General features: G+C 38.7%; 1 protein-coding gene across 1 annotated transcript; it reads left to right on the top strand.

The window, feature by feature from the left end:
- Window positions 1-27,513: 27,513 nt before the first annotated feature.
- On the top strand, window positions 27,514-66,632 carry MDFIC2 (MyoD family inhibitor domain containing 2). Its single transcript, XM_088534323.1, has 4 exons — window positions 27,514-27,601; window positions 50,953-50,991; window positions 60,632-60,850; window positions 66,301-66,632. Exons 1-4 carry the CDS (start codon window positions 27,514-27,516, stop codon window positions 66,558-66,560), a joined length of 606 nt encoding a protein of 201 aa, XP_088390449.1. The 3' UTR covers window positions 66,561-66,632.
- The last annotated feature ends 5,457 nt before the right edge of the window (window positions 66,633-72,089 follow it).

Raw genomic sequence — 72,089 nt, 5'->3', positions numbered from 1 at the left:
GTATCCATATATTATCATATCATTTAGTACAGAATAAAGACCCATCAATTTAATTATACAGCAAAAGACAGGTGGTTGTTGTTGTTTTCTTTGATGATGATGCACTGTAACAATAAACAGGCCTGTTATTTTAAATTAGCATATGGATTCTTTCTTTGATGATACAACACCTGTGGTTAGAGTGTATGCTGAACCAGAGAAAATACCTCCTGGAAACATCTCCACAGACTTAAGATTTCAAATTTAGAACAACAAAAGCTCCACTTGAATCCCCTGTTGTTGGAAGGAACAGTAATTAATTATTAAAAAAGGAGCCAAAACATTACCATCAATCCTGCTGACAAGGGGTGCTGTTGGTTACAGTGGACAGGGACAATTATGCACATATCACAGGGCTACAGACAACTTCTGAATTACAACTACACCAAGAAACTCACTACAAATACAACAGATGAATTCCACTGGAAAACATTATCAGGACCAGCTTAAAACATATGCTGCATTGGTGCGAAGGGAAAAATAAAGCATACACCAACTTTAGAGAAGATGTCCATCTGGGCAGTTTTTATACATTTTAGTACATTTAAAAATTCTGCAAATCCTGCAGCCTATGTAAAACGGAGTTGAGTCTGAACTGAGAGATGTTCTGGTATTTCAACATCATGCAGGAAAATGTGTTATTTGCTGCAAGGGATAAACTGCCTTTAGTAAGCAAACTGAAGTAACAAAGTGAAACTGAGTGTACCTGTAAGACCTACTAGAGGTGAGGTCCTGCTTCATATTAGCAAAACCTTGGATGAACACAAAAATGACTAAAACACCATCTGTACACACACAAAAAAATATGGGAAAGAAAAGGTATACAAATGAAAAGCAATTACTAGAGGCAAAGAAATCCTGAAAATATAGATTTGAAGCTGGAAAACTCAGCAAAGGAACTTCAATAGCTGCCATTTTTTTTATTTGCAGGCCATGTTTCCTTCCATCAGTGTGTATCTCAAAGCCTTTTACAAATATTAACTTCTATATTCCTCTTCTGCCAAGCTCCCATTGACAAAAATCACATCTCTTAATGCAGCTGAATGCTGGAATAGAGTTTAGTCAGGAAGATCTGAAAAGCTTTTGGCTGGAGAGAATACTTCGAAACTGAGCAAACTTCCCTGAATACCTGACTTTCAGCTGGTTCTTAAAAAGTGCAAGTTCCATGGGCAGGGAATTTACATCCACCTGCTGGTACTCCAATACCAATGACTGAGAATAACTCATATATGACAGCTCAAGCCCAGTAGTCCACTTAACTCAGTCCTTGCTATTCAGACACAATATAACTCAACCTGCAGTTACAGAATACTTTAGCCTACCTGGTCAGATCCTCATCTAGTCTGCCTAGACCGATTTCAACAGAGCAATCATGCTTTATGCCAGCTGTAGATAAGGACAAATATCATTCATGAATTACTGTAACTACGGACTTTAGGTCTCACAGTACAAAGAATTTGAAGTTCTGTCTTTTTGATAGTTGGTGCAATTATAACAACAACAACAACAAAAGTTACAATATAGCCCAGAATGGCATAATCACATTTGATTTTGTGATAATACTATCTCAACATCATTTACATCTTTACTACAACTTCTTTTTGCCATGTTCCCATTCTTCCAGAAAATAAAATCTATAATATGTAATAATTCAAAATTAATATCTTGATTCCCTAGATCCTTTAATGAATTCAAATGCACCTAGAGAATCTAACCAAAGACATCTGTTCATGAATAGTGAGAATTATTACTAAGTCCTAGTGGAGACGGCAAGATGCCATCTCTTCCCGAAGTACCTCCCAGCTGAGAAATCAACTGTCTCCTGGCTGAATTTTCTTGTGTCAAGGTTTTACAGTGTTACATCTCTTGGGGTTGCTTACTAACAAGAGCTCCCCCCCAGACTTGTTACATTCTGCAGAAAGAAGGAAGACAAGCCTAGCTTTTTTTTTTTTTATTGTCCAACTACACATGCATAGTACCTTTATCATATAAAATAATGATGGCCTCAATTAATACTAATTACTACTCCAAAGTTTCACAAATCCCTTTTTAATCATCTTTGGGTTTAGCTGATTTACCCTAAACCCCTCTGTCTGCCAAAAAATTAACATTTCATTAGACAAATCATAACCTACTCCCTATTCTCTGAAATCCAACCCATCTGGAAATATTCTACCTCATCAAATGTCAAACTTGCACAGTATAATGGAAAACTATTTTTATTTAAAAACCACACATACATACACATACTGAGTGCGATATATTTACATATAGATACAGATCTAGAAATATCACCACACCCACGTCCCTCCCACCACTCACTAGACTCCTGAAGATGTCCAGTGCCTTCACCAGTTACCATTTTACTTCTTCCTCCCTCTTTGCAAATCGTCTCTCCCTCTTCTAAACATCCATCACAGATTAATTTACCTCTGCTGTCAGAAATGTAAACCATCAGCAGCTTGTTATATTGAAGAGGTTAAATGAAACTTTTGACATGACTTGTGTTTAAAATCCATCTTTAGCTGATGGCATGTCATCAGCTAGAAAATGTGTAATCAGCAGAGCAAACCTGAAAGTCTGAAAAGTCAGAAACACAAAGTTCTGCTGGAGGTTTTTTTCCCTCTTTGCCTTTTTTTTTTTTCTTTTTTTTTTTTTTTATAATTTAACAAGTTCTAAAATATATTTTCTATTTTTGGCTTAAAATGTGGCTATGGTCTGAACAGTGACTGTGTAAAAATGGCACCTTCCTACTCAAAAGATCTGCTCCCCGAGTGCATTCTGAGAAAAAATTCCCTGCTTCAGAAAAACTATGGACCAGATCTCCATTTGGTTTAATTAACATGTGGGAATTCAGAAACAGTTCAAGACCTGTTTTATATTACTATTGCTTTGTATTTTATTAGGCCACATAACTATTAAAGAATAAGTATGTATTTCTGTCCACATATAAGTTGTTTGTGTTTTTATGAGTTGACACTGTGAAGCTGTCAGCAACACTTTTGGTAGTAGAGAGTGGGACCGGACAACTCCAGCACAGCTACAAGTCTTATTCATTAACACACTATGTATAAGGAACATCTCCAAGTGCCTCTGAGTGCTCGCAGTAGCCAAACCTGCATGGTAACTACTACAGGAACTTCACCGAAAGTCCACCTGAGCCCGCATGCCTCTCGGCTGTGCCTCTCTGCTCCAGTTATCATTATTCAGTCTCAGAAAAGGGCAAAGTAAAAACTACAAAGAGTTTTTCTTTACCATCAAACTACAGCCCAAATAGTAAGAGTTGGCCATGCATCTCCCTCTGCCATTCTCTGCAGAAGCTCGAGGCATCCTTGGAGCTGAATTGCCTTCGGCATATGGGTAATATCCTACCAGGAGAAAGATTTACCCATGGCACTGCCGGTTCACAGAGGACAAAGTATCTGCTTTAGCCTTAAGGCACAAAGATGCTTTTTTAAGCTCAGAACACAGCGGTTCTTACGGAGATACTGGGGACCCTATGTAGATACTGGAAACCCGATTTCAGTCTCCACAGACAGCACAGGGTGCTCACATGTATGAGATATATCTCATATATCACACTGCTTATAAGCTGCACACACAGCTCCTGGCTCTGGGGAGTGCTCTGTGCAAGCTTCCCAAAGAACCAGTGAGGTGCAGTGACCACACAAAGACCTATTGCCATTGATGCCTAAACTACAGCCATAACTTAACACTTGCACAGATTTCAGCCGTACCATCCTGTCCTGCCAATTCTCAGCCAAATTGCTTCCATGTAACCCTCTTTACTCACCAAGCACAGTTTTGGGGTGCTCAGTCATCTCTCCCTATCATGCACATATTCTGATGTGCTTGGCATTTTTTGTGCTTTCTGATTCACTTTTATCCATAGTACTTCCAATCCCCACTGAATTATCCCAATATATTTCATTAAAATATCTTATCATCAGGCACATTATTCTGCACTTTCTACCTTTTCTTCCTCACGAGGATTGATTAAATCAGCATGACGGTAGCTGAGCAGTGTTTAGGACTCAGTGTGACCACATCTGATTTGTTCATAAAGGATTTTCCTTTCTGCGGCTGCCAGAGGGGTGCAACTTGATGCTCAGTTATTAGTGCCTTTTCTATTTAGAAAATCAACTACTGAAATTGTTCCAGATTAGTTTGTTTAATCAAAAGCACCAGATAAAATTAACACAATATTGACAGAAAGAGAACTTTAAACTGTGTAAATGTGCCAGTATTAGGTGCTCCAAGGTAATTCTTACATTCTCGTTACAACTTGTGGCAAAGTTACACTAATAATACCTTAATAATAATAATAATACCTTAAGTTTATACAGCCGCTGTTCTCCAGAACTATCCGAAGGCACTTTAGTGACTATATATAGTCATTACTTCACCAAACTGCGGCTACCTCAGGGATGGAACGAAACACTTGCACTCAATTTTCTGCATCTTTTAAAACACCATGGAAAAAGACCAGAAAATTCTCTACTGTTTCAGGTGGGCCGTTAAGCAAAGAAAGGGCTGATATCCGGAAGGATATTCATAGAACATCACATCACAATGCTGGTCAAAGTTTCCATATGTTGCTAGATGAACATGAGTACCTGGGATTATTACATACTTCCTATGTACATAAAATACCGGTTGTGTCTCTTAGTAGGGATGTCTCAACCTGCAGCAAATCCATGAAGTGAGGATATTGCCCAGAGGGCTAAATTACACCACAAAACCCTTACAATGTCTTTTCCATCATGTCAGCCCACAAAGTCATGGCTTCCTGATTAATGCAATGCTAAATTTTCCATGTGTGTTCAGTTATTTTCATGATATTTGCACCAGAATTTGAGCCTTGCACCATGTGCTTGTCGCTAGCTGCCTCGCTGATAGAAGTGGGAAGATTTCATCTTGTTTCTAAGTCCTCGCTTGCAAAAATACCTCTCTTCTGCATGCAAACAGCATAATTTGTTGGGTGAGAATTCTTATTTCTACATGTGCTCTCTCTCTCCCGCCCGCCAGAGTCCCTACATGGCTACTCAGTTTCTTGGCTACAGCAGCCACCAGCAAGTTAACAACATGTCCCCCTACATTCTTGGCCAGGATCCACGATGTATCTGCTGGCCCATTCTCTTGCTCAAGAAATGCTAAATAGCATTGCTGGCATTTCTATGTTTCTCATCACTGCGATGCCATAGGCCCAAACACTCCTCCTTTCCTACCCAGCAGTTGTCAAAGCGGCTGTAGCAGCCTAACGTCATCATGCCCCCAATTCATGGGGTAATTCAAGCAGCAGGCTTGAAAGACCACGATTGCTGGAAGCCTCCACTGTTTCAGGGGACAGAGATCTGCAAAGTGAAACCTTTGTGAAAAAGTGCAAAGTGAAGCCTTTGGGGAGTATGGAGACCGGAGATGAAAAACAACAATGACAAAAACCCAGTGATTTACTGTGCTTATTACTGGTAATCTGCCACAAAACCTGCCTCAGTGGCATGCTCCCTGCTCAGAAATAAAGGCATTACACTAATTCAATGCTATTTCTGAGCATAATGAAAGCACTAACCCTCTGGAGAGATGCAGCCCTGGGATGAGGTGACAAGACCTAGCCATTCCTACCAGGTGTCACCTGGAGCAGATCACTGCAAAATCTCTGCTTTTTCCTGTCTCCTCACAACCAGAAGGTCTTTTTGACTTGGCCATATTCCAATTTGGACGTGTGCAGCCAATGGAGTTGGAGCAAGAACTAGTTTAGCCTTTTATGGTTACATTTAACTCGAGAATAACACACGGGAGGCATCATTTCCCACAGCCAAGGCCCAGGTAATTAGATGACTGCAGCAATATTACAGTAATGGGAAAGAAGTGCTTGCCTTCAAAGTTCTTGGACCTGTTGGAGCAAAACCTCCCTGGGATTTTGGGAACTGTTTGGCAAAACCCAACCCAGTACATGCACACAAAGGGAGATAGCTTTGCTAACAGTGCACCACTTTCACAGTAATTCCACATGAGCTTTCCTCGCTTCTGTGCTCTGTGGAGGGGTAAGAGGTGACCACTAGCCAGTGGTAACTTCTGGCCCCTGCAATGACACTACAAGTCCGTCTGTGCTCCATAAGCAACAAGCCACGAGCATCACAGGAAGGCCAACTCTACCTCCTAATGGAGCAAGACCTAAATGATTAACTCTTAAAGGCAGGCTGCATTGTGCTGGGAGATAATTTTACAGTGGCATTGATTTGAGGTGCAATTTGAAATTCATGACAATCTATGTAAATGTGCTGGTGACACTGAAGAGACACACAGTGCGGATTATGCATGACATCTTAAGAGCACACAGATCTTTTCATAAACACTCATACATCGTCTTCCTTTTAGACATCCTGGACGTACTCAGCTCTCAGGTTACATCCATCATGTTTAAAATAACTCCCATGATTATATCAATATAACAGAATTTAGTATGGCCTCTAATTCTATCTGCAGATTTAATATTCTTCTCCGTGTAAATGTAAAGGAGGAAAGAAATTTAAGGGTCACAGGTACTGATCATCTGTCTTTTTAACTAGGAAATATAAAATGAAATGGAAACTCTGAGGAGGGAGAAGGAAAAAAATGGAGAAAGAAGGAAGGAAACGACACCTCTTGCTTGTCCATGTTTTCCCCCTTCTTATCCTTTCCTACATATCAGCAAGATCACTTGACCAGAAAACAGGACAGTGGTGTATTCTCCTGTTTCTTGTTAAATCTACATTTTTCTTTAACCCAGTGAGGTCTTCCACATGCCAGTAAGGAATCCAGAAAGAATTAGGGATGGACATGGCCATCCTAAAGCAGGCAGCGTGCTGACGCTGCAGGTAACCTGAAAGGGGTTAAACCTGAAGCGAGCTGCAGAAAGAGGCTCTTTCATGAGCAAGATAAATATGACTAATGCACTTTTACTAGAGACGGTTAAAAATAAAACCCTGAAGTAGAAAAACACGCATTCATTTTTACACGACAGACACTATTATTTCTACATATTTTAGATTCATTTGCAAGTTAAGAAAATTGTGATTGAAAAAAGCGTTAGCAATCACATTTACAAGCAGAAATTCTACTGTGTTGAGTCATAAACTGCCCCCTTGCCTCAGCTGTATTACGCTCCGGAGCTAAATCTATCCGCGAGCTTCCTCCTCACCTCATTTAGCAGCGGGTCTATCTTTTTGGATTAATTAGAGCAATCCTCTCATTCAATAATAGTCAATTGTTTTCTGTCCAACCATTATGCATAATTGTTTTCTTTGATCCATACAAATGCCGGCTATTTTTCATGGCTAATTAAATCACGGCTCGCTCACCGGAGCGCGCGGCCGGACTCGGCGCCCACCTGCCTCTGGGCGCCCCTGTTTCGTGCGGCAATTCCGGCAGAGGGCAGCCAAGCAGGAATAATCCCGGCCGCCCGCTGCGGAGCGCGGTGCCGGCTGCGGGTATTTGTCACATCAAACAATTCGCCTTTTTTTTATTTCTCCCCTTTTTTTCCCTGCCGTGTCCCCCACCTCCTGCTTCGATAAACGCACCCTTGGCAGGCCAGCTCACTGCTTGCTTAAGTAGCTCTCCACAACCTGAGCTGTGTTTCTGAGATAACTATGGGGGTGCTCAAGAGACAAGTCTGTTAAAACAAACAAACAAACAAAAATAATAAAAAGGTTAGCCCATACTAGTGTTTCTACAAGCTTCCAGTCCTACTACGCAACCTCATTCTCATAGAGCAGAAATAAATTATCACATTTTTATCTCCAAATTATAATTGCAAACCAAAATATTTTTTTTTCTTTTTCTTCCCCCCCCCCGAAAGAATTGCTGGTTAAATCCTCTCAGGAGGACTGAGAGGTAAGAGCCAAACTTGAAAACAGTTATCTGCATAAAGGTTGTGCCTGTAGGACTCTTCTTAAGGCCATAAATAAATATACCTATGCACACAGGTATAAATTTACTCACACATACACTCAGGTAAGAAGTTACTTAGTCCTAATTACAGATCAGTAATAACTAAATTCCTCAGAGTGTTCATGTCCTTTTAAATAATCGTATATATTAATATTATTCTAAGGATTTTTTTTAAACAGTTTTAGCCATCAGAGGGAATGTCATATGAACGAGAGCAAAGCAGCACTCCAGCATGCTGTTTGGATGCATCAGCTTAGGAAAAAATTTCAGATAAACCCCAGGAAATTACAGAAAGCAAATTGCAGGTATCTCTCCAAACTACTGTGGACTTAAAGCATACCTAAGATAGTGCATATTCCAGCGTATTTAACCTGATTCTTGTGGATAAGTTCATAACTCCTCAACTTGCACAGTTAAAAATAAATAAATAAATAGTTTGGGCAATTTAATAATAATAATAATTTAAAAAAAAATCACAAATTAGTGCTAAAAGCCTTGACCCGAATGATTGCTACACGCTGCAGTGTCTCCCTGCTGCCGCCAGCCCAGCTGATCCCTGGTGCAGCCGCCCGGGGCCGGCGCATCCCTAGGAGCAGCGCGGACCCCGCAGCTGAGGCGGCGTTTCCCTTTCTGCAGAACCCTCCCAGGAGCAGACAAAGCTGCCGCGGAAAGAATGTTTTTACAGCGGTGGAAATAATCAGTGCAAGGGTAGTTTTTAAAACCTGCTTCTAAAGTGCTCGGAACATTAAACAATTATTTATGAACACTTGAAACATTAGCTGTTCCACTTGAAACAATTGGCAGGGCTTTAATAACAGCCCAAGCAATGCTCTGGAAGCTGCACCAAGGACTCTCACTAGTCACCAACCCTTTATTTCATTTTTAAAGCTGCTGTTGCTTTGCATCAAAATTAAAAGGCTTCTCACTACCATTAAAACAAAAACCTCATCACTAGCATGAGCATCCATTCCCTTCAGTGCTCCACTGAGACATTCCTCTCATATTTTGTCAGTTCCACATACCTTTGCTTTTGGTATACTTCTTCCTAAAACTAGTTATTCTTGGGGAAAGCTTGGCCAGGTACTGCTTGCCATCCCTCCCAAGATTCGTGTGGATTTTCACATCAAGGAGGCTAATTGACACCAAGTTAAATAGATTTCCTAATCAAGCTCTTTGATAATGCAAGCACCCTGAATTTGTTTTATTTATTTAAACATAAAACCCTTTCTGGCAAGGAGAATTCAGTGACAGCAATTGCTTAGTGATAGGGAAAGGAGGAGCTGACTCCTGGGATAGAAACCAGATTTTGGAGCAAAAACCACCTGCGCATCTCCCTCCCGAAACCCAAACTGGCAACCCTGAGAGCATCCAGCAGTCTAGACCTGCCATACACAAAAACTAGATGAGGGAGGTGGTTTGCAACCTCCTCCTATATTTAACAGCTTAAAAACTGGATTCTTTTTGGACAGGACATTAGAGATTTTTACTCAGACTGTTTTTGACCCTATTCTGGTTAAGGACACAAGCCCACACCATACAGTGGCACCCAGCTGTGCGATATGGAGGACACGTTTGTCATTCTTCTTCTCACGGTTACAACCTTGTCACTGCCGAGTTTTTCACTATATTAATTTTTGCACAATGAAGAGGAGCAGGGGATGGAGGCAGGCAGGGAACAGAGAGCAGTCGCCCACCTTTGTGCTGTTCCCCCAGGATGAGAAAGTCAAGCAGTGGCTCTTTGCCCATACTCACAAAACCACCCAGCTCACACAAGAGGTCTGAGGAAAAGCAGGCAGCATGGTGTTAAGAAATAACTGAGGCAGAAAAAGCATAATAAAGAATCTGAAAGACATGAATGCCTGAGGAAATGCAGATTTTGGGGAATCTGTGAGTAAACACGCATATGACTGACTGAGCCAAAATATATACAGGATTTCACAATATTTAAATCATGTATCTTTGTGTTCTTAAAATAAATTATAACTATACCAAGGATTACACATGGGGAATTGTCATGCAGTGGGTGCTTCTAAACTTGCAGAAAAGGACCTAATCCTGCAATCCCATGTGCCTGCACAGAGCCCCCACAAAGTCTAACCAGTGATACCAGTGGGAGCGAAGGCAAGGCCGCTGCAGTGGCTCTAAACTCCCACACTTACAGCCCTGATGGTGTCTGAGTGCCGCACAACGGAGCGTGCATTAGCTCTGGTGCACCCTGTGCCCTCTCTTTAAGATGGCTGTTAACTTGCAGGAGTTACAGTGGCAAAAGAGTGTAAAAATGATTTGATCACGTTCAGTGATATTGCTAAGAGCAACAGGGAAAGACACGTTTGAAAAAGTGGCTCGCAGTCATTTATATACCTTCTTCCACATGTTAACCATTTTTACTTGCAATAACCATGCATCAGTGCTCTGGCTGCATTGCCTTATAACTCCTTTTCTTTTTTATGGTCCTTTGTGGACACATTTTCACCTACTCAAAACTCTGCCTATCTCCTAGGGGGAAAAAATGAGACACACACACACACACACACACACAAGTACTCTGGCCTATGTTATAAATATATTAGGGACATACAAATATCATCACAACTCTCCAATGCAGCTCTACTGGCTCCTGCTACAGAGAGACATTCTGTCTTACTAGAAATGCAGCAGACAGAATTTGGGATGGTTTCGAGGTCTGATACTCTTCTTTTATCCAGGTAATTTGTTACTTGGAAGATGCTCAGCTCATTAAGAGGGCAGCACTTTGTGCAACTCTTTGCTGCTACGTTTGTTTTCCCTAAAGAGATATGAAGCTCCGATGAAAATATGAGAGAACTTTCTTATTGTGATAGTGGATTGAAATGCTGCACTTGGAAGTTGCTCCTTTATAAAGCAAACCCGTGAAACTTCACCAGATTAAGTTGGCCACCTAAACAGGAACAATATTAATGTAAGCCACAAATTTATAACCCAAAGATAGACACGATTCCTCTCCCTTTTCAGTTTAGGTCAATTCGCTCATCTTCCCTGAGCTTTTTTGTCATCCCTACTGCTCCTACCTCATCTTACTCTTCCCTGATATAGTTATACCAACAACAACCAAGGGTTCTTAGAATCTGAGTCACTTACCATTATTCTTGCTGACGTGGATCAGGCTTTGAATCACTCCCAAAACTAATGTTTTTTGTTTGTTTGTTTTGTTTTTAAGATTGCAGCCCTCACCTAGGCACCTGCAATGCCCACATTTTCAGGAGAGTTGAGCATCCTGAGATGCTGAGATATGGGCTCATCAGATAGTCTAATTATAACTGTTATGCTTGGAGACGCCAGCCTGAATGGAAACCAGGCCAAACATGCAACACTCCATCCCAGATTAAACACGGAAAAGAAAAATGATTTTTTGTGGAGGACTCCCTGCCATGCAAAAAGAAAAAGAAACACAGCCTCACACAACCCTCGGGTACACGCCCTGAGCATTCACCATGCCAAAAGGACCTCTGATAAAGCTGAAATAGTTCAAGTTCAAGCTGCAGAGGCAGTTTACAGCCTATGCAGGTTTCTTCTCAAGCACCTCTAAACTCCCTAGTGGATTGCTCTTACAGAATTATTTCTGATTTTAAGGATACCTCTTTTCAGCAGCTTGCAGTAACTTTCTGTTTTAGTATTAGTCAAGTATTCTCACACTGAGTAGAAACTTCGCTCTCCAGCAGGATTTCAGGGAGGCACAACGCCATGAGAAACTGAAGTCCTTGTCTTGTCCTTTTTGACATATTCTTGCAAGCAGCTCAAAGCAGGAAAATCCTTGCACCTGTGAGCAACCCACTAAAGCCAGCTAGTATCTATGTAGCTAATGACCAAAAACATTATCCTGCATAGGTGAAGCATCTGTGTAGCAGCCAGCGCATTCTCCTTATTGCATGTCCTTAAGTGCACATGATGAGGACTACCTGCTGCACAAAGCTTTCCTTAAGAGGTGGACTGAAAAGGCACACGAGTGGCTGTGTAGCAAATAGTTTTATCAGTGATTTCATTCTCAATCTAGAAATACCAAAGGGCTTAGAGATTCAATATCTTATCGCGGAAACCATTTTAGGCGCAAAGAAATTTTAACCTAGAACTAGAGATATCTAAGAAGACATAAGGGATGAAACAGATGCTTTGGGTGAAGAAGCATAGAATAAATTAACAACTAATCTAGCCTATTTTAGGACACTGAGCTATAGTCATGGTTCACCTCTTTCCCAGTTATTGATTGAGTTGTAATTTACTAATTCTTTATGAAAGGCACAAGACCATTAAATTACTAGGCATATTTGAGAATGATATGAAAATATCACCAGTATGTGAGGTGGTCTGATTCTGAGTTATGAAATATGCATTTGACTGAGAAAGCTGGAGGCTGAGTAAAGGTTAAAAACTCAGAAATAATATTGTTCCTTCAACTTTTGCAAAAATCTTTGAGATGAATTTAGCAATATGTGGCTTTTAATGGTGTTACATTAAACAGCAGGATTTCCATATGGCGTGAATCTGCTGAATTGTATTGAAGATGGGGATTTTGTTCCAAATTTCTATGGCATTCTGTGATTGTGTCATTAGATACCCGCAAGCCTTTGCTACAATGAAGAGTACAGAATGTGCCAAGTAAAACAATCTTGAGTGTGCCTTCCAAGGGAAAATACTGAGAAGAAGGTTTAAAATTTCCTAGCCCCATTTTCTTTAAAATGCAGTGAATTCTTCTTTGTTAGAAAAGGGTTAAATGAAAATGTGTCATTTTCATAATAATAATGTGTTTTATATCGAAATTTGTTCTTCGCGTCTTTTTTTTTCACTGTAAGTGTTGGTGTGTATGAGTGATATGAGGATAAGTTTGTGAGGGCAATTACCCATTATTGTTGAGTAGCTGAGTAGTCCCCTGAGCAAACTCATGCATAATTTGTTTGTTCATAAGATACTGTAGAGCTGAGGCTGCAGTATCTTCTGTGCCCCAGCTTATGGGAAAATGGAAGCTTTTCCCACTACTCTGTATTTCTTACCCTATTGTTTGAACTCTGATCACCCTTCTTGCCTGTCTATTATGGGCATCATCACTGAATGAGAATCGCATAGCAAGTGGGTTAAGGTCAGGAATACATCATATAAAAGGAGAAACAGTGAATTCCTCTTACAAGTTTCATTATGATAATCATATCCAAATGCATTATTACAAGCATTAAAGGAATCCCTTTCTAATTTATTTTTGGTGCCTATTACCCTCTGCATATCCCTTTTATCTAAGAGAAACAGTGTGGTCTGCAAAGTGAGGTTACAAACATGTAGTGGTCTTGGGCTAGACAGGACTGGCTGGAGATAACTTCAGTGTTAAATAATTTTCCACTTTTTTTAAAAAAAAAAAAAAAACTAATCTTTTCTTACATGGCTTTCTCCCCTTACAGCTCTCTCTTTCCCTTATCTGTAAGAGGACTTGCCTTTTTTCCTCAGGTAGCAGCATCCCTATTACCTCCTTCCCTTACATGCTAGGGCAGTGATTTCTTGCTGTAGCGAATAGCTCTTCTGCAGCTTCCCCTGGAGAAGCCTCACAATTTAAATGTGGATGGCTGCAGCCTTGCTCTTCTAAAGAGCAGCACATGTGTTTGACATCATGCAGAACGGGCAATGTTTCTTGTTATTAAAATAACCACGGCAGCAACATGAGCCGACTGGAATGATTCAGTAGCCACTCACTAAGGAAAGTGTATGCCCAAATTTGTAAGGATCCCCCCATTCAAGCCCAGTTTTTCTTTCTAAACCAAGACAGTCCTACGCTATATCACAAGGAGACATGCAATCTGGTAAACATGGTATCTATATCAAGAGATCACTTTCATATATGAACCGATATTTGCTATTACCCCAAAAATACCAGTATTTGCTCACACATTCATGACATTTTTGCTCCATAGTAGTTAAGAAGTTGAAGGTACTCTCAAAAGCAGTACTGGTGACAGGGGCTACCACCATCAGTTGTGGCAGATCTTCAGGCCTTGGGGCAAATAGTGTTTGATATAGCTGACGTCACATTTTGGGAACTGTTGTTTTACAATATGGATGTTTAAAGTGTTTTTTCCAATACCACAAACATAAAATTTATAAAACTTTTAGCACAGGAAAACACCATAGCTGTAACTGATTCTGGGTAGAATTTTTAGAAGAGATTTCCTTTACAAAACCTGCAGAGAAGCTAACAGTAGTTTTTGCCTTCCATAGGAGCAGTACTAGGCCAGCACAAAACATCAGAGAATCTCAGCATCATATTATTTGGATCGGGCAGTGTTATCTAGAATGAAATGAGTTTGCATTTTGCCTCCATCTAGACCATTGTTCTGGCTTTTGGATCTTTTGGATGTTTTTAAAAGTTTATTAGCAGTTTTATTCCACATTTATTTAAAATAGTTTATCATGACATGTTGCTTCTTTCTCTAAGTTATAGTACATACAGACAGATGAAGCATTAATTGACACCCAAATATAAAAGGATTTTTAAGGGAAGAGTTTTTAAATGATGAATCTATTTGCTTGAAAATACTGTATATTCTTAAGAGAATAAATACATTATGATCTTATGTGAATAGATTCGATATTTAAAGTTGCTGCATCATTTTTGAACTAAGAATATTTCTGCAGCTGTTCTACCCATTTATATTCCAGCATTTCTGTGCAATCTGTCAACACACCTGAGAGCAGATTCTTTTGCACTCCTTAGTTGTACCTTTTGTCACCAAAGACATAAAGGATGAGGAAAATGACTGTCACCTCATTTTCTTACACAAAACCCAAGTGTTTCATCAGTCTCTGGAATAGCAGACAAGAAGAGGTCATAGACAGCAATCCTTCATAAATTCTGCTTTGGAGGAGATCTCTATTTCTTATTTAGATAATTTCTATGTATTTTCACCTGCTTATAAAGCAGTGGGTCAGGGTTTAGCTGTAGCATGACTGCATGATAGGTCTAGCAACTTGCATCAAGTCTTGATGCCTCAGTTGTGAAGAAACGCTAGATATGTGCAGCCATGTCCAATCAGTAGGCTGGTGCAGCTTGAAACATTTGCCAAAGGCGGCCCCAACTCCATCCCCCCAAAACTACACCTGAACACAAATGAGCCAAGCTATTATTTCGATCATATAACTTTTACAAGAAGAAGAAGAAAAAGAAAAAAAAAAAAATCCACAAGCAGAAAGTGGCCCAAATCAGTTCCCAGCCTCTGCTTGTATCTTCTGGAGAAGGCCTAAACATTTTCATTCTGGCTCTACAGAAAGTACACCCTACAAGAAGTTGTGGTGTAAGGCTTTTAGTCTCACTTTTCCCTGATGAAGTTTCAAAGTAAGTACAGCTGTGGTTCTAAACTCATTGAAATGACAAAGCCAGTTATTAATTTTGGTGCAAACTTTGGATGAGCCCTCCAAGACTTCATAACACCTTCCTTCACATGTGGAACTCTGCCACCAGTGCTTTTATCTCCTCATTCCATCTGGCTGATGTTGCTAGTATCAGAAATGCTGTTTGGATGAAAAGAGGAAATGGAGCAGATATTGCTAATTTCTTAAGAGATGGGATCATTAATCCCATCAGAAGAATATTTGGGGCCTAAGAAAGTAGACACCCTCTAGCTAGTAGCTGTCCGTCATATCATATGCATATCATATGACCACATCTCTTTTCCATATATAGAGAAAATGCAAGCGTTTAACCTGCACCAAGCAAATAGCAGAAGGCATTGATCCTGCATTGTCTATATCCCAGTTTGGTAGCTGGTACACTCACAATACTGCATAACCTTGTTCTAAATGAACATTGCTTCTCAGAACTTTTTACCCCATAGTAAATCAAAAAGAAAGAGGAACAATGTTCCAAATGATTTGCCAAGAAGCCTCACTATGGGAAAAGAAGAATATTTAGACCATATCATATGAAGTCATATCTAAAGACTGGAAATTTCTGTGCTATGGCTATGTATGGCTAAACAGCAATAAGAACATCCGGATATCCAAGATGCTGTAAGGAAAACTTAAAAGTAGTTGAAGATGTCCAAGTCAGTTCTGTTCCTCAGCAAAGAACTCATAAGAGCAGAGAGGACACTGGGGAATCACTTGAAAAATATGACTTGCAGTTAAGCCCTTGATCAATCAGTGTAGTGAAAGGAGCAGTATCACTCTTCGGAAGTTAATTAGACACTAAGAGTAATACTCTAGAAAGCTTTGAGAGCAGATTGTGTAAAGACAGCTCCCCATATAAATCATTACTCTACCTCAACTCTGAATTGCCATTAATAATTAAAGCTTTCTAGGCAAGCTAAGCAGATATTCTAAGATGCATATTTCAGAAATTTCCACATGTTAAAAATTAAGTACTGTTGAACAAGCTGGGCCAGGCAATGAGAGCCTTTGGAGGCCCTCACTGCAATGTACTTGTGTCACTCACCATCATCTTCCACAACTGCAGATACAGAGCGGAGCCCCAGACCCAGGCCTAGCCATTGTGGCCTAGGAGTTTGGGTTTCTTTTCAAGCATTTGGAATGGGCCTGGAGTCAGAGGTACATCTGGATGTGCTGAGAAGTGCTCCTAGGCTCATCAGCATACTTGAAATCAGCAGGATTTTAGATCCTTACACAAACCAAGAGAAATGGGAAAATGAATTGACAGAGGGAGGACAGTTCCTGCAAGGCACTGAGGCCTGACTGGGGGAATGAGGTGCTTTCCCTTATCCCTCAAGTCTATGTACATTGTTCTTGATCACATACAGAAAGACACAGGTCTGGACTGAAGAAAAAATTTGAATGAATCCTCCCAACATTCTCAGAAGTCAAGATGAGTTTCAAGAGGAGTTAGACTCTGCTGGTCATCAGCTTTGTTTTGAGGTCTAATTAGAAACAGAGGTGAAGTAAAGTGCTTTCATTTGGGATGTCTGCATTAACCTCCTTTGTAAGTTCGTCTTCCTGGTGAAGCACTGGGAGCAGGGGTCTAGTTGCTGTTTTTAATTAGATTCATTATTTTCAGTGGTTCCAGCTAAAACAAAGAGAAAAACTGCAGTTTAAAAGATTCTGAAAGAGATCTATATCAAACACCAAAAGGTAGAGGGTTCTGATAGTTCTACCGAAAAACAAAAGGAGAAAAAAAAAAAAAATCAAGAGATCTTATTTAGACATTGCAAAAAGCAGGGAGAAGACAACCTCCCTCCCCTTCCCCCTAGTCTTCTCTTCTATGGGTCATTTCTACAATAAATACAGAAGTTGCTAAATTTATTTGTAGATAATATATAGACCTTGCCCTTTTGTTGGAACAGGCAAAACAGAAAAGGAACAACATCGGTGAAAATGTTCAAAGGAATGGAAGAGAATGGCAGACTTTAGATTTGCATGCAAAGCTTTCAATGTGATGAAATGTATCCAAATAAAGTGTCTCAATTTTCGATTATTCAAATCAAGATACTGCAATATTTTTGGACACTCAAGACTTTGAGCTGTTTATTTATTCATTTTCTTTCTTTACTGCTTTTGTCCCCTGAGAAACCTAACAACTGAAAAGTAGTAACAGTGCAGAATATTTATTGGAGAAAACAAGCACTTAGCAGGATTGCAAAATTCCAGGTTCTGAAGAAGAAAAAGCAATAGACATTAAAACTAAAACTGCTGATGTTGTACTACTCTTTAGTATTGCAGATAAGAGACTTTTTTTTTTTTGCTTTTATAAATTAAGCATAGTGAATAAGAATGTTAGCTGCTTCATTCAATCTACAGTGAAAAAGACGACCTTTGCAAAAATACACAAAGCTCACTTTTTACCACTTAAGTAATATTTGAAAATACAACCAAAGAAAAGAACCAATGATAATCTAGGTAGAAAATTAGTCAACAAAACAGACCTGTCATGATCCAAAATGTTTTAGACAGTGGTGCCAGTAGAATTTTCAACTGAATTTCTGATAAAAAGAATGGCTGGTCGTTTACAAATGAAACAAAACAAAATAAAGCTGAGGTTTAACTGCTTTCCATAAGCGGTCAACTCACCAGCTGCGTGTGATCAGCTGGTTCAAGAAGTTAGGGAATTCCTAGACTGATGTTTCCAGATGCAAAGCATTTGTTGAGGCACAGAATAGACAAGACAAATACTAATCACCTTCCCACTACTCAATGCCCAAAGGTATTTGAAAAGACTAAGGTTTTGGTTAACAGTGAATGTAAGTGACATCTGAAAATGGAAGTGCTTGAGAATGCAAAACGAGAAAAAAAGAGTTACGAGTGACAGTGCAAGAAAGTCATATCACAGCTTATCCATCTTCTCTTAAAAGAAACTGGGAAGGTCCTGCAGAAAGAGGACAGAGGCCAAAGACCGGAAAGCAAGAGAAATGCATCAAAGATCTAAGGGAAGAAAACAACAACACAAGCAAAGGAAAAACAGACAAACAAACAAGCAAAAACAACCAACAGACCAAACAAGGAATAAGAAGGCAGAGTAGAGAATCTAGACTGGAGAAGCAAGTTGTTTAAGCGGGTGCATGCCTGGGGTGGAGGAGAGAGAACATGTCTTAGTGCTGACAACCTGCTGGTCAGAGAGGTACTGAGCAGTACAAGAACCAGAGCACATGAGAAGGGAGGATGGGGCAAACAAGGACAAGTTCTTAGGACCGTCTTTGTCATGGACAAGGGCAGAGGGGAGGAACCAAAAGAATTCACCCTCTTCTCAAGAGGTCTCCACACTGGGCCCTTCCTTGTCCAAGGATATCTTATTCCATCTGACTGGCAAACCTTTAAAAAACAGCCACATCCTTCCTGCCCCTTGCATTTTCTGCACAGCATACATAGTGTTTGAAAAAGTGATCTGAAACCCCAGTACCAGGCTGTCAATGATAGGGGCTTTCAGTGGCAGGTCAAGACATCTCGAACGGGTCCTCATCTAAACCCAAGGTACTGTCTGAACTAAAAATTACTGGCTTTCATTATGTGATCACCTGATGTGTTAATGAATGAGGGAGTAGAAATAAGGTTGCCTGAGCAACCTCAATTCTGGCATTGCTTAATATCAGAGTACTTGGCAGAATAATTTTCTTTTAATACCAAGTGGGTTCCTTGAACAGATCTACAAAATGCAGTGCCTTCATATGCCTTTAGAAGTAAGAATGTGAGCATATATATTGCTTATATCACTTCCACTACCTAAGCAGACTTGGAAAGGATCCCCACACTTAGGCACTGATGGTGCCATGGTGCAAAGCAACACCAAAAGCCTTGCACCAAGTCTGGTAGCTCCCCAGAATAGCCAAGGTCCATCTACACTCTACTCTGCCCCTTCTGTGAGATGCCAAACCATCTGCCACCTACACCTTGTAGAGTCCAGGAGTTGGTTTTGCCTACAGGACATGGTTAAAACTCCAGAGCAAATCTCACTGTCCTTTTTATCTAAGACTAGAGACAGTTTATTATCTAATATGCAAGTCTAGGCTTGACTTTCTCTGTTCTCATCTGAGCTGTATGCATATAGCACTATCTTTAGACACCCTCCCCCACCCCTCAGCAACTTTGACAAAATCTTTTCAAGTTCAGGAGAGAAAAAAGAAACACTCTCTTCAAAACAAGACAGAAAAAATGAGCCTTTTTCAAATAAAAATACAGTTTTGATGCCATTTCACCTGTGACACTTTTCCCGCCCTTCTCCAGCCTCCAGCTTATTTTATATTTGAAAGAAGTTGATACTTAAAAATACAATGAATACATACAAATAACTTTAAACCCCATGATTGTTTTTGAAGTATCATACTACATTTAATCAGACAATTCTCCTCTTTCATCTACACTCCAGAGAGCTGCACTTTTTTTCCTGAAATTCTATAGCATTTGAAAAGAAACGGTCCTAGTTTAGAGTGATAGCGCTCCAAACAGTTCTTGTGTTTTCCATTAATTTTCAGTTGTATTGGTATTCTGTTCCAATTAGTCTCCTTTAGCGCTTCAAAGCTCTATCTTATCTGTAGATAACATCAAAGATGAGAGCTTCCAGTTTTGAATTTGGTTTGTAGTTATTTTAAAGATACAAAGGCATCATTTGTGAATAGCTGATCAAATGGAATAAATACTTTTTTGTTTGGGATCCAAAAGGACCAGAAAACTATTTGTCTTTTTGAAGTTCAATTGCGTTTAGACAGCAGGTCTGATTTTCAGGGTGCTGAACTCCCAGAGCTCATGTTAGCTTCAGTTTCAGCCATATGAGCTCAGGCAGGAAACAGATTTCCTTTCCCAAAAAACTTCAGGACTTCACATGTTTCCTCATTTCGTTGGCCCAAATCATAGACCTTTCAGAAGCATGTCTGAGGAAATTCCCAAGTAACTACCATAACTACCAGGCTACTGCTTCATTTTGGTCAAGGGGTTTCTTAACCTCTCCTGTTGTAGCCATTTCACTTCAGCTAAAATTAATATAATCATTCAGCAGCAGCTTGAGTTTATGTTTCTTGTATCCTAGGGGATCCCTAATTATGAGTCTACAAAAGTGTTTTCTCTCTACTACTGCCTTCTCCATAGCTTGTTAAATATTTAAATAGACAAAGCAGAACAAACTTAGCAAGAGAATGGAAGAAACTCCCAGTGGGAGTGGGAGTTTCAGTGGGAGTTTCTTCCCAGTTTCCTAACTGGAAAGAAACTGGGAAGAAACTGGGATGAAACTCATTTTCCAGTGGCAGCTGGGAAACATTATGAATCAAAAAACAAATCAAAATCAGCCTGAATCAAACTCAGCCTGAAAGATGACGTGCCTGGGCCCTATGCATCGTTTGTGTACCCTGATCACAGTCATTTCCCTAAGGTTTTATTTTGGAGCAGATAAACTTTTTAGTGTTCCCTTAATGTCTTGTTGAAATAAGTTAAGGGGTTAACTTTGTCAATTGCTGGTAACAGTAATTTAGACAGAAAAAAAAAATGCTTGCCTTAGCCATGCTCAGCACCTCTCAGAAGATGACCACATTGCAGCCACTGTTGGGAAGTAGCTTACATAAAAGCATGAAGGGGAAACACTTAAGCCAGTCCTATTTCTGTTTAAAAAGCACAACGCTTTCACTGACATCTCATCTGGGATAGTGCTGTTTAGGGAGGTGCTGTCAGGCTTTGCTATGAGCAAAGAAATCTGCAAGTACTCAGCTTCTTCTCCACTGAAAAAAGTACTTGACATTGCTTTTGAGGGGTGGGAAAAACAGTCTAGTGAAATAGTCTGAGGGTTGGGGGGAACAACTGCACAGTCCTACACTTAGGTAGGAATAATCAGTTCCATAAATCCAGGACAGAAAACAACTGGATCCGTTGCTACTCTGAGAAGGGAACAGGATGAATTATAAACTAAACATAAATCAACAATTTCATGCTGTCATGAAAAAGAAAAATATTCTGGGATGTATAAACAGGAATGAAGCTTGTAAAACATGCAAGCTTTGTGTTGCATGTAAAATACTCGATCCTACTGGTCTATTCAATACGGACAGAAATCTTTTAAGGAATAGGTCCAATTTGGAACATCATTTTTGAAAAAGGTGAAGCTCCAAAATCCACAAGTTTTCTCTTAAGAATGGGAACATGCCTATAAGCAAACATTGAAGCAACATGGATTGTCCGGTCTAAGGAAGAAAAAGACAATGAAAAAAAAATGCAAGAGCACTTCCTTATTTGATTAAAAAATCAGCTGCAAAAGGGTAGAAAATGAGGAAACTATCAGTTTTGTATGTGCAGAATGGGAAGAATAAGATATAAGGGGTTCAATCCGTAGCAAAAGAGGAGCTGCGTTAGATGTCAACAAAACTTCTACCAAAATAGAAAAGCACTGGAAGAGGTTGCTTGGGAGGGCATACACTTGAAGGACTTCAAGAACAGGATGGTTAAGCATCTCTGAGGAGTAACAGGAATTCAGTCCTGCTTTGAGTAAAGAAAGAAAATGAGCAAACAACATGCAGAAATTATTAAAAATACTGTACATATAATTGTGTCCTTGTGACAGTGTGAGGTAGCCAGTCCTAGAAGTGTGCTTGGTTACTCCCATCTTCCAAAGCACGTTCCCTCTATGAGGCAGGCACATTCCTGCTCTCCATATACCAATGTGCACCACAGTAGTGTATTGCAGCAACTACACCATTCAGTTCGTTTTCCATCTAAGCCTGGGATACTTCCTTACATCTTTATCCAACCTCTCGATCTCTGATTTTTTTTTTTTTTTTTTAGACTTTTCTCTAATGCCCAGAAAGTTTTCAGTAATCTGCCTGGAAAGATCTCCAAGATCTCCATCTCTCACTTATGGACAAGATGGGTCTACCCAAAGGACTTTATTTCCTTCTACATTTCCAAGTGCACCGTTGAGAGTTCAAAGGAGCAAGTTATTCTACAGTATGCTCAATATAATTTTTTTGAAATACAAACATTTTAAGGTACTCTCCACTCTAAATGCCACAGCAATGTAGAAACGTCCATAAGGACAGCAAAGCACCCAGTCAATGCAGAACTTGGCCTCTGAAGGCCAAACCAATGCAAAATAGACAGGGAGGACTTTCTGCTTGAAGCCAGAGTACACACAGATATGCATACCTCATTTTGCAATGGAAAAACATTATAAAACCTGGGGGCATTTGTTTCAAATGAGGCCTTTAAGACTTTGCAGGTGGCCAGAGGGAAAGCGGCCAAAGCCTATTTCAGTGGTCAAGGTGGTGTACTCAGCTCCAACAGGCTGTTATTGGCTCTGGGGCAAGAAGCCAGGTCTCTCTGCTTTGCCCAAGCTATGATTGCCCAAGCTCAACTCAGTCCTCGTCTGCCCTCCATCTTCTTTGCCTAACATATCATTACTTTTCAGCACAGGCACTAAGCAATCTCCCTCCTGCCCTCTCAAAAGATGAAATCCAGAGGCCGTTTGCTGCCTTCACACACTTCCCCACTTCCCCGTGAGGTCAAGTGACCATCCCTGCCCTGCTCACTTTTGTGCTGCTGGGGCAAGACCTCACTGCAGCTCTGCGACCATCCAATGCCCAGCACCGCGGGGGCCTCATTTTCATCGCCCTTTGGTGTTACTATAAAAAAAAAAAAAAAAAAAAAAAAAAAAAAAAAAAAGATGAATACTGTGATTGGAATCATTACAAAATAATGATGATGAAGAGGGATTTAGCAGCAAAACACTGAAGTCTGAGCACTTACAAAGTCTAGCTTCTCTTTCATTTGCCCATTCCTCCTCCCTTTCCTTCTTTCTTATTTATTTATTTGTTTGTTTCTGGGCGGAGGATACACTGAGTACCCTCAGTCTTACTGGTTTGTGCTTCCTTGCTACTATAGTGACCTCTGTGCTAATCTCCCCCTGTGACCCACTGCCAGCTTTTATTTCTCCCCCCTATTTAAACATATTCCCAGGCTGTATTTACCAACTACAGTGGCACTGGGTGGCAAGGGGAAACAAAGCCCCATGTGTGAGCAGGAAAACCGGTGAAGGAAAAATTATCTAGACAGTCTACTAAGCAGAGCATTGGACAAGTGATGGGGAGTAAAACCCTGCAGTCTTTGTACAGCTCCAAGCCTCTGCAGTATATAGATCATTTGTCAGGGCCAGTTTGAGGTAGGCTCTATAAACAGGCTGTTTTGCATTTGAAGCACTCACAGGACATGATGGTTCGGCTAAAACACCATGCATTTTACATGTAATCACCAGGATAATTTGGCTATATAGCGTGTTCCCACAACTTAATATTCTACCTACAGATGCATGATCAAGAAGAGATTCCTTAACTTTGACAGGGCACATCACATTATACTCACTTTATTATTGGAAATGATCACCCCAGGGTGCAAAAGGGAGCAAAGGCATAGTTTCATCAACCTTAAAAAAAAAAAGAAAAGAAAAGAAAAAAAAAAAAGGCAGTATGGGGCATTCCAAAGCTACAGAGCGCCTCTTGCCAGTGAGTGGACAAGTGTCTAAATTTTTACCTGGATTATGTAAAAGAGAAATAATGAAATAACTTCCCAGTCTAATACTTTGCCGTGGAAGTTTCATGTGATTCTCTCTGGGAGATGAAGCTTCCAGCCATCCAGTTCATATCCTCAAGTAAAAAAATCGGTTCAGGTACTGGAAGTCATAACGTCTGCACTAATGTGCATAGCTGAAAAGTTTCCCAGATACATGTAGGCATGTATCTCATGTATCCTCAGACTTAGGCCAGGATCTGGTTTTGGACTCCTGACCTAACATTGAGCGTACAAGGAAACCGTGATAGTTTTGCTGCTTGCTAAGGCAGTAATGAGTCTCCCTCTCAGCTTTGATGGTTATTGCAATTCATTAAAACTGCCTTTTCTCCAACTCTACAAAGACAGAACGCACTCCAAACTGAGCAGACCAGAAAAATATACTCTCAAATCTCAAGCAATTAATACACTACGTTTATCTGGCAACTGACTGATATCACATCTATTTTGGCTTTTTTTATTTAAATCCTCCATATAAATGCCATACTTCACAATTTGGAAGGAAAAGGAAGAAGTGATGGCCCATAGCTATTTAATAGCTATAAAATAAAACCTATAAAATAAAAGCAAAATGAATTATCAAACCATAAACTAAAGTTCGGTACTTAAAATGGACCATGGCTTTAAAAATTCAATTACAGCTTTAATAGAAACAAGTTTACTCAATATTTTAATGACCTTCTTGCATAATGTTGTTTTCCTCTCCTTTGCAAAGCCTAGCATTACGGAGGATGCATGGAAATCCTGCCTTTCCACTAACTACTTTAAGATTGATTAGGAAATAGAAATATTGATGCATTTATCCAAAATAACTTAATTAAATGAGGCAAAAAATAGCACACAAACATATCTCAGTAGAAAATTGGAGATGATGGAGATTAAGAAAGCTTATAGCTCATGCTTCTGAAGGGAAAACATTAGGAGAATTAACCAAATGTCAGCAATTGATAGTACTCCAAAAAGGAAACTCATCTGATGCTTTCTTAACTCATGGGCTCCTTTCAATTCAGTCTAGGTAACCTCAGCAGTTTGCTCGCTGTCATTCACAGCATGGCCCACGTGGCACTTCAGCTAGAACGACTGATGAGGAGAGCACCTCCAAGGAGGAATCTGTGGTGTCTTGAGTCTCTTGTTTGGGAGACATAAGTATTTTGGCAAAATCTAGAAAAGCAAGGTGTGCTGGATACTGAACAAACCTATAGAATAGATTTCACCCCCAGTTTCCTTTAAAAACAACTCATGACTTCATTTTAAGCAGAGCTTGAGAAACAGAACAGAGACCAGCATCAGGTCCAAGCTGCGGCTACCAGTGTCTCAGCTCATCTGTGAGGAGCACAGCTGATTTTATTAGACCCCTCCCAGGGGCTCAGCAGTCTGTCCTGGCAAACCCAGGATCACCATCACCCCCACTCACAGATCTGCAGTAACATGGAAATGCTCCTGGGAGAAACAGAGGAACTGCAATCACAAACACAAGACTCTCAAAGCAACATCTAAGGGGAATGGAACAAAGATCTTAAAATATTACCCCTAGATGTTTCCCCCCTGTGGTTGCAATTATTCCCAAAGTACCCTGTTTAAAATAGGTTTTCAAACCATGCAAGACTAATCATTGCAATTTGGAGATGTAAGTAGGCACTTACCATGCAATTCACAATTAGCTAAAGATGGTAGAAGAATCTCAGTCATGTTGGCACAGGAGATTAAAAAAAAAAAAAAAAAAAAAAAGTGAAAGGAAAGGGAAAAGAAGAAAACAATTTTTTCTTGCAAGAATGACATGTGATGGGAGAGTAGAGGAAGATAATTGTCATAACAAAGGGAATATGTTATTATTTATTGGCCACACTTAAGCACTGGGATCTTGGATTATAGTATCTAGTGACAAATGCTGCTTGAAATTTTGTAAATATTGCTTAAAAGGTAAGATAACTGGGTAATTCTAGATGTACTCTGCAACTAATATTTTCCAATTTCAGTTCTGGTAAGCAGTGCAGCATTTCCTTTTTTGCCTTATGGAAACCTAAGGGTGCCACATGCGAGCACCCTACGATCTTGCTCTCTTTGGGCTCGACCCTGCTCCCACTAATGTAACAATAATATTGCCGGTAGCATTGGCAAGAGAATTTTAAAAGCAAACTCATATCCTTAGAGCTGAAATTCAGGGTAGTCCAGATTGATGAGTGACCTCCGAGCTGCTGACTGCCAGATTCACTGGTTCCCAATATAGACCTCCTATCCCAGCTGCAATAGGGTTAATGGGGACTCGCTACTTTCTGGGTGATGCTGGATTGTCCCTTGCTGAGCTCACAGAGCTCACGGGTGGACTTCTTCCTTACCAAAGCAGCAGCCGTAAATTAGATATCTAAGGTCCAATTTCTACGTCTTTTGGTATTTAACTTGTGTTTAGGCACAACATTGACACATTTATCTGATTTGTCGCTATTAATTTCCTGGTTCCCTTTTTATTTTCTTCTGCCTCTTGCAGATTCACTGGGTTATGAACTGCAGTAATAACCTTTCCAAAGCAATTTTCTTTTCTAAAGCCGTTGATTTCTACCAGTCCAGTAGTAGAGGCTGATTACCCACTCCTTCCCTAACGTACCCGGCTCTGGAAGTGCATGCAAACAAAAAGAGAAGGGAGGGGGAAAACAACAACACAAAAGCCCTCAGCAATAAGTTGGCTGATTCTGGCAGCAAGACAAATCTGGCACCACACAGCAGGCAGGCAGAGAGTGCACTGCTCATCCTTTCGGTTTTGTGAGTGCATGGGAATGCTGGACATCACCGCGCAGCGAGGGACTCGGCCGAGAGGACTCCTCGTCAGAGCCTGAGCCCTGCTGCCGAACCCCCCGTTTGGAACAGACAGGTAAAAGAAAAAAAATACAGAAATGCTTTAACTAACCCGGTTCAGTGAAAAGCAGTTAGAGGCAGACCAGACAGCCTAATCTTATTGCTAGCAGGCAGTGGAGGTAAACCACAGCTTTCAGCTGATAGCTACTGTGTACCTAATACTCTCCAGTGCTGTAGCTTGCATGCAATTCTTCTAATTCTTCTGCTTAGAGCAAATAAATTGTCACAAGTGGCAGTAATTTTTTTTTCTTTTTGGGTACACTTTGTTCAAGTTGCCTTTATAAATATTTATTATTATTTGTATAGTTATGCCTCACTGATGGCAAGCTTTGCAGCAGCTTCAAATCACAATAAACAGGCAGACTGGACCCTTCCTTTTTAGCCAGACTGTGTCTGCTCTGCGTGTTACATGTACATCTCTTACCAGTACGCGATGCTGAGGGTATCAGTCACTCATTTCATCATGTAATTTATAGTTACATTACAAAAGAATCCTTCTACAAATAGCAGCCATGTAATATTGATAAAGCATTTAGGAACTGAATATAAATTTAATGATAGAGATATAGTTTCAATAACCTGAAAAAATGTCTCTGTAAGTAAACACGATTAGTTACGAACCTAAGCAGAGACCATTTTGCTGTGTCAGAAACTTTCTTCCCAAGAACTTCTGACATCCCCAAATTCTTTCCTCCCACATAGATGTCAGAAGCCAAGACAGACAAGGTAAAAATCAAACCAACAGAAAGTTTTGAAAATGACAAGCAAAATATTTCTTGGCTGAAGAAAGGTAAGTTGCAGTGCTGATTTATTAACTACTGGGTTGTGTTGAAATGTACTTGCACTAGAAATTCTTTTTTGATTAAAAAAAAGAATCAAACAGGCTACTTTTACAGACAAAAACATGGGCCAGGATTTCTACCATGCGAATTCCATAGTTTGACAGTTACAAACTGTGCCTGTATATTTGCTTATGGTGCAGAATGGCCTAAATTACCAGAATCTTGGAGTGCTCCAAAAGCCCCCTTTTTTTTTTTTTTTTCCTCCTTTCCCCCAAGTGTACTTGTGGTTAACAAGGAAGCTTTATTTATTTAACCCTAACTACAACCACTAAGAATTATGGACCAATCATTTCATTCTTGGTAAAAAGTTTTTAATTCAAACGATTAATCTAGTACATTGTTGTCTGTATGGGTTTTCAAGAGCGAAAAAAATCAATTCAGTCTTTGGATCTGGTGCTGTTTTATCTTTGAGAAAGGCAGTATAAGTTGCTGGTGGCTTACTTTGCATGTATATGAAAGTAGAAGTAAAGATATTATAAAAGAACTATAGGGGACGTTTTCAGCTTAAAGGTTGAAAATTGCCAGATTTTAAAGCAGTTAGTTTACATCACGTACTGGTACTTCAAATACTATGTACTATTTGTTAAACTGTTAAGATGCAAAACAACTATGATTGTTAGCTTTCCTTATTGCATACCCTATACGCATAAAGAGGGAAGGTCCTTAGGATATATTTCTTCCTGGAAAATTTGCAAAGTTAGCACATAGCTAGTTGCAAACTTGTCTTTATATATGTTTACTAGTCATATAAGTTGCTTTATATTTCATTGCATATAGACACATCAAGGAGTTTTTAATAAATATGTATATACACACACACGCATATATGTATGATAGAGCTATATGAATTAAATTGAAAGTCTGAAAGCAGAGGCTTTCAAGATATATAGGATACAAATTACGTATGGTTAGGTGTAAATTACTTCTTTTAACGAAAACAGTTATATTCTAATCCTAACAAAAGTATCCTGAGAAGACTCAAGAAATGATCTCATATTTGAAAACATTAACAAGGAGAGTACAGAGGCAAACATTCGTTTATAGCAACCATTACTATGTCATCTGTAAAAATGCATAGCACTATTTATTTTAAGCTCATTTTGTTAATTGTAAGTTAGATCTTTTAGCTACAGGAGGGGCTGCAATAAAGTAGGCCTAAATCAACATCTGCCTCACGCTCCTCAGCCAAGAGATCATTGTTTATGCAGCACTTTCACAGAACGAAAATCAGCCCCAAGCAGAGCGGACTGGCCAACACGCAGGCTTTGCTTGGCTGGACACCCAAAACCCTCCGCATGCAAGACGTCAGCCAACATCGATAGACACTGCAAAATGTGCACTTTGAGCATCACAGAGAAGAGTATGACAGGGTGAGAACCGACTCTGATACTACGAGCTAATGTTGCACGTTAGCTTATAAACCACCAATCCAGAACCGGTGTGCGTGTTCAGCATCAGAGTGCAGCACAAGCGTAAACTTAGATCATAACTTTACAGCAGCATAGTTAAAGGGTGGGAGACTTTGTGTCGGCTGCTCAGAGATTCTTCTCTATGCACTAGACAACAGGATAAGATCAATGACTCAGGACTCCCCCATAGAGTCTCATGTTGGTTTATCCACCACTCCAGCAGCCAGATTGCATCTTTTACACTTCTATGTTTCCTGAGTTCGTGTAGTTTTTGCAGTGCTTATCCACAAGGTTTCCTAAAGACATCCACTGTTCTGAATTTCTTGGTCATTAGCAGGATTTTCATTGCTTTGCTCTCATAGGAGTGGGTCTCTTGCAGAAGGAGCACGCCAAAATCTGTCTATTGACAACTGTTCTCTCCAAAATGTTATAAAGCCAGAGTGGGCCTTCAAGGTCTTATCCAACAGCTGAGTCAATAAATAGCTGAAGTATGTGTCACAAGGGATGGAAATTTTCCTCAGTAAATGAATATGAACATTATTTTATATTATATTAGAGATTTTTACAAATTTGTTATTGTTTCGTTGCTTTAAACACTTCTGTGGCACATGTCAGATTTTTAGAATATGGTAAACCAAACTGTCTGGAGCAGAAGCTTTACTTCTATGTTTAAATGCTTTAAAAATACCCTGCATATAGATTTCAGACATTCCAATAAACAATGAATTGTGGAGAACAGACTTCTACTGTTTCCATCAGGCAGAAAAAGGAGACTATATGTTCTTTTAGCAGTCAGTTTTAAAGAAAAGTTATTTTTATTCATGGTTTTGTATTGATTATTTGTACCTTCTAAAAGAAGCAATCATGAACCACATAGTATCAGAAATACGCATAAGAAATATAGACTGTATTGTGGCTTTAGTATCTTTCATAGACTACTTTTTTTTTTTCCTAATGCTTTACAAAGAAATAGCTCACAGACTGGTATTGCAGTGGGTCAGCATGAAAATGAGGTATTTATTAGTTGTTCATTACTTTTAATATTAGAAGCTGTTTAATCGGTTTGTGTGTGTGGTGGGGTGGATGGATAATCTGGCTGACAGAGTTATTTATCCTCTACATTTTTTTGGAAGAGGATATTTAGTTTCTGTCTTTCAGCTTCTAAAAGCTGAAATCAGAATTTCACTCCCAGGTAAAACTTCTTCCATAAAGTGAAACAGAAACCAAAGCAACCTTATAAAAATATTATTACTGAAAAAGAAAAAAAAAAAAAAAAAGAGTAAAATAGGCTGGGCTTATATGAACAGAACTTTAAAGCAAAGCAAAACCAAATTACAAAGACCATACTTCACCTCTTAGTTACTTGCTTCTACCTGTACTCACTCACCAGTTCCATGAGCAGACCATAAGACTGTTGGGAGGCAGGGGGAAAGGATGTATAAGCTAACAAGGTCTTGAAGAGATTCTGCATCTATGGAATCAAGGCCCCAGACTGTATGCTTTAAAAGGAAAATGACACATCTGCCTTCTCCTTTTATGTTTTATCTTTCAAAACTCTCTTTTTGGTGGAGAGATATAGGTCCTCCATGGTACCCCTCTCATCCCGCTTTGGGAATGTGCACAAAATGATGGTCTGTGAAATCACTCTGCAGATCTGTGGGGAGTCTCATGCATCATGCTCAGAGAGCAGGCAGGCCAATCAATAACAGAGTAGTTTGGCTGGTCTACAAAACATGAATAAATATATATATAGGTAAAGAAACACCAATATAGCTTGCAGGTATCCTTAAAGAAATGTCCTTTGCAAGGATACAAGCCCCACCTGTTTCATGTACCAGCAAGATGTGCAGTCAGCAGGCCATCATAGCTTAGGTCAAAAAGATTTCTACAGGTTCCTAATCTGTCACAAACAGTTGCCTAACAGCATCTATGAAACCTGGAAACAACTCTAAGGTGCTTTTAGAAGTGTACTAGCCAGGGATGAGCGATGCTCCCGAGAACATTGCTCTCGGATGCTTGCCCAGGAGCATCCTTGCCCCCTTGGTGGTGATTTAATGCATGGATCACAGTCATCTACTGGGAAGGGAGGTCAATGGAGAGGTAAATTCACACCAGCTTCAGCATGTGGCTTTTGGAGTTCCTTACAAACATTTAATCTCGCCATATCACTTGATGATTATAGCCATATGGATACATAGGAGCAAGCAGGAGCTTATCTGATTGACATAAGGCTGTAAAAGGTGACACTGATTTTGCACAGAAGACCAGCAAGGGATTGAACATCAGCGAAAGTGTGTCAGGGCCTAATACTGCCCTCCTACGGTTTCATTCAAAAGTGACTGGGGTAGTTCAGGAACGTAGGTCCAAATTGCACAGAAATGAAATTTCATTTCAGGATATTTTCCACACAAAGCCCTTCTGTTTTATGCTGCCCAGCTGTGTACACAAATGCCCTCCGTATATGACTTCCAGCAAGAAGTTAATGAAATAGTGTCCTTGCTCTCCTGCCAAAAGTATAACTAAAATGTTAATCTCAAGACTTTTTCCAAAATAGCCCCTTTCTGCATTGAAATTCTCATAAATCAGAGATATTTTGTCAAAAATAAGCCTGTTTTCATTGTCTTGCAAACAGTAAAATGCCTAGTCCTGATTTCTTTAATCGGCTTCTCTAGCCAGCAGATTTTTGCTGTAGGGTGAAATTTAGCCCTGTTGCGAAGGTCAATATTAGGTCGGCACTTAAACCATAAAATAGGGCTTAGGTGCTAAATAGAGCCTCTGTTCAGGATTATATTTCACCCCTCTAAGGACCATAGCTCATATGAAAAGGCAAATTTACTCACATCATAGACAGGTCCATGGCATCATTAGTCAAATAATACCTTATTCCACAAGTAATCCTGCAGGATGGGTGAGGTTGGGCCACATTTTTTTTGCTTTTGCATCCCCAAAATCTAGTCCTGAAGCCGTCTCTTCCTAAGTGCACCTCACCATAACATCCTGCAACCTGCCCCCAGAATATATTCATGTTAAAAATCAAAAAACTCTCAGCTTCTGCAGCACACCAATGCCTTTACCCCCAGCACACACCAGATACCCAGGGCTTGCAAGAGACTTCCAAAGGAAGCAACAGCACAAGAAAGTCACACAATCATGAACCTTCTTTTGGCCCAGAAGAATTCTCCCAAATAAATTCCCAGTTCTTTCACAATGTTCCAGCTTTTTGTAAGGGCTTGAGTATTGGTTAAGACATTTGTGTTTTGGTTTCAGAGAGAGTACTCTCAGTACAGTGTTCTGATCTGACTCACACCAAGGCATTTAGAGAGTTAAATGACACATTTTCTTTTTTCTTTCTTTTTTTTTTTTTTAATTCAGAAATGAGTGAATGTAATTCTACACACACGAACTTGTTTTCAAGGAAACTTGTTTTCTGAATTCTGCTGACTTTGGTCCAGGAACAATTTTATGCCTTCTTCCAAAGTGAAGTCATTGAATTGAAGAGCTTTATAAAAGACTGACAACAAAGAAATACCTCTCAGTTTCATGTAACACAGAAAATGCCAAGTGTCTATAAGATGAATGCTAGAAATCTTAGTAGACTGTTTCCAGATAAGAACTACCAAAAAAAAAAGGCATTTAAAAACCGATGACAAGTATCCCAGGAGGCTCAAATTCCTGGAAGATGCCTTGTCAGCTACAGGACTATGACCAAATGAATTAATCAAGACAACCTTTCCTTTAAGCTGTAAAACAGCAGATTTAAAGACTCTCTTCCAATGCAGAGGGAGTACATGAAATCTACAGTGGTCCCAGCTCACCAATTCTAATGATAGTTTTATAAACTCAGTGGTCCTTGATCTTTGAACTGAAGAGTCCTTGGAAATGAAAAACTTTGAATACTGCCATAAAGGTGAGGCATTCAGTAAAGACAGTGATACGTCTCTGAACAGTAGTCTTTAAAGTTACACTCTTATGCCAGATGTTGAGTGTAAAATATATAGGAAGCAAAGTTTAAGTAAATTTGTTCTACAGATGAAGAAAATGTCTACCCCACCCAACTGCCAGTGCTGGGAAAGATCTGAGGATGTCGTGTCTCAGACAACCTTAAAGGTCTTGAAAAGCAAATTCTTTATTTAATTTGAACATTTTTTTTCATAACTTTGCCTTCAGTTGTACAAGTCCAGGAAAAAACTGGAACTCTCTACTATAACTCAGATATTCATTTGCTGTTGATTTTCTCAGGTGCGTACATGCCTGAGAAGAATCCACATCTCCCAGAGTTTTTGGAGTGCTTCCTGTTTGTGATGGCAAACTGTGGTGCACAGGAAGTCTGTGGCTAAGTGTCAGGATCAACTGTATAATTCCACTAAGTTAATGAAGTTCTATTGGCTTGCAAAAAAATCAGTTTCTCTCAGTATGTTTAAGACAAGCACCTGTAACCATTCTGGAACATAAATGAGGTAGGAGGAGTGAAATACAGCATTCACAAATTGTCTCATTTTTACCATTTCAGTTCATAGAGGAAAATGTCAAAAGTAAAACTTTTCTCTCAGTTCTACAAGAGCATAAGCCAAAAAGATCCATGTAGCAGACAGAATAAATAGCCTGGATAATTGGGAAAAAAAAAAAAAAAGTACTATTAATGGGGATAAGTATTTTCAGAAGACTTCAGAATTTTTAATGCTTCTGATTGTATATTCTCTTTCTATTAGGAATTTCATTGGCATTTGACTCCAATAAATGTATCGCTTCCAGAAAGTGGTTTGCTTCTCTTCAAAAATGAAAGCTGAGCACACTGACTGTTTCTTTAATCAACTTTAGCCAATACTTCTGAAAGCTCAAGAAAAAAAAAAAAAAGTGTTATTTGTATTCCTTGTAATATGGTGTAATGCAAAGAGCACTAGGAAGTTGTTATCATTTTGTTCTGAAGAGAAATGATAAGTCCTTGGAACGTTATTTTGTATTAGCTATATCCAGAAACTATGAAAAAAAGGACTTTTTAAACCTACTAGTGAGTTTTTAATTCATTTATAAAGCTTTTAATTCCTTAATATGAATTCCATCAGAAAACAACTATTGTGCAAACCTTATTTACTCTTACCCAGAGCTTGAAGGTTTTTAATAGTGAACTTAAAAGGTCCAATGCCAGTCTCCAGCTATCACTGCATGGTCCAACAAATGCTAGTGAAATCAGAGCATTTTTCAAAATTTGTTACACAGAAAATTAAAAGTTACTGACTCTTGCTTACAATTTTCAACAAGAATATATCTCAAAATGGCAGAATTCCTTAAGCAGAAATTCAGGTTTGTGACCAAATGCAGCAATCACATTTGTCATTTCAGACTTCCATTTCGCCACAAAAATTTCTCTTTGAATTCCATCAATTCTCAGAAGGTGTTTTTCAGTCCTGCAAATTATACATGGATATGTAGAGCCAGATTGTCAGTCATATTGAGGTGTAAAACAAGATCTGACTGAACCCCTCTGATACAAAGGCCATCTGGGAAATTAAGGATAATTAGATTATGAAAAAAATAGGTCTCCTCTTTTCTCAAGGAAGATTAACTATCATTCTGCAAAATACAGCTGCTTCTAAGTGCTCAAAACAAGTTGCACTAAATGGACTAAATCCTGGGCATTCAAATTATCTACTCTTTATGGTGCTATATGTATGGGTTGTGATGGCAGGCATTACAAGAAAAGCTTGGGCAAAGACTGAAAGTGAAGCTAGTGGCAACATTGATCATGATAGCTGAGGTTCATAGCAATCATTTCCCATACTTTTTAAAATAAGTATTTGGGACATAATGGAGAGATAGTTAGACATTCAGAATGATTTCTTTAGACGCACAGAATTAGACAAACAGAAGATGCAGCCATCTGAACTTTGCAGGATGCTGTTTCCAAAGAGAAAACGGCAGTTTGTACCTGCAAGGCAAGCCCAGAATCTTAAAGGCAAGACCTTGTCCTGGCACCTGTCTCAGCTGCACTGAGATTCACCAGCCAGGCAATTTTCTAAGACACCATGCTCCCCCTCTCAACTTATTGCTCTTAGTTGTCTCATTCTCTTTCTCCACTGAACAGAGTTCATCCTGAGACTCTGGACACTACTAGACCAAAGGATGTACACAAAATTAGGTGCTGAAACCCTTATCCAATTTTCTTGATGGCTTGAAGTACAAAGTGAGATGAATTTCTTTGAAGAGAACCTCCCAGGGCCTCTTTACCACCTGAGCGTTACTTAAACGGTGCAAAAGATCTCTGCTCTTCCCCTAAACCAGATTAATTTTCATTCTGTACAAGTTAAACAGTCTCTTAGGGTCTCCTGAATATGTAGTTTCATTCTAGTTCAGTCTTTAATCTCAGGAAACACATTAGATAAAAACAAGCAAATGCAATTAATTAAATCATAAATTCAGATTGATTGTTTATTATCTGCCTACTTAACGTGCTTGTGATTACTGCAGTTAAAGATGATAATGTTTTCTTTCCTCAGACACAAATGAACATACACAGTACAGAAATGTGTACATCAAGAAAAACTTCTGCCTGAATATGTCAGTAGGCTCCAGGGATAGAGAAGACGCGCTGCTCTGTGTTGATGCCATGCTAGTGATGAGAACTGATTATTAACAAAAATTATGATACCTGCATACATGCAGTTTCGAAAGGCAGAAAATGCTATTGCAAATTAACAAGGAGGTAGGTGTCGTTTTTTTCCAAAGATCTTGCCTATTAAGTTGTGGTAGGAACATAGTTTTGCAGTACTACTTCAGCTATAGATAAAGAGCAGATGCTTGTCTAAATATGAACACATAAGGTCTACAGAGTAAAATAATAAAGTAACACTTTACTATCGAAGGAAACCTATTAGGTATCAGATTTACAAGAAGCAGCCTCCTCTGTTGTGTGACCTTCATGAATATAGTTGTCAAAAAATTAAAGAATTTTAACCTCAAATTATTATTTGCTGCAAATGGCATCTAACATTTGTGGGGAAAATGTGATCATACATCCAAGATATAACTTAGGTATCAAAACTAAAGTTGGTCTCTAATTCTTCTTCCATTTCCTACAACATTTTAAAAGTAAATAATTATCTCAGGGATGGGTTTAGTTAAACTGATGATTATTACTCAGATAAACATTTCTCAGGTGTTAGACTTTTTTTTTTTTTTTAAAAAAAAAAGAGCTTTGTAGTGCAACATGGAATTATATATGGTTATTGAACTTTCAATTTTAAGCTACGGTGCTCTGAAAGCTCTTTCCATAGATGGATTCCATGAATTTAAGATATTTTTCCCCCTAATTCAGGCCTTAACTTCACGTTATAACTTTATCTCGGAAGAGACAGTAATCACGACACAAATAAAGTCACACAGCACTGGAAGCTCACCCAGTTATCACTTCGAGGGAATCACCAACAGTTGTATAGAATCTCCATGCCTTTTTTTTTCATGTAAAATAAAATATAAAACTAAGCAGTGGTTTTACAGTATGACACAGCAGTATTACTTGCATTAGGCCAATTTACCACTTATGATAGCAGTAATAGCACTAAAAGCCAATAAAAGTGGTCTGTTCGTTCAGAGATTGGCTTTTATGGCTTATTCTAAATATTATAAAGTGAATCAAAAGCTGTCATTATAGTGTCTAAAAAGCCTTCGTACCTTGTAAGCAAACAGTGTGACTTTGACAAATAATCATTAATATGCCTGTGTGAGACCAGGACTAAAAGAGAAAGAAAAAGGAAAACCCAGTATTTCACTTTACATAGTCATTAAGATCATTTCGAGTTAAATTTCACACAGAAAAAAAACAACTTTATATGTAAAAAGTCATAATTTTCCTAAGTTTTATTTAAATCTATTTTCCTAAGTTTTATTTAAATCTGTGAATATAACTTTTTGTTTTATGAAAAAGTATCTGATAACCAAGCAACGAGTGATTGCACTATGATGTCATGTTCTCATCAGCTTTGGAGAAACAAACGCTGCCCATGTCTTGGTAGCAGGTTTCAGCCCTGCCAGGCAGGCAGCATCGTGCCTAACCTGGATTTCCCTTGGCTCTCTTCCTGCCTGCCAGTGGCCCCAACAAAGCACAGCACCATTTGCCCACTTCTTGAGACACAAGTAAGTAAGCCCCAGAGAAACACAAATTATCTCCTCTCTTATACCTGGCCAGTTACTCTAGCAAGAGATCCAAGGGAGGAGAGTCAAGGCTTTAGCAGCTCTCAAATACAATCCACCAACTTGCTTGAGGCAGAAGCATCCAGAAAGAGAGAGAAATAGGCTTTCACTGTACAAAGATGCAAATTTTAGGCAGGTCAATCAAGGAATATATAGGATTTCCTCTTATGCAGAATATAGAGAGCAAGACTAGGACAAGTTCTCTTTGAGACTACCCGACTAGACTTGCCACTGTTTGCCACTTCCAACATTTGAACCTCTGTAGCAGCACTGTCCGGCATGCAAACACCAATTGCAAAATAAAGATCTGGGCTTACCACCATCTTCCTAGGACAGCTATTACTAGAAAAACTGCAGTGCTTCAAATGCAATTTCCAGAAATTGTTGTGACCACGTTTCAGGAGGAAGGAAGTCAGAGACAAGCAAATCACCTTACTGCTGCAGTTGTACAGTCACATTGTGGAGTCCACAACACTACTTCTTTACATAATTCTACTGTATAACTAGATGAATCTTAAAGTCTAGTTACTTAAGATTACATGCCCAGCTGAATAGCCCTGATGACTCTATAAATACTCTGCCCATTTTGGATCTCTGTGGGTCGACTTTACACAGGCTATTTGGTGACAGAGCTGTGGAAGTGAGATGGACAAGCTGGCAACATTGCATAAGCTTCAGGAACATCAGTGTGGCTTCATTGCTGGGTCTGCCAGCATGTTGGCTATGTGGGCTCTGTTTGCAACACCTTTTTCTCCAGGTGGCTATACTGCTGGTGGAATTGTTCGTGAGTTTTGCAAATATTTATGTGAACAGAAAAAGCAACAGACTTTCTCTTCCAAGCTTCTTCAGCTAACTTTTTCACATGTGTTGTAGACTTCTGTATTAACAGAAAGGTGCAAGACGCAAGGTGGAAACAGATGCACCAGGGGTATATCAGCTTTTACCCAAGCTACACAAAAGCATGCTAGGAAACCTGATAGGATCCTTCAGGTGCTTGCTTTTATCCAAGGAACAGAGTTGTATTCAGTTTCATAAATCTGTGAAAAGTGGAGTTTCCACCCTAAACACCAAAACAGACTGATCTGATTATTCCAATCCAAGCAGCAAAAGACTAGGATAGTTCTTTTATTCACAAGAATAGAAACACTTTCGTCCTTTTAAATATTCTCCTTCAGGTGGAGTATCTAGCAACTACCTAGCTTCCCTCCATGCTGAAAATGGGCTTTTTTTCTGCCCAGGCATAAGCTGGTTCAACAGAAAATCAATGACTGAGGCCTAAAGAGCAGAGGCTGCTTGTTGAAATTGATAATGCCAATGTTACTCTTCCATTTCCATCAATAGCATTTTGTAGTACTGAATACAGTCTCGAGCATTCATAAAAAACAAAAAAGTAAAAAAAAAGAACCTGTATGAACAAAAGTTTGAGTGCCATTGTGTGCATGTTTTTTCTGTTATGGATCTGCAATGCATGTATGTGTACACATATTTCTTCTGTAATATTTTCCCCTCGGGTTCACTCCCCGTGCTTTAGCCTCACCTATGTATCTTTGTCACACACAAGATCTTCATTAATGCTAAAGAAAATCAGAGTAGCAGGCTCTACAGGTTGCAGCCTGAAACCGTCTATGCAACACCAATGAAAGCCAAGACAAGTACTGGATATGGTGTTTTTAAAACAGTATTTTGAGCATAAAGTCAGTGTAATTACTCACATAAAGTTAAGCTTGTGCTTAGGGGCTTTTTGTTTGTTTGTTTGTTTTTTGAATTGGTTTCTGATATAAGAGGAAGATAAAGAAAGTGTTGACCCAACATTAAGACTATCTCATGAGTGTGATGTTGCCCTGTCTCTAATTGCTAGAATGGTCAACAAACTGTATCCTTTTCTCTACTTAGGAGACCACGTAGAGAAAAATACTTTTCTCGAGCTTTGCACAACAGGCCAAAACTTAGCTTTAATATAATACATATTTTCCATTTTCCCCTTCTAATGAGACACATTGATATTATTACCTGCACTCACTGTATTTTGTTAATGGGAAATTTTTCAAACACTATGTGGTAATGGACTGTGGGATATGGGATTATATATTTATTATTCTCAAGAGCACTGTGTAGACTGTACCATTAAGTTGCAAGCAGATTGGCAGAACAGGGTTTAAATTCTGGCAAAAAAAATCCCTTCCAAGCTTGATACAATTTGCCTATTAGGCTTGGTTTGGCTCTGCTTTAAACCTTCATACTGATTGAGCTACAGTTGCTTTATTCAACTGTGCTACAAACAGGCTACACTGAGCACTCTGTTCTGGATCAGTCGCATCAAATCAGGGTGAAGTGGTAGCCAGAAAACTGGAAGACTGGGAGCAGCTGGCTGTTTGGTGCTGCATAGAAAATATTTCTCTAGCCAGAGATAACAGCAAAATCTAGTAACTAGTATCCTGTTGATAGAAAAGAAAAACCTCTACCCATATAGATTGTATTTATACATAGTAATGTCTAAACTTATATATACATGAAGGAACACAACCAGGTGACAGTCAAATACATCCTCACTTTCTCCACCAGAATAAGTCAGGCCAGTTTTTACCGGTAGTGGCTTTTTCAGAAAGGAAAATCAGTTTTTGCACAACTGAAAGCCTGTCATTTTAAGATGAAGGTGGCTGCCTGACCCCCCTGAGGGTAAGCAGGGATTTGACTTCCATGAATTTGCCCTTTGCAATACTCCACTTTGTCTGCAGCAAGAAGAGGAGGCAAAAACTAATGGAAAGAGACGTTGCTTCTTGAATCAGATCTAAGTACTTGCAACATAGGCACTCTTAGGTTGTACTCTTACTTAGAAGAGGTGATAGATCAAAAAATTTGCAAGATTTAGATTTGCTTAAACTGCTTAGATTTTCCTTCTCTAGTAGGGCTGAGGTGAAGGAAACTTGTGATAAGTTTTTACCTTTGAGATGCTCCGACTCCTTTCAGTCATTAACCAAGCAACCTGCAAGTGTATCAAGATACTTACTAGGAGTGGAGATGAACTATTAGCTTAGAAAAATGGAAAAAACAACAACAAAAAGACCCTAGCCCCTCCCCTGCGGAATGGCAGCAACTTCTTTTTGGCCCGTGATAGTCTGTGCAATGCCAGACCATTCATGGCCTTCCATTTAATTTTATGATCTCTGAATTGCGGCACTAGGATTGGTATTAAATCAATTAAAGTTTCCCTCCTGAAAATACAGCCCTCTTGAACTAGCAGATGTTAATAGCCTTACGCACAGATCTCAAAAGGTACATTCCCAGCACTAGCCACAAGTGCCTCTTTTTCCTATTGGTAAAGTTGCACAAAACACAGTGCCTAAAGTTCCAGTCAGAGCTGATCAGCACCTCTGAATCCTCAATTCCCAGTAACTGCCAAGAAAGTGACAGTAGTTGTCATCATCATCCATGTACAACACTAGTTACCAAAATGGAGCTTGTCTTGTAGTGTATGTAAATCTGCCCTATCAGGTAAAATTACCTAGACAGAAGATTTTTGAGTAGCTTCTTCATATGCGCTGTCCATAATATACTTTATAAATTCTGTATTTGCCCTGTAGTTAAGGCTATCTAAACCAGGGTCTATTTTCTTCTTCTAAACAGTTCCGGCTCTCCTATATCCAATGACTATTGGTAATATTAGCATGATCTTTTTAGATTCTAAAACATAGTAATTTGAAATATACAAAAGCATTCAAATAAATAAGTGTGCACACTAAAAAAAAAAAAAGCAATTTAAACTTTTCCCCCCTAACTGGAGACACTTTTTACAAATAGTTCTTTTAAGTAGTCTTAATAGTATCTCTTTAATATTGCCATTAAAATTCACCAGAGTTCAAGAGCAGAGCAAATTTACATCTGTTAAAATAATGGAATTGGCATAGATATTACATCATTGCTATTTTAAATAATCATTCTTCATAATTCTAACCTACTTGCTTTAAGTTGCAAATAAAGGGCTTGTTCCTACTTTCATCAGAGTCAACAGCAAAATTCCTTTTGGCTTTCAGGGAGCAGCACCTGCCTCTAAAGATGGGGACTCTGCCATGATATGACAGGGTTTGACTGTGCTCATTTATGCAGGAAAGAATAATTCACTCCAACAAAAGGTTGAAGACATTTCTATGAAGTCTCTTGTGCCCCACTCAGACTGGGTAATTCTACTGATCTAGTTTGTCCCCAGAAATCATGTAGCCCTATAAACTATTATGATTTCAAGAAGATTAGTTTCCCTGTTTAGTTTCACAAGAAAATAATATTTCATACGTGTATTTATTTGCTGATTTTTGTCCTGCTGTGTAGTTTCGTTTCTTTTATATTTTGGGAGAGTTTGCTCTAAGAGAAGTGTAATGGGAACTCTCATAAATTCAACTTCTCTTGGGAGAACTTTAGCAGTTTCACAGAAATTACATAAATATTCTCATACAAAAAAATCAAATTGAACCTAAGGGAATCAGAAAGAGGTCAAGAAGTAATCAGCAAGCTGGGAACACGCAACCATTTTCCCAGTACACCATAAACAGCTAGAAAAGGAATCAACATAGGTCTCTGCTTGATTACAGAAGAAAAAGCAGCAAGTATTTTAGCAAACAGAGGATGAAAATTGTAAGAGATTTCAACATTGTCTAGAATTGCAGAAAAATGCCTTTTATCATCCATCTAGTATGCAAAAGGACAAAGTGTGGTACCTGACCATTCCTAGGCTGCCTATGTGGTGTTAAGAGGAAATACAAATATACACACACATATCCATGCTGGGTTCCTCTAAACTCCTCATAGTTTGGTTATTGGCTGAGGCTTTAAGTTTTCAGACAGGGAATTTTCAACTATTTCTGCACTGAGCATCTAGACAAACAGATTTCTGGTCTTGATAGACATCATTACCCACTACAGTTAACTTTCTTCTAACTACCTACTAAAATATGTCTTCAATATTTACTATATAATACCAGCAGTTGAGTATTAACATAGTTTTTCACTGCAGTGTAGGGTCTGTTACATGTTATCTGGGAGCCAGAGAACTTTATTAGCAGTACCGTCAAAACTAAGGCAGAATCAATCCCTTGTTTTATTATCACTGGCACTGCCTAATATAAATAAAATAACCAAAGCTCAATTGAGAACCTGATTGAAATCACAATTGCCTTGGCATCTTTAAGAGCAATTCAACTTTAAAGGGAAAAAAAAAAAACACACGTATATGAGGACAGAATGTTACCCTTTACTGCAATAAAAGAAACAAACAAGCAAAAAAAACTCAAAACAAATAATGAGGAGTAAACAGAAAATCATTCCAGAAAAATCAAGTTTTGAAGAACCTGCAGTGCTGGCCGGTTTACCCCGATCTTGGAACTATTTACCCCATTGCACTTCTTTCCAGCCCCACAGCAGGACGCCTTCCTTCATGTGTATTTGAGGAAGAAAAAAAAAAAAATAGCTTAGATGGTAGGAAAGTGTGTGAGCAAGGACGATTAGGCATGATCTGCCTGGGGAGGCGTTTCAGGCACCATCACTTCATGGTGTCTAAGAGGAAATGAGAGAGAGAGAGAGGGAAAACACCTAAGGCATTAGCCTATGGAGATTTGCACCATGTACGGTGGGACTAGATGGACTAGAAGGTCATTTCCCCTGGCATCAGCTGTGATTCTTTTTGGCATTGCTCCTCACATTTAAAATAGACCGTCTTCCCTTTGTGTCTGGCAGGGACACAGCACCATGCCCAGCGCAACTCAGCCTGAGGGACAGGGTTGAATCACGCACAGCAAATCAGTGCTGTGCCCCTTAAATAAGGATAAATTATAAATAAATACGTCTTTTGTAAGCAGTTTGCTTGTTTATTGCTTCCCAACCATTCATATCAAGTACCAATGAGGGGAAAGAGAAAAAAAAAAAAAAACAGAACATCTGATGGGGAGCACAAGTCCTTGGCAGACCACTCATCACTCTGAGCAAACAAAGATTAGCCTGTTCCTTTTGTGATCTCACTGTGGAGAGGAAGACTATGTAAATATATTGTCTATCCATATCTATGCAAGTTTTGATATCATAAATGTATACATACATATATATATATATATATATACAGGGAGAGTCAGTCTATAAGGAAGATCCTGATTCTTCATTCCCTCAGGATTCTTGTTGGACACCACTAAACTTGTCTGTGTGAAAATTTCATCTAGCTGCAGGAACCTTCATGGGAATAAATGTATTTGTGTCACGTACTTTTCACTTTCCCTGGGGTACCCGAGGATACCAACCTAGTATTTTCATACACAAACACCTCTCAGGTAACAGACCAGTGATCACAGACTGCCTGGCACCTGCAAATCCTGATCTAGGACAAGGTAAATAGAACATAAAGTGAAAGTATTTTTCTTTTATTGAGAACATCTTGGTGAAACCATATTCATAGCTGATAAAAACTGGGGAAAATGGAAACTGATGGAGAATGGAATCTTTTAATATTTTGGGAGCATGAAAGGGTGAAATCAGAGATCTGAGCTTGAACACGTTTAAAATGAACGAGTAGGTAAAAAAGGCAGGTGATATGTGGAAATATCTTTCTCAGGAGAAGTATTTTCAAAATCTGGTAGTTACATTTTGTTAGTTCTAATCTTCTTTTAATGAAACAACTTCTGAAAAGGGAATATAAAAGCACAGAGCCTGAATGCCAATAGAAACATATTACAAATATGATACATTACCAAAAATTCTACTGCTGCTGGGGGTGGATGGGGGACCTTTTTCACTTAGAAGCATCGTCTTTTGCTTTCCAATATATTTTTGGAAAGAACTGATTTTTTTTTTTAATAAAGCTAATTATGATTTGATTTTTAAAGGCCTGGATATCCTATTGCATGTATTAGTCTAACTCAGGAGTAAGACCATTCAAGCAAATGAGATGAGGTTGGTGTGAACAAATTTAAATGTGATCAAAAACAGGCCTTAGGATATTTATGGATAGAGTGATTCATTCTTGTTCTGGTTAGGTGATTACATCAGTGGAGATTTAGTCTATCATCATGCAGGGCCTCAGTCTCCCTTCTCTTATATCACCATACATTAGGAAACACTGCATGGAGTTGAGTGGATATTTCACTAGACTAAAACCAACAAGATAAGAGAACAGAGCCCAGAGCTCCAGGCCCTTATACTAATTGTACATTGACTGCAAAAATCTGTCTCCATATAAATCAGCAGATCATCTGTTTTTTTCTCCTTAAATTGTTTACCTACTAAAAACTTTCATATAAATTATTTTAGCATCTTTTGCCCATTGAAAATATTAAGTGACTGTGGCACACAGTCTTTGCCTGGCAACACATTCAAAAAAGTAGCTTTTCTTCTGCTGGTCTCCAGTGACACTACTGCACAGATGTTAAGGAGAACAAACTGAATTGGTAAGGTAAATTTGACTACTTCAACTTCCACCAAATCCAGCCCAGTGAGAAATCTTTAGCAGTTCAAGTGCCTAAGCATTGTCCAATAATTTCTATGTCAAAGTAAATCGATCCTCTGCTAGACTCCATACTATTATTCTCTTCTTTTAGACACACAGCAGATTTGTTGAAGCTAGAACAGCATATGATCCATCCATCTTACCAGTAACAATAGGCAGCTTCAACTATTTAAGAAGCGAGCTCAGGAAATGTTGTGGAAGCCTGCTATGAATATCTAGAGTAGATTATGGAAGGAGAAAAAAAAGAAGAGCTGGAAAGACTCCAGCAACCTTTTGGAGTTTATGAGAAACTTTTTGCTCATTGCCGTGAGCGAATGCCTACTTATGCCCACTTCAAGGGAAAAAGAACCTGGCTCTTCCTGAGCCCAAGTGCTTTCAGGAAAGTCTCCAGTCACAGAGAAGCAGAGAGAACGTGATGTTTTCACGTGCTTCTCTTCTATGAGGAGCAAGGTCCTCTTCGAAGGCATGCAGGCAGTCAGGTTTCCCAGGAAATTTGTGCATTTCTCACTCTTTCTCGGAAATAGGAAGAATTAAAATCACCACCATAGCAGAGCAAGTTGAGCATGGTTACTGCTCGTTTCCAGGTTCACAACCCCAGAAGGAGGGTGAGAATCATGACAGTTTTGTGTAAAAGCTGCTTTATGCAACTACAGAACAACTTATTTCCCTGATGCTCGGTCCCTGGCCAGCCAGCAGTCTGGAGAGGACACTGAGATGCAGAACACTTGATTTAAAGTCATTTCCAGTGCAAAGATTTTTTTCTACCACTACATCTTCTTAAGATATTTAACCACCAAGCCTTGTGATTATCACAGTTCCATATTCAAGTTACACTTTACTAATACCATCTAGCATTTAAGTGGTATATTTTATCTTTTTCCAACAAATAAGACACTTTGGACCATAATGTATGTTATATGCAGCTCTTCTAATATTTAAATCCCAAGGATGTTTGAGCGGAAGAAAAAAAAAAAAAAAAAAAAAAAAAAAAAGGAGATTATATTTATTCAGAAATTAAATGAGATTAATAATTTTGAAAGCAATTTACAAATACCAATCAGCCTCTGCAATGAAGGTCAAAAGAAAAAGGACACATTAGCAATTGAATATATTCCCTCCCTTTAAAGTTTTAATACCTCATACCTGTTAATAATGGGAAATATCCTTCTTCAAGAGTAGCATTTTCAAAAATGGGTAGGATCCTTTTGCTAATTCTAATCTTCTTTTAATAAAATAATTTGTTAAAAAGGATTATAAAAAAGCATGAAAATGGAATGCCAATAGAAATGGATTGCCTTTACAATAAATAGTTAATGTATTTTCTAAATGAATGATTTAAAATAGCTATTAAAGAGAATGAGCTTATGTTTCTAGTAATGACTTCTCTGCCTCAGAATGAAATCTGTAAATCCCTGATTGCAATTTCACTTCCCAAAAGAACAAGCAGTCCTGGGACTGATGCTTACTGCCTTTATTGTTAATATGAGCATACCACATATGCAATTTTTATATCGCTGATTTGAATATTTAGATTTATACTTGTGTATGCTTTTTATTTTAAATCTTATACTGTTATTCTCTGTCACACAAAAATAAAGCTCTTCCTCAGGAAGGTATTTTTGTATGTACATGCATACATGTATACACAGACATTTAATATAAGTACAATTTTATTCATAGGAGCGCATAATGATTCAGGCTGTGATTGTTAATAAAAATGCATTTCTAACCATCAAATTTGAGTCTATTATTCTAAGTTAATTGCATTTGCCCTAAAGAGACTTGCGACTGGCTGTCAGCCTATTTGTGTCAGTTCCATTTTATTCATCAGTCAATCTTGTCTCCTCTTTTTTTGCATCCCATATATTGATCAAATAGATTTGTTAGCATGCCTCTGCTGCTTTAAAAAAGTTTTTGTTATTTGTCAGGCTAATTTGATTACTATATTAGTTTGTGTGTTATCTTAATTGTTATTTCAATAGAAAATAAATGCCCTTTGATAGCCCCACAAGATTCCCATTAAGTATAATCCATGTAGCAAGTTATTGGATGGAGTGAATGTGGTAAGAAAATAAACACATAAAATCTATTTTAAAAGGTGGTGATAATATGCATCTATATCATGCTTGATCCAAAAGACAGGAATAGAAATACGGACAGTGTGAAACATAATTTTGTTAAACATCAGTGCTGTATCATCACATATTATGCTTTGTATAAAATACTTTTTAACAAAAAGGCATGTTATATAAAATAAACCAAGGTCACATCTGGAAGAGTGGGTTTTGCGGTTAAGTGGGAAACAGAAGAAGATTATATATGGCTTTAGACACTAGAAATGAGAATAGGGAGGCTGCAAAAATATTCAGATGGAAACACCTTGTTATAGGGAGGCTGATAAGGGAGAGAAAAAAAGATCCTTCTAAAAAGTTATTTATTAGCGCAAAGTATAACATGAAATTAATAACTTATTCAGCTTTTGTTATTTCTTTTACTGCTTTGATCAGGCTTATTCTACATATAATCCAACTTTAGTCATATAAAAGTTGGATTTCTAGATTGTACTAATTGTCTATATTTTGTTGTGGCCGATGGGGCAGAAAGCAAGAAAACTTCCAAAGAGCAATTAAGTCTTGACTTAAACGCTAGTAATCAAGATGGGACAAATGGTCAGCAAGACAAGCCAGTCCCTTACACTGATTATAACAGGACTTCAGCACAGATTGAACACTTAACTTTCAGATAACTACAGTTAGTATGATGAATGCCACCCTAAGGGGACTATCTCATAGCTGAAGCATTTTTAAGTGCTTATGCATAGCCATGGAAATGTCCAAATCAAAACCAAAACAAACAAACAACTACAGTACTTTCTGCCTGGAAAGCCTTTAACAGTATTTCATACTAAATAACCAAATAACTGCACCGCTTTGCTGTTGCAGGAGAGCAGTTAGCAACACTTCTGCGATTCAGACGCACATGGAGCAATGATAGCGGACTATTTCAAGCCAAATAGTTATGACCAGCTAGTATGGAATATAAACAGGAACAGATGAGAAGAATACGGCCTCAACATTTGAGGCAACAAAGAAGGAGTGAAATGATTGCTACATAAAAAACATTTCAAAGACCTCCCAGAAAAACAGGCATAAAAATCCCCAATAAAAAGGCTCAGCAAGAAAACTGTCACACCCCCTAATCCTCAGCAGACTTTAACAAGATGTTCACATGAGCCAGGGATTGTCTCCTTTCCCAGAAGACAAAAGGCACAGAAAACAATACTGTCTAGCACAGGATTAGGAGGCAAGAGAGAGATAAAAAGGATTCCTTAACCTTACAATTAAAACCCTAACTCTCCATCCAAATGGATAATCAGAAACAGACTGAAAACCTGTATCACAATAATTGCTACATTTTTCTTTACTCTTTGAAAATTGATATATTCTCCTGAATATTTTTTTTTTAGTTTATTGCTGCTCCAAGAAAGGTTTTGATGACCAGTTGACTACAAGACAACACCTGTTACAAAAAAATCACAGTTCAGCACACATGGCACCATTCATTTCCTATCTTTATCTTTCCACCACCTCCAACAGAGCAAAAATTAGATTACCAAAGCTCATACCAACTTTTGAAACAGGCAATTCCAGTAAACACACAACTAAGAGCAAGAGTACCTGTATTACCTGTCTTCGAACAAATGATTGGCTTAATAAGACCTAAAACAGATACATGCACAGATCTTTCATGTAAAAGATAGCATTAAAAAATCCCAGGTTAAAATGGAAACAGCTTATTTTTTAAAAGGGGCTATTTAGTATTGTTAATCTCCTTAAATAGAGGAAGGGTAGTGGCAATAGTAGAAAACAGAGCTGGCAGGGAAGGAAAACTACAGTCTAGGAAGAAAGCCGAGGTTCTGCAAAGCTTGATCCTGCTGTTGTGGCTAGCTGGTGGTCAAACTGTAACAGCATAAGTTAACTGCATAAAATCTAAGATGCTTTCTGGAGTCTAACAGGGCAACCACAAAACACATTAACAACTGCATTTACAGTGCGCATATTAACTTAGAGACTTAACTTCAGATTTGAGACAATCATATATGATTAGGAAGTATACCTGTTCGCACTCTAAACAGGCAGAATTCACGGTCAGTCTAGGCATTCAGTGAGGGACAGTCAGGGTTTAAAAAGCTGTCTCCAATGTTGGCCTTGCTAGCCTTTCTTAGTATTACTGGTGGATCTCAGAGGTTTCATCTACAACACGCTTCGAAAGTCTTTCTAGGCTCTGGTGATTCTACTGTCTGTGTACTGGACCTTGCATTTCTACCTCAGAGCTGCCTCGTTTTCTGAGAGAAGTGAAATGCTCCCTCTTTAAATAAACTCCTTGAAACCACTTAGAAGGCTGGCAGAGACACAGCCTGAATCATTGCCATTTGCTATTGAAAGACAGAAACAAATCACATTTCCTAGAAGAATTGTGTCTTGAAATAAATGCATGGAGAAAGGCATAGGTTACCATTCTCTTTTTTAGTATGGCTAGAAGAAAGCCTGCACTTACTAGTGGAATGAAAGAGAAAATAAAAATCATCCGCAGACTTCAAAGTGAAAGCGGACCTAGGTCCAGACAAGAGCACATAATCCCATCATATATGTCCTCAAAGCGAGTAGCTAACAGGGCACAAGGCAGAGCAGTAGAGGATGTGAGTCGCTGTAGGGTATGAACAGAGAGTAGCATGGGTTGCACAGTAGCATAAACAAATTAGTCTCTTCTAAGAGAACTACGCACAAGACCTGTCCAGGTATGTAGGGCCTGCCTGTGGTGGGGTGTCATCAAAAAGACCCACAATGTCTTGGCCTACAGGCACACTTGTCCTCATGTCATCGGGAACCTTGTTGATGAAAGATCATTTATGTTTTAAACAACCAACACTGGAAATAGGGCTGAGGCATCCTGTCTATTGTCTCAAAATCATTTCGAGATCAAATTTCCTTCTTTTACAATCAGGCAAGCTTCTGGTTACCATTATTACAAACACAACTTGAGATTTACATGGTGAGCTAGTATTTTTCCCCAGTTCACACATTCAGATCCAATACAGATTTATCAGAGAGACTTCAAATCATTCTATCTACCTGCATGGCACAAATTCCCACACTATGGCACAGCAGTGCCACCCAAGTATATAATCCCTCATTTAGATAATATCTAGGTTTTTCCCCTTCAAGCAGAAGGAAACACATACTGCCATAGACCCCATTATTATTGATTTTGAGAGATACATATATGTCATGGTAATGAAAAACAATAAAAACCCTAAAATAGCTAGAAACTTAAAAAAACAGCTCTACCTTGAAACTAAAAAATTAAGATGGATGAGCTAAACTTGTACCCAGCTTATTACGCCTAAATTATGATTTAGAAAGCTACACCGCATGTATTATAGTGGTATGTTAAATTCACTCTGCTAACTTCAAATACTGAGGCCCTAGCATCTTGATATTTAGCACTGGTAGGAACATGGATGTGATAAAATATATATAAGTATTCAGGTTCATTATTGCCATTTTCCTCAGTCCAAATTACCCAAATTAAGACTTTGCCTAATATAGATTTTCACTATTTAGCGTAAGAGGCAGATATAATACCTGGAATACTACACCCTGAAGCCAAGCATTCCCTCAGCTTTAACAGGCATTAAGTTGGTACCTTACCAAACAAGGCAACACCATTTCACTGACCAGGTGTGCAAAGACAACTCCAGACTTGAGCTACCAAAACAAACCAACTACCAAAAACCACCATAAATATAAGCTTTACTCACCAAAAACTTCAAGATGAATGCTGTATTAGTGAGCCAGGATCTTTGGGGCCTCTATCTCCTTTCTTCTGGTTAAGACAGGTTGTTGCAAGCATATGGAAACCAGCTGTGTCCTCTGGGAAAGAAAAAGGTCTCAGTGAGAGGCCTGAGGATGCCAGATCTTTAAGGGAAGAGGTATCTCTTAGTAATAGCATTTTCCCCTCCATGCTGTGAAGTCAATTAAATGACTAAACCCCTGAGGCCCCTTAGCAGCTCAACCTTTCTCTTTCCTGTGATAACAGTACAGTTTTGAGCTGAAACAGTCGTTTTAAGAATGCAAACTTACAGAGGGTAGCAAAACCCACCTGATCAACTGAGGAGTGTTTTCCACTTGGTGAAGCCTTTCTCTCTAATTTTGTTTTCCAGAACTGGATGGCTCCATCCTACAACCCCTTGAAGACTCTGGTAAGTCCTCCCACCTTTCTGAGTTCCATGTATTTATAATGATTGCAGTAATCCCCTGTCATTCCAAAAAATAGAGCTGAATCATTATGGTTATATGGAGCCAACCTAAGAGGTCTTTCAGATGTCTGCAGTGGATCACTCAGTCCTCCCTCACTAAAGTCACAAGTGGGGCTGATTAGAGGCTGAGCACACCAGACTAGGCAACAGCTCCAGGTTGGCTCTTCCAGCATCAATGAGCTAATTGCATTACAGACCAAGTCATCAGAAGAAAAAAAATGGTAAATGAAGTGCTGAACATCCTGTTGTTGTAAGCCCAAAGACTGTGCACAGCAGCTCCACTCTGTACTTATATGTATGGCAAATATATGATGCAAACTCTCTTTGATTGGAACCTAGTTAGAGGACACTGCTGGGCATCAGGTAGGCAAGGTCATGACAATGTTAGTCTGCTATTAGAGACCATGAAGAGGTAAATCATTCTGTGCAACACAGAAGTCATTCAGATGGTACTTTTGGCATCCCCCGCCCCCCCCACTCTCTTTTGTTCTGTCAGTCTGAAGAGAACAGCTCGTGTGATGTAATTTAGAACAGAGCTTTTTTAAAGCTTTCACTCAGGAAAAGCTTCTGGAGCTCTGGGGGTATAGCTTAGCTCCGAGAAATAGAAAGAAAGCAAGTTTGCATTGACAGCTTGATCCCAGAGAGAGGTGGCTGCCTGCTTGTCTAACAGGTCCTCTGGGTCTGGATGAGGCAGAGACAGAGGAGCAGTCATATTAAGTGAACGTGCGCTGCCAATGTTAAAGGAACAATTACCATTATTCTGCATAGTTCACTGTTTGCTACTGCTATTTCCTTCAATAAAACCTCTTTTCACTTGCCAATTGGAGCTTGTCATGTAACAATATTTCTTATGCACAATACACATACTAAAATGCCCTTGTGTTTTTAATACATTTATAGTTGTTAACAATAGCGGTATAGTGACAGAAAAAAAAAGTACTTGCTTTGAATACAGAATAGATTGAAAAAAAGAATAAACCAGAGTCACTACTCTGAAGGATTAATGGGGGTTAAATTTTGCCCAATCTCAGCATTAAAACAGTGACATTTTTTCTATTTAATTTTCGCATGTTTTTCCCTCTCAGGCTCTGGTTGTGACCTCCTTGCTTTGCAGGGTTATTCACCTGAGTCTTGAACACCAATCTCAGTGAAACTTTTCATGTGTGGGTGCACCTCGTGGCACTGAGGAAAGGGACAATCTCCTCTCCTGGGCCGTGTCCTAGGTCCCATGTGGGCCTCAGCTCAGACCTAGTGGGCCAAGGGAAGCCTAAACTAGGACAAATCCAGTCTTTAATTCCTTCATGTGGTCCACAGACATGCCAGTCTACCATCTAACAACTTGAAATCTCTGCTTTTCCATCCCAGGCCTGCTGTTCACTGCTTGCATTGGACACTAATTTTGTCATAAGCCTTGAGCAAAATTCTTTGTGAGTGCAGTTCATTGGAAAATGAATGGTCAGTGATTTTGGAGGGTTAGGCATTTCAATCAGATTTGAGGAATTCTGGCATGCTGCTTTGAAAGCCCATAGAATGAATAAATTGTGCTAATACTGCATTTTCCAATATTACTACAAAACTAGTGAGGGTGTCATGGTGAAAAGAAATTACCTTTTTCCACTTGTGACCAAGCTGAATCAAATATTTCATGCATTCAAATGAACAAGCAGCCTTTTAGCAAACTTTGTACCATAGTTACAAAGGCAACTTTCTTTGTCCTTAAGGACTCTTGTTTTCTAAGAACAGTGTTTTGCTCCAAATAACTAAATATTCACAGGGAAAGGCATCTTGCATTTCCAAGATCTCCCATACTACCCAGAAAGATAGATTGCAGTTTTAACCATGCCCTTCTATTGCACAATGAGAAAAGCACATTTAAATCCTGGGAGCAAAAGTCTTACCCTGTTTTCCTTAGAGTAGAAAAGAGTGCCCTGTCTTAAAAGTACCTCTCATGCAATTAAAAAGTAGAGAGTGCAGTCTGCATTCCCTCAGAATACATGTTCTGCAGCTTGGGAGTTGCCTATAAAACATATTTTGGCAAAAGATAGAGCAGGATGCATCCTTTTCTGCTTCAGAAATTGCTAAATATTTTGCCTACTAGAATGCTTCAGAAGCAAGACAACCTTGCCTGCAGAAGGCAATCGTGTGCAAAGTTGTTCTGGAGTCTGGTCTGTGGAACTTTGTGGAAGTCTTCCCGTTGACATCTGCAGATCCTGGAACAGGCCTTTGCGGAGTTAAACAAATGTTTCTCCAACACCACTCAACAAAGGCTGCTCAGCAGCACCCAGTGAGGTGGTCAGATGGCAGGAAGATTAATGCAAATGCTATTAAGAGATGTCCAGCTCCCAGCTGTGTTCAAGTACCGTGTGCAGCTGAGAGAGAAATGGGAGCAGTTGTTAGGAGAATCAGTAAAAGACAAAACGCTCACAGATTGCCATGCTTCATCAGATTCAAATCACAGAAAAGCTTGTATAATTTATTAGAAGGTCCTTTTTTTTTTTTTTTTTTTGTATTCATGTACTATCATATGCCAATTTACTATGAGCAGAGCTTTAAGGACTGTCCATGAGAGAGGCTGAATCTTCTGTGATTTGCAGCTCTATTTGACAGCATTTAAAATGTTCAGATATGTTTTAAGAAAACACGCTGTTTTGATGGTGTTTCCCCACCACCAAATCAAAATGCTGACAGCCTCTAAGTTCCTCTGCCATTAGTGCCATGCAAGGATGTCTTTGTGGCCATCACCATGCGTAATATCTGCTTTGGGAATAAACTCTAAGCATATAACTCCAGTGTCATTCAAAAAGAGGTATTGTTGCCAAAGACCATGGTACAATAAAGGAAGATGCTGCTCTGTCTTTGCATTGTAAAGTTCACAAATTGTGCCTGGAAATCCTTCAGATATCCGCACTTTTTGCAAGATAGCACTCAACAACAATTAAAACTACAATTTTAAGTATTTTTTGGATTTAATGACATGGAGTTTCAGGTGGAAAAAAATCCTTGTAATAAACACAACATTTTCTTTTTATGTTATCTATAAATTTTCCAAACTAAACATAGTGAGCTATTACACAAGCATGTCCATAGGGTGGATTTACTTTTAGTTACAGTGCCAGTATGTTAAATAAAGTACTGCCCACTTCTGGCTCCTCCATTTTGGTTAGGATTTTGCCTTTTGAACCTGATCATATTGGCAGACAGTCTTAACCTCACTGATGGGGCGAGTAATTAACCTTGAGAGGAAGGAAGGAGGACCGAATTAATGCAGCAGTGTTGCCAAGGCAAGGACTATAATAATAATAAGATCTGTATTTTCTTTAGTTTAAAAATAACATGATCAATTCAGAGAAGATAATGCATCAAAATCTCCACCTTCACACTCTGCATTGAGGAAGAAAGAAAATTTTATAGTTTCAAGTTATCATGGAAATATAATAAGTAGCTACCAGTAAGTGCTGAGGTATATTTGTCTCTACCCTACCTGTGTATAAACCACCTACCCTACCTGGATAGGCCTTAATTTCACCTTCTAGGAAAATTCAAAAGAGGGTGGTGGGCTTTCAAGAACTAACAGAGTTACAGAAGGTGCCAGGATGTCCTGACTGAAAATAGGAAGAAATGAATTTAAAATAGGTCCAAAACTTTACCTGCCAGCAAGCAGGTCATAAAATGCCACAAGAGCCTTCTCCTCACTGGCCTATGCCCAATTACTGATTTATTTCATGGAGTGTATGTGACAATTTCATACACTTACAACACAACTAAGACATAAATAGAGACCTAAAGAGAAGCTCGATAGAAAAGGGGGTCTGAGGCAGAATTTGGAAGACTATCCAGTCTAGAAACCAATCCTGAGACTGAGGAACAGCTCCTCCATGAGGGCTGTATCACTGTATAGAATCCATGGACCAACTTTGCAACATCCTACCAGTGCTGCAGATCCTGCATCTGCACTGTAAGAGCAGGTACCCAGCCCGCCAGGTTAGGAATAAGCTGCTGCTGTGAAGTTCTTGAGAAAAATCTAGTGATTTATATCCATGTGCATTGGCCAAGAGCTCCCAAGAACCAGGCACCGAGCAACTGAAAGAGTAGGTCTCTGGGCAGACACCCGCAAAGCATTCAGTGAATGCTCTGCAAAAGTGATTGCAAGGTTTGCTATTGTGCTTGCTGGAAAATATGAATTATGTCTGATCTCTAATGCAGATAATGATTTCTGAAACAATAGGGACTTTTGAATTAACACATAAAAAGCTTTTTCATAAAATATTTGTTCCCCCTTATTTCAAAGTTCCTTACAACTCTAAGGTGTAAGCATACAAGATAAAATTTGCACTTATTGCTCCAAATTTTATTTTAAGCATCCTTTTTTTTTTTTCCTTGGCTGTGCATCCTTACTTTTTATAGTTAAAAGTAATTTTAAAGCAAAAAAGAACATAAACAATATACACTGACTCTTGACACTCCATTGCTTTTTTAAACTAGAATAATAAAAATTTGCAAATGAACAAAAGAGTGGGAGGAAGATATCTGATTTACAATGTTTTTGAGATAAAGAACACTATAAAAAAAGATCAATGTGAATAATAAAGCATTGTTAACTGAGTCATGACATTTCTATTCTCAGTGAAGATTTGAACAGTAGAGCTCTGCAAATGAGCACCTTGTGCCACTTTCAAAGTGGGAGGAAGACATATAATTATAATTTTTAAAGTGAAGAGAATTTTTAAAAAACTCTGTGAAAAAGTTTATTGAAAAACATATCGACATATCAATATGACAAATTACTTTAATTTTATTAAACTAGGAGGGGGAAAAAACCTCTTTTTGAAGACCGGCTGCAGAAAGCATTCCTTGAAAAGAATTTTCTTTATTAAAAACTCTTTTGCTAAGATGAAACAGCACTGAATGTCAGCACTACTGTATATTTATTCTGTAACTCTTCCAACAGCTGAGATCTATAAAAGAAACATATTTTCAAAACAGTTTTAACCTCCATTGTCTTGATCATTCATATTAACATTTTTTGTGTCACGTACTGAAATCCCTTAAAGGAATCTTTTTTTTTTTCAGTCAAAACTAATGAAGCCATTTTCTTAAACAGTCTCCAAAAAGTAAAAAGGATGTAATGTTGTGCATTTTATTTGACATACATTTACTGCCATCTTACTTGTTTTGTTTGATGAGAACAAAACTTGATATTTCTGTTATCAATTTGGTAGAGAAAGGTGATTTTGAGAGAGAGGAAAGCTAACTCTGCTTCTGCTGTGTGTGCAATTCAAACTTACAGTGAAAATACAACATTGATCAGGTTACTCCGGTTGAACCATTTAGTGCTTTGACATTCCTGAAGTTAGGTCCCAGCTGTGAAATCATAGTTTGGGCCAAACTCCGCTGTTAGGTGAGTGCACATGGCTCCCATTTTCTTCAAAGGGAAGGACACACATGGCCAATATTTAACTTTCACATTTCCATTCTGTAGCTAGCAAAGCCAGAATCAATGCACTACATTTAGACAATTTAATAGAATTAAGAACATAGTCAAGATTTTCTCAGACTTGTGAGTTGGACTATATATTTCAATGCAGACGCTAAGCATATTCTGAAAATCAGGCCATCTCGAATGACTTGTTTTAAATGGGTAAAATTATAAATTGTTTTGAGTACCTAATTCAAACCACAAACATGGGGCAGGAAACCTCTTCAAGATCATGAGCTCCAGCTGGGTTGGGATGTCTGGGAGTCTCATCATACCCAGCCCTTTTTGCGTACCGGCTTTGCCGACGTTTCCCTGGGACCATGAGAGAACAGATGTGTCCCAAAGCAAAATCCAGGTGACCCCTAGCATACACAGATTTCCTTAAAGGTCAAGGGGAAAACTCTCTTACCATCCTAGCTCACTCTCCCCTTCGATTTCCTCCGAATCCATCTGTTCCTTACCCGGCATCTTCATTCCCCGCTTGCCTCCCTCTTCTTCCTGTGTCCATCTGTTCCTGTCTTCCTGAATCCGAGCTAGTGGAAAGAAGGAAATTCAGTCATTCACTGAACAGATTTTGAGATGAACCCCCCCCGCTTTCCCGCTCTGACTTCATTCATCACGGTAAAAATTATAATGAATAGAAATGTTGAAGGTGAAAATTTATTAGGGATTGTGTTTCTTTCTTGTATGAAAAGCAGCTAAAGCTGCACATAAACATTGGCTCCATTCATTTCTCTTTTTTTTTTCTTCCTTCTCTTTAATATATGGTATAATTAGCAAGAAATATTAGTTGAAGTGCTTGGTATGCAGTCCATCAAAACATGTCTGTCAGAGCTTAGGATCCAGGCCAAAATATTCTTTGCTAGTCCTGCGACGGATTTATGGCGAGCCTATAGAAGGCATTGCAGTCAGCTAGGTATCCAAATCATGAAGTTAAAACAGATGCAACAGGGTCCAAAATTCACATGAGACAGTCCTGTTGGCAAGGTAGTCACCATTGGCTTGGTCAATACAACAAAACCAAGCAAACTATCTTCTTCCCCCCACCAAAGGGCTGAACTGGACCAGGCCCCCCGGCTTTTTTGGCAAGGAGAAGGCCACAATTTTGAGAATTAGGTCAACACCTACTGTTCCAGGACACTGTTTTAACACTGGTGCATCATGGTCCCATCTGCAAGTCTAACCCATAATCATCTGAAATATCAGTGGTATCCGGATACACCTATTTTTCACTTCTTAATTCACTGCAGTGGGCAATTTCTGCAAGTCAAAAAAAAAAAAATCCCTTATATTTATGGCCATGCAGAACTCCAAGCCTAGTCTCTTAGAAGACAGCTGTGAAGTTTCAACTCCTGTCCATTTCTATTCATAATTTAATTTTTCCATTTTTTGCATTTAAAAGTAATCATAAATAATAGCAGTGGTACATGATATATTTTTATACTTTTAAAGCCTTCTCGGCTGCACTTATTTGTTCCATTCTCTAAACCTATTACTGTTCCTTACAGCAACAAACGGTAAAAGAAGGAGAAAAAAAAATGCTAACTTTTTTTTTACGCTGGTCTAGCATAATCTTTATTTCTTCAGACACTTTGTACAAACATTAAATTGATAAAGGACATAATGGAGATGGACCCACAGCTGAACTGAGGGTAATTGCATAAAAATGAAATGAAGACCTATAATTGTACACTGCTTTAGCCTCTATCGCACTGTTTTCTGGAAGCAAGGATCTCGCTTGTCATAGCAAGTTGCTTGTTACGGTGATTGCATGAAGACTTGATCTAGCTGTGCAAGACAAGTATAACATTACTTAAAGGGAGCTTTTCAAACTAAGAGTCTGACACTAAAATGCACTGTATTTTCAAAGATGTAGTATGCTTTAACAAACAGAAGAGTCCTTGAGTGACAGCTTTTGTTACCCTTTTGTTTGATGGTGCTGTATTGAAAAATTCAGCTTATGTCTGTGCCTTTCTATTTCTGGTTTTGATTTCTCTTCAACAGCACTTCAAGAATAAAAATTGACTTTGAGCATGAATAGTGGAAGTCAGTGGATACAGTAAATGTTAGTCTGGCATTTACTGACTATTTGTGTCTGAGTTTTTTCCACTCTATTTTGTTAAATGCTTAAATAGATTCTGTGGGCAATTGTATTGTTGCAAAAACGAGGAACTCAACAGATACACTGCAATTTAAACTATATACTCCAATACATAGTATACTATATAGCAGTATATACATTATATACTGCTATAAACTATAACTGGATGAACAAGATCCATTTGCAAGACTGACACCCAAATAACGGGTGGGGTTTATGACTTTTGGACCTGCAAATCAATTATTATCCAATAAAACCAATGCATGAGGCAGCCATTGCTTCCTCCAGAGCTCTGCTACTTCAATTAGCCAGCCTTTCCTGGAGATGGTGTATTATTGAATGAAAGGGCAGGGAAAACTGTGATGTGTCATTGATCTATAAACACAGCAAAACTGCATTTGCAGTGCTTGTAAGTATAGCCAAAGTGTGTGAATTTCCATATTTTGTACTCAAGAAGATTGTCAAGGAGTCAGAGAGGCAAGAAACCTGTATTTAACCTGCTTTGGGGGAAGAAACCATCAACAAATTATAATATTAAAATATAATAAATGAGCAAAATCTCAGACCTGCCTTTCCCAGAATGCTGGTTTCTGGGATCATGTGTGCAAACTGCAAGGAAGCACCACTGTGCTTTGTGCAGTACTGCCTCAGCCCAGAGTAGTCACCCAAGACCATCTTAAGCATTCTCATTTTATTATTTGTTTGCCATAATACCTGCAAAATGATGATTTCATGTTTACAAGATTGATTTCTGTGCCACCAGTACTTGTTTTCTTCCTTCCTTCCACTTCTGCCTACCTCACTATTTGCTTCCTGCCTAAGGCCAAACCCTGAACTCTCTGGGACAGGGACAATCCACATTTCCTTCCTAGAGGATCTTCTCATTGTTGAAAGTCCAAATCAAGCCAGAAATTCCTAAAGCAATGATTTAAGGCTAAGAAAAATAATCACTCTTCTTGGACCTTTTTTTAGAATACAGAAGGTATCAAAGATATGTGGAAAGCAAGAGATATTCAGATCTTTCTTGCAGAAGAAAGCAGACTGTCTGCTTTTGTGCACTTATTGCTCCTCTCAAAGTAATGTTTACAGAACTGAGGTGTTTGTAATGATTGATTTTCTGTATATAGCTTAAGAGCAAGCATATCGCAAGATTTAAGTAAGATAAAGAGTGAGGCTGTACTTGATGCAAGGTGTTGGAGTTAATCAGCTGTAGATAAGAACTGATGAGGTTTTATCATCCCAGCAGCAGAGAGAATGAATGTGTTTCTTGGCCTCTTGATCACTTTGGAGAGTGAGTGACACTATATATCAACCCATGTTTATCTGTGCTTGAGAAGTTCTTCAAGAATAAATTGAGCTCAGAACTCTTCTTAACCTTTTGCCTACTCAGGTCTTAAAATTAAGCTCTCCCTCTGGTTTTTGATCTGCCTCTCTGACAAACTGACAGCACGTGAAATATCCCATCTTCTAATTGACTTCCAGGCCAACACCACAAGTATGGGTGAAGTTATGAAATAATGAACCTGGATGTTAAACAGAAACCATCTGGCTTTCTTTGAAAGAAGATTATGAGCCATGGTGAGCTGGCACATCTGCATCTAGGTACCACCTACACGCACACTATTGGCTGTAAATTTAGGAAAACAGAGCTGGTGTTGAAAAACAGCAAGATAATTGTTTTGTCTTCTTTCATATCACCAGTTAAACTTAAGGTATCATCACACCCTAAATAGAGTTCAGAGGCAATGATTCTCTTCTCTCTCTAGTCTTATCTTATGCAATGAAATTATTACTCAACTGCTAAGTCCACAGGTTTCAAGAGAAAGTCTTAGACTGAAAGTTCACCAAAAAAAAAAAAAAAAGAGTCCCATTGAAATCATTAGGCAAGTAAGGTTAGGCCTTGGAATAAAACAGCTATAGGCTTGGAAATTTTGCATGTGTGATTCTGTTGGATCTTTGTCTCACAAACACTCCACTTTTTTTTTTTTTTTTTTAAATCCTGCCAGATAACCAGCTTACAAATGAAAAGCATACAGATGAAAAGCCTATGAAAGGTATTGCTATGAGTCCTCTCTCAGAATTCAGCATTACAGATGCTTCAAAGGACACCGAAAAAGAGAAGAAATTGTCAGGCTCTAGCACATCATCCATTTCTTCCCTGGGGAAATGCAGAAAATTCACCTACATTGAAGATGATGCATCAGTACATCAGAGAGACAGCGACGGTATGTTTTATAAAACAGATTGCATTTAAGCTGATTTCTAAATAATGACCATTTCAAGAGCACTATGTACATCTAGCTTGAAATAAATACTTAAATGCCAAACAGCAAGTTCAAGAGTATAGCCAAAAGCATTACTAGGTTGCCCTGCAGATGTCTTTTGTGGCAGATGAGAATCTGAAAATGATTTTAAAGCATCAGTGATATTAAAGTCACAGAAGAGCTTAGAGCCTTTGTACTTCTGCAGACATTTCCAATGAGATGATCTGTTGGTATCAGAAAACATACACACGCACCTCCTTCTCTCCAATAGCAGGGGCTGTTGTTTTTATTGTTGTTATTGCAACAGCTGCTGTGGTTGCTGAACAAACGCTGTGTGTAGTGCTCTGGACATTGGTTATATGAAGCAGTAGACCATTGCATGCAACACCGCCATTCTGCTGACCCATCACCAAATCATCCTTCTGTAGCCCTTATTGCCAAATTCATGTGGATTATGATGAGGAAGTTACTTTATATTCTGCTTCTGCAGTAGACTGCGCATTCAGTAAGGTACTTAAACACTTGCTTATTGTTAAGTATAAAAGGTGCACTGTATCCTTAAACTTTGGCATATGTTGCTATTCCTAAAGGAACTGTGGTCTTGAGACTAATATGAAACTGTTAGACCTTCCCTCAGCCAAAACGGCACATTGTAGAGATAGGACTTTTAGATAGTTCAATATGCTTTTCCAAAATTTGCAGTATATTTGAAAACAAAGCACTATGAAGGGTAGTTAAAACTAAACTTGCAGCAGAAACCCAATAGCACATTTTTGCAAATGAGCAGTATCAGATGCTAGTACAAAATCTGCCCTGCAGCTATGAATCAGAGTTGTCTTACCTTTTCAGTGAGAAAGCGGTTCCTTTCTATTTCATAAGACCACGAGCTCATAAGTGAAGGTGCTAAATACCTACATTACTACTTGTAAGAGTTTCACAAACCAGTACTATAACCAATAGCTAAGGAAGAGACTTGATTGTGCACACTCATTACTAACTGTGCACCATGACTCTTGATAATGTAAATAGTATAGAACTCCTTATTTAAATGGAAATATGCTGATGACCAGCATGTCAGGAGCCATTGCTGGTTATTCCCCTACATGTGGAAAAAGAGTACTTTTATTCTGTGAAACCTTCTTTAAGTTTCTTTTTTTGTGCCTTTTACAATAAAGGATTAGAGGATGTTAAATCCAGTGCAGCTGGGATATATCATATATATCATATTAATCATATTAACAATCCCTGTATCAAAAGCTACTAAATGCATATAACATAATAAACCATAGTACTCCAAACTATGATCTCTACTGTATCACTGATCCTGTAATAAAAGGAATGTCTCTGATATACCCTCTAGAACACATTTAATTTCAATCAGGGAAAGGAAATACTTATTGCATTAAGAGATTCGTCCTCTTGTCCAGAGCTGCAGTGTTTTCTGAATTTACTGACTATTGGATTGGGCCCTTCAACCATTACTGGCACACAGGTGTTTATCATGTGATGCAAATAACAGATTTCATACTCCTTAAAAAGCTAAAAGTGAAGGAAATTAACAAAAAAAACAGTCTGTGCTCAATTAATAATGTTAAGCACTGGACGTCAGCCAAAGAAACCAAAGGAAGCCAGATTTGTGGTTGTCACTGCATACTCTGCTCACTCCATTCTGACAAGTTACTGCTTATTTCATACACAGAAGGCCAAATCCTGCTCAGTGGTGCACAGACAACTTTTGAGAACAGCATTAGCTAAGGAAATCGTAGCTTCTTTTGGATCCAGGACTCAAAGAGCAGCAGATCCAAGCTCAGAGGTCTCACCAAAGTCAAACCTGACCAGGTCATGAAGAAACTTGTATGCCAGAATGGAGGGTGAGCTGACAGCCACCAGCAAAGAGTAGGAAAATTTAGAGTCCAGACCAGCTGGCAAAATTGTTAGAAGTTCTTCTTTTGTGGTAATTAATCTGCTAATGTAGAGAATGAGAGCTGAGGTCATTGTTCTCACTGAGATAAATGCAATAATGCCTTTTCACAAACAGCAGGGAAAACAGAAAAGAAAACAGGAGATTGCATCTTCCTTTATGCAGTTTGTGGCTAATTTATTTTCAAATATATAAATGAATGCATAGGAATGGATGTTTAATTGCTAATATCTATTATTTATATACATTACCCCACTTAAAACAGGACAAAAAAGCCTCACACATGCAGATTTTGCAAAATGCGTTACATCCATTATCACAGTTCATGGTGTGTGCTCTGATGGGAATTTAAAAGCATCTTTACTGCACATCACAGACCCTGTGCTGAAACATTACTTTATTATTAAAATCTTGTGCTTTTTGTGTGCTCCCTTTTCTGGATGGAACCATAAGAATCATATCTATTCTCTTAAGATTACATAAGCACCATTATGGTTAACACATTCAGGGGGAGGAGAAAAAAAAAAAAAAGAACTGTTATTAGAAAACAGATCTTCAAAGCAAAAAAAAATCCTTAATTGATATATAATTTGAATTTGATCTCTCATATCCAGGTGTAAAAAGGAAATTTCATAAATATAAGATAGCTAAAAAGAATATTCTTAATTACACCATGGACTACTGGATAAAATGATTACATTTTCTACACTGTAAATTTCATACAATTAAATGCAGCAGTGTCACCTTATAAAATGTTTCAATTTTATAATTATTTCAGTTCATTTACTTAGAAAAAATATAAGCATGAATTTACTAAGTATCACCAAAATCTAGTCATTCTTATCCTATGCAAGTGACTTAAGTTAGTTGTGCTTGTCTGAACTTAAATAGATCTTGACATATTTAAATAAGAATTTAAATTGATAACATTGGTGATGATATGCTACTTAGAAAGAAATTCAATCACATGCTATTTATTTTTGCTACCTGCTGTACCTGATTCATTTTAACAAAGAAGCAGGAATGATTTTTTAATCTTGTTTTTCATCAAGAAAGCTTTCTTATAAAGAAAGAAAAGAAAAAGGCATAATTCTGGAAACTTCCTGGCAGTGAACTTTATGTTATGTGAGATATAAAATGCCACAACAGAACCAAAGTAGTTGAATGAGTTATTTCACAGTTAGTCATCCTAGGGCAAAAAATGTGGTTATAACCATATGCTTTCCTGAAAGAACCAATGAAAAGATATTCATATTGTTGAAGGCATTTTTCCTTTCCAAAAACAAGGAGGAAAAAGAAATTTGAAAGGTTTGGGTCTTTGCACTCCAACTGGATTCACACAGGCAGAATCTCACACCTACTCCAATCACTGCTGCATCCAAATGCATCCTCCCCAACTGCTGAAATTTGAAGCCTGGGTAATTAATTGACTTTGGAGGGGTACAAATATAAAGGGCAAAGTTTTTGCCCTTTAGGATTGCGCATTACAGTAAAGGAAAGCTACCAGCATAAAGGCCTCCAAAGACCAACAAAAGCAAATAAAGAGGAGAGAACAGAGCTGGTGAGCAAAAGGGTGGGATTATGTTTTTTGGAAGATGTAAAAATGACTCTCCAGAGATATCCTGCTAGTTGTAGTCATTCATTAGATAGAGCATTAATTTTGGCCTTATAGACACACATCTACACCTAAAGCAAAGGTTCAGTTCCATGAAATCCACTTTACAGGTGAAACTTCTGAACTGAAGAGATTGGCAGTAAACCTGACCAGCTTTATTAACCATGGGAGTGCACGTGCACTCATACATGCAGGTAAATGTTGACGTTTGCAAGCATAACTCCCTGCAGTACTATACATTTGTACCTCATGGTTACCTGTGCGATCTGATCTCTCAGAAAGCAGCTGGGTAACCCCTGAGTTTTGTGAGTTGACTGCAACAACCAGCTATCTTTAAGGCAAGAATGATGTATCTCTCTTCTACTCTGAAGCTGTGCCTGTTTTGCCATCAAGACAGATTTCAGTTCAGTCCCATTTTTGCTTGTTCTTTTAGCATATGAAACCTAGAAGAACTGAGAATAATATAACTGATTTTTGAATGCTTCATGATAAAAAGGTCAAATGGACCTATACTTCCTCTAATCTCAGAGAGTGATAAATTCAGTGTAAATAAATGTTTGCCCATCAGTCCCTAAAGCTGCCAGTGACACAGAACCCATGCTTCCTTGGTACAACCTTTTTCAAAGTATGAATGTCCTTTCATAGTGGTGCAATGCCAAACCAGCAGACGGTCCTAGAGCTGGGGTGGGAGTTACAAGAGACAGTGTCACTACTTGGAATTTGAGAAAAGCCTCAGAGGATGGGGATGGTGGAAGAGTAGCCAGATGAGAAACCAAATCAGTGGAAAGCCACAAGAAAGAAAGAAAAATAAAAAATTGCTCTGCCCAACCAAACTGCTTCCATCTTTCTAAAGTGCTAAACGTGTTTGAGATGGATCAAAATGATCTAGAAAATGAACGAAAATCAGACCACAAAAATAAAAATACAAATGATGTGAAGAATTACATCATTCTAGATTACTCACATTACAGTGCTTAGAGGTCAGGAATATCTGTTCAAAAATACTGAGTGGTTCCTGTAGGAATGTTGAAACAGGTGGGCACAGAGATGGATACTGTTGCTAATATCCTACTCAGGGCTGGAAATTAAGAAAATGTCTCAAACATATATACACATATTTTTAATACATAGCTGATACTAATTTTCACATTATTTTTTTCCTTTATAAATTAACAAATCCGACTAAAAAAAGGCAAGAAACCCTTTTCAGTGAGGAAGCAGAAAGCCCCTAGATTGAATATTGATCACCACACTGCCCTGTGTAAATGCTGTTCACCACTGCTTTTATTTCCTCTCTGTAGTTAAGCAATCAAACAGTCACTAAACATTTTTACTATTAGACTACTTACAAAAATCAAACCATAAGCAGATGATGAATCTATGCTTTTCCCCCCCATATGTGTGAATCTAGTCTTGCTCATAAAGTCATCTTAGATATGGCATCCGGATAAAGATTAATTTATGAATGAGTTATACAAGATTCTTTGCATCCAGAATGACCATGTATAAAGCCAAGAACCAGATTTGGCATGTCTGAGCATCTGATCCACTCTCCACAATATCACTAGGTGATCACATAAAACGTCCAACAAGAATCGAATCAGATCATAAAGGACTGATAGAGAAGAATTGTTCAAATAAAAACGATTGAATTCCGAGCTTCATGATGATCAATTCCCATGTAGTGTCCGTGGGTCAGGTGGAACACGTGGCATCACAAAACCTCCACCAGAATATCTTTGCTGAGTGAAATTCCTTGTGTGCTTCAGGGATCTTTACCTTCTGCATCTCATTTACATGTAGTCACACTAACCTAAACCTGGGTAGACAAGCACGTCCTTTTTCTTACATCTTCCTGCTTTTCCTTTTCCTTAGATGAATGTGCAACACTTATCCTGGCCTGCTTGTTCTGCCAATTTTGGGACTTTCTTATAATGCTGCCTGATACCTGTGAACATTGGCTGATAGATACCTGTTGTCCATCCAATAGATACTACCAGACCTCCAATGAGGACCAAACCAACAATGACTGCAACTGTGACTGTGACATTGACTGCAGCCTTTTTGAGTCCTGTCATGAGACTAGTGAGTGCCTGGAACTTGCCTTGGAGATTTCTGAAATCTGCTATCGCTAATAGAAAATAATTGACCAAATTCCCCAAAACTGCCTGAATGGAAGCTGAGATGGTACAAAAGAAAAATACCTTTTTTTTTTTTCTTTTCTTTTTTTTTCTTTTTTAAGATAAAAATATTATCATGTTTGCCCATCAGGACTATCTTCATCATGCTGTCCCTCCCTTGGAGTCTGTATATCTGTACCATTCCAACTGTGGAATTTCACAAACTGCTGGAACCAATAAAAAGCAAACAAAGGTCTCCTCCTTTGCTATAGGCAATGAAAGAATTCCTAACTACCAAGTGTACTCGATGCTTTACCCACTGTCAGTCTGATGCTTTTATAACTCCCTAATTGCTTTAAACATGGCATTCCCCCATTCACAAACACAGGATAAATTAGGACCTTGTTTTAGGACTGATATATACTAGTTCATCTTCGTAATGGATTCATACATAAACATGTATTACACATTGTTGGTTATTATTAATAATGTATGATATAACATCATTTTATAATTAAAAATTTATTTATTCAATCTCTTAAAACACACTTATATGCTCAGTTTAGGTAGAAAAGAAAATTAAATGAATTAGAAACCATGCTAGTGGTAATTACAGCAAACGTCTCAAAAATCTCCAGTGAATTTTGTAGAGGAAGCATTTTAACAGGGTAGTGCAATTCGACAGTGTATTAATGTGCATGCCTATGGTTATGTAATAACAGGTTATGCCTATTGTTCATTAGTTATAGGAAAGGGCTCCTTAAGTGTAATTAGCCTAAATGGAAATTGACTGCACACTTCCAGAGGAGAATTACCCCATGGATAGCCAGCCACTCCTTTGCTGGATTTTCATTTGCAAGACTTTTGCAAGCAGCAGAATATTGCCATCTATTCTGGCGGAAACAGGCATCTCCACCTGTGCACAAAAGACTACAAAATGACAGTATCTATCCTGGTCATGCTTTCAAACAACCTCTATCTCTTTTATGATGGCAAGTCTGATTACTAAAAAGGAAATACCTATTGCATATTACACATGACAACAAAAGCATGTAAATTGAGCAGCCTCAGAGTGAAGAACACACCTGTTAAGCACAGAGGAAAATACAGAGCTGTTTGCTCGTGTTAGAAATTTATAGACTAATCCCAAAGACAGTGTTGACTTTGCATAGGCACTAAGCTTTTCCACCCACTGCTCTCAGTGCAGAAAGATTTGGGGAATCCCAGGCAAGAAGCCTGGACAAGGTGCCAGGATATTCTGCTTTGTGGAAATCATTGAAGCCACCTGTTTAATAATCAGAATTTCAAGTCTGTAGTCCTGACAAATATTTAATGAGTGGAGAAAGAAAAAAAAAAGTGAATTTCCCTTCCCCCTGACTTTGAAAAATCATGTTTTCAAAAAACAGAAAGTAAAAAGTAAACATAAATGCTAACAGAAACACTAACAGTCTTTGTATAGATAACTTACAAGCTCAGTGACCTCTTAGCAAATGGAACATTTTTACTGTAATAAATGAAATAATCTAATAAATAAAAAAGGAGATGTCCTTGAGGAAAAAAGAGAAGTTAGGAGAGAGCAGCTCAGCAGTACCTGCTTTCCGCACCCCTCCCAGGGCATTGGTGGGGATTGGAACAGGTTTGTTTCACTATATTAATTGCAACATTAGCTTTTTAGTCATTAGTCCTCCACTCTCCATCCTGTGTCAGTTTGCTGGACATGCCTAGACCCAAATGCAGAGAGCACTAACCACAGTCCATGCTGGTCTTCTGAAAGGCATGGGTTTTGCACACTTTGAGCTGGGCAACACTGAATTTCAATGCTCACATTTTCACGCTCCTGCAAACAGTTCATCTTAAATTTGGTCCTAGGGTATGGACAAACCAGAGGCTCAGTGCTTCATGTAGAGAGTTGGCCATGGAGCCTTGATCATTCCACTTTCCATCATAGGTTATCCATGCAAAGTGACATACAAGGGCATATCCACACTGAACAAAACCATTTAAGATGGGGAAGGAGTGTTCTCCACACCATTTCTGAGAGCATTACAGAGATGCACCTTGCCCATTCTTGCTCCTGCTGCTGTCATCCCAAAGGAAGGATTTCATGAGTGCAATGGCTGGAAGGAGCCTGAGAGAGACTCTACCCAGAGGCTAGAGAACCACACAGGGCTGCAGATGAGGTGTCCAAAAAAAGGAGATTTTGCTTTGCAAGCCAGGCCATGTCTTGTTACAGCTCTGACCTACCATGATCATAGCTGGACAGTGGCAATACAGGATGCCCCAGCGATTCAATCACATGAAGGAAAACAGAACTGCTGTTGTAGCAAATGATGTTCAAACAACACCTCAAAGTCTCCTTTCCTAATGTACACAGGGACACATAGCTCAGCTTACTCTTTTATGAAGGAGATTTTTGGAAGACTTCTGTCCAAACAATGAAACCTTGCAAGTGTGTCAATATACTTCCATCTTTATATGACTTTCATACCTTATTTTATATACCTTTCCCCCTGCCCCAGTAAAACTAATTGTAAAGTAACACTTTTATGACACATAGGAACCATTTAAGACATTAATACTAAACACCAGAGAAAGATAGCCAGGGTTTTTTTGTTTGTTTTTGTTGTTTTTTTCTATCTCCCTTAAGCATGCAAAAAATCTTCCCTATTCCCATAATAAATTGACTTCATAGACCAGAGAATTACGAGGGTATCATATGATACTTGGGTAGACATTCCATTTAAAGAGAATTATTAGGAATAACTCAAGGCGCTCTCTCTCCACTTTTTTTTATTTGCTGGAGAGAACGGCCCAAGTGTGCGAGTAGGAGGTGTTTGGGTGGATTGCTGTTCTGAACATGTTGGACTCAGCTGTGCTCCCAGAGATGTCAGCTCTGCAACGTGCAAAACCAGCTCTCCAGAACAACAAATAGACGTTACCATTTTGCAAACTGGAACATCGTTCCGACACGACGCCTCTCCTCAGCACCATAAATGCACTGACAGATTGGCTGGGGGAAGAAAAAGATGGAGATAATAATGAAGAGCCTGTCGCCCCCTTCTCCAGAAAGGACTATGGGATACTCTGTAAGGATCTCCACTGCAAAATGACTCAGTAGTCTCATTCTTAGGAAGTAAATGTCTTTCCATCTTCTTCCAGGTTGCTCGTGGGTCACAGAACAGGTTAGGATGTAAACTCTTCGGAACAGGAATTGTCACTTACCGAGTATTGCACAGCACCCAGCCACAGGACCTAACATGAAATGCCTCAAGGTACAGCTGACAGTTAAATGTTGAAGAACAATTATCTTCAAGGAAGTGAAGTTCTCCATCTGACCCTGACCCCCCCATTGAGTCACTCTGTTGCCTTACTCCATGCGTATTGTGAGTCCCTTTGGATAGGGAATTAACAAACCCCCTAAATAAATAAATTATTTAGACAGGGGATTAATAAAGCCTCTAAATAAGCCCATGGGGTTTTCTGAACACAGGTAGAGTATTAAATCCTCTCCTTTGACATTCCTCTGCTTCCTAGAGCATTTTTATGGTTCAGACGCTATGAAACAATCGCAAGCAGAATGACCAACATCTCTCAGATTTCAATACTAAGCATAACTCCACCTTAAGTCTAGGGATTGTGGCTGAATGCTACAGGAAAAGTCTTGAAGACATTGTTTCTCAGGAAGAAAGCAAAATATGGGAGCAATTAAGACGTTTGCAATCAAATTATTCTATTGTTATGCACATATATTTACTATAAACTTTCAATAGTGTTGGACTAAAAATGTATCTATTAAATTTTTTTAATTACATGAAACGGCTAGTTCAATTCTGTTCTCTACATTGCTTTAGTTTTATGTCAAACTGCATTTTAAACATCTTCTTTCATGCAAGGTAAGTTTCCTATTATATGAGTAAATAGGGTTACCATACAGACTGGGATCTCCAGGCACCATTGTACTATAAATCATAGTAACTGAGTATTAATCATGATTAATAATCTATCATTATTGTGGTTTAAAAGAAAAGGAGGGGGAGTGAAGTATTGAGAAACTGCACTTTCTCTTAGCATACTTCATATAATTGCACAACATAACAATTACCAGCAGAATAATGAATTCCATATAATGACCTAGATTTTCTTAACATTGCACACGAGCAAGAATCGTTGCCATCTGATGCGTGTTCCCTGGCCTGCACAAAATGAGTTGGTGGGTGCAAGCCAACTTATAATGGATATGTGCCCATATCACAAAAAACACCATTATAATTGGTACCCTTAGGAAGAATGCCAAGGTCTGAGTGTAAACAGAGCACTTTTTATCCCAAGAGTTAGCTTTTTCCATGGCCAAAATTGAGGCACAATAGAAAGAGCAATGTGGAATTGCATCTGCTTCCTCTGTAATGGACTTCACTCTCTTGAGGTATCAGTTTGTATTTCTGATAGCAGATCTAAAATAATTATTCTCAAGGGCACCCAACATGCCTTTTTTTTAGTTATTTTATTTTTTCCTTTTTAAGTCATCTTGGATGTTGCACAAATTAAAACAAACAAGCAAAAAAAAAAAAAAAAAAAAAAAAAAAAAGAACCAACAGAAGCAGTTGTTGTCATGTAATCTGCCTTCTTTCTAGGTGTCTCCAGAAGGGAGCTAAGAAAAACAAACCTGTTGTCACTAAATATAAAGTATTTATTCATGAATCTCCAGAGAGACATCGTAGAAATCCATAAATAAGAAAATGTTAAGAGTCACTCACTTAGGATGTAGCCAGAAGTGGGGCAATCTCATAGGGCTTTGCAGTGGTGAGCCACCGTTGCCTTGATGCTGAAAGGGACCAGGTCACAAACCACAAGGGTATCCGGCTAATAGATACAATATTGGAAAATCCTGTTTCCCTTTTAGAGAACCTTGTACCTGAAGCAGTCACTCACATCCTCTTGCCCCAGTATAATAAAGTGACCACGGTACAAACAGGAGGTAGGGGAAAACAAAGCAAATAACCACCAGTTACACAAGCACAGAAGAAAGTCACCACCAATATCATTAAAATGCAGATGCGATTTATATTGCCAGTTCTTCCATGATTTCTACAAAGTAAAAATAATGCCAGAGAGCAGCGAAGAAAATATTATTAGATCAGTTGTAAAGAAAGCATGAGTGATTCCATTAGCAGGCACAGCTGAGGAAGGACAGGATTTAAGTCAAATCTAAACATGATAAGATTATACATTGAAAGTGACATGTCCCCTTTAAAAAAGGCACAGGGCAGGGAGCAAAAGGAGCAGAGCAAAACCATCATTTCAGTTTTATGCTGCAAACTACACTCAATCACAGAGAGCATTTAAAAAGCTGATTAAAGCCTCTCTTAGTACCTCCATTTTGTACTGTACTAATTATTAAGCATACAGCCAATTACAGGACCATTCCTCACTTCAGCATCCTTACATCAGTCAACATTTCAAAGTGTTTATGTGTCATTTAATAAAGGTGTTACACACACAAACTCAACCTTGGAAAATAGCAAGGCTGCCCATAGTTTGAACTAC

Source organism: Tinamus guttatus, unplaced genomic scaffold, assembly GCF_059628265.1.
Source record: "Tinamus guttatus ecotype Peru unplaced genomic scaffold, ASM5962826v1 Tinamus_guttatus_pri_ptg000547l, whole genome shotgun sequence".
NCBI classification, from domain to species: Eukaryota; Metazoa; Chordata; class Aves; order Tinamiformes; family Tinamidae; genus Tinamus; species Tinamus guttatus.
The sequence above is the reverse complement of the archived record's forward strand: the minus strand, read 5'-3'. Positions and strand labels throughout refer to the sequence as shown.

Bases quoted from the DNA above. Each gene is read 5' to 3' on its own strand.
- MDFIC2 (XM_088534323.1), top strand. From the start codon at position 27,514: ATGTCAGAAGCCAAGACAGACAAGGTAAAAATCAAACCAACAGAAAGT. The intron at 27,602-50,952 runs GTAAGTTGCAGT...TTTGTTTTCCAG, and splicing joins TATTTCTTGGCTGAAGAAAG to AACTGGATGGCTCCATCCTA. The intron at 60,851-66,300 runs GTATGTTTTATA...CCTTTTCCTTAG, and splicing joins ACATCAGAGAGACAGCGACG to ATGAATGTGCAACACTTATC.